Consider the following 72089-nt stretch of genomic DNA (forward strand, 5'->3'; position numbering starts at 1 on the left):
ATATATTAATTATTTATGAGTGAATTTATTATTAATAATGAATTAATTTATTATTTTTATTATTTGTTATTAAATTTATTTAACAATAAAAATAATAATATTATTTAATAATAGTAGTAATTTTAATCTATCATTAATAATAATCATAATTATATGCCTTGAGTATATCATTCACATTTACTAATGTGGTTGTGTTAGTTATATTTTTTTTAACGTATGTATATATATAATAGTAATAATAATTTAAAATAAAGTTGTAATTTAATTATTATTTTTTTTTTTAACAAAGTGAGATGCATCATGAAGTAGATGTTTTGATGCTTAACATGGAATGCCTTTACACGCTATTTAATTTATATAATTGTGCTAGTCATACTGTGAACAATAAAAAGCCTCCAACCACTATTTTCTTAAATTAACCTTGCAATAACACATTCAAATTTACTTCCATCCATTCTCAAGGTAAAAGCTCCCAAATTTATGTATATTTCTGTTTTATAAGTTTTGTCACAATATAATTTTTTATTTAAATATGTTAAAAATAAAAATATGAAAGTCAGTGTGGGTTTTCTAAGGAAATAGGTTTTAAAAGATACTTAACTTATAATTATTTTAAAAATATTAAAAGAAAGAGAAACTTTTATGTTTCTTTAAATACGTGAATTTATATAATGTTTCTATCTTTAAATAGAAAATACAATCATTTTAAATGCATTTTACTTTTTTTTTTCCTTAAAAATAAATAAAATTTTATATATGTTTTTTTTTAATAAATAATATTATTTTTAATTTCAATTTTATCATAAATTATATAAATTAAATCAGCTCTAGATGTTTTTAACTTTGTTTTTTCTCATTAGGAATATGCAAAATTTGGTTGAGTTAGGATGCCCTTGAGAGAGTAATTTTATCTTCTCTTTGCTAAAAATAAAAGCTAAAAATAAATAAAGTTGTCATAACCACTATGCAAAATTTGGTTGAGTTTGGATGCCTTTGAGAGGGAGTAATTTTATCTTCTCTTTGCTAAAAATAAATAAAGTTGTATAAGACTTATTAACAACAAAATATATTTATTTTCAATCTCATAAATTTTACTAATTTACTCATTTCAAATTGTTTTTAAATTCACACTTGTTTTTTTAATATTTAATATTAGATTAAGCTGGTTCTAGGAGTCCTAAAGTTTAGATAGAAAAATGATTTATCTAAATGTACAATGTTTTTTTTCTTTTTCCGAAGGTGGTAAAACCTATCAACTCAGGTGTCAAACCAACAGTGAGGACAGCCATCTCTGGCTGCTATCCGCGAATGCTGGGTATGACTCATCACTGTTAAATAGGAAAACCACGCCACCTGGCATAACCCTGCTGGTGGTCCGTAATCGGGAGCAGGCTCTCACTCCTGCCAGATGCCTCTGGGTCTTGGGCCGTTAACCTGTTTCCTTACGTCCGAGGAAGACGAGCTCTTAGCCAAGCAGAAGCAGTTTTACGGCATACTCCAGGCCGAAATGTACAATGTTACATATTTGTTTGTTTTTTTAATATTACATTAGGCTAAAATTTATTCACTCTTTAAATAGGAAAACCATTCATCTAAATATAAAACATTGTTATCAAATAATGTCAAAATAAATATCCCCTAAATTAATAAAATAATATAACTTCTACACCTTCCCAATATTACATATTTGTTTGTTTTTTTAATATTATATTAGGCTAAAATTTATTCACTCTTTAAATAGAAAAACCATTCATCTAAATATAAAAGATTGTTACCAAATAATGTGAAAATAAATATCCCCTAAATTAATAAAATAATATAACTTCCACACCTTCCCCATAAAATTTTAACCACAAACTTAATGAGACTAAACCCCACCAAGCTAATTAATTTACACCGATAAATCTTTAATTTACAAATAATTATTTAGTTGATAACTCAATTTCATTATTTGAAGAAACGAGAAATAAGTGTAAATTTGGTTTCCAAACACTCTTCTAACTTAACTACATTTAGCATAATTTTTAATGTGAATGTTACGAAATCACGTCTTATATGAAGGCACTAAACACAAATGCATATCGAGTGGTAGACATCTTGAAATGCTTATGGATGCAGGGTAGTGCTAGTTTTCATTATCTTCTTATCCGTATAGTATTACAGAGGCATGGCGACGATGTTATCAGCCGTAGGAGCAATCTCAAACAGGCCCTCGTTCTTTGGCTCCAGAATCTGGGGTAGAAAACCCATGATAACCCCAATACGCACTGTCTCCATCTCCATCCCGAAAGCTCCCCAACATCCCAGAATTTCACTGATTACTGAATGTTCTTCTCGCCCACGGAAGAAGGCGACCGCCCACCATGTTAAATCGAGGCCGAAGAAGCACCAGCCCTATGACAAGAACAGGAAAGGCCCCACCATATATCCTCCCCTTCCTAGGCCCCCCCTCAAACCATCAGTCGCAGTAGCTGTTGCTTCACCTGACACTACAGAAGAAGAAAAAGAAAGAGGAGTGGAAGAAGAAGCTACTCCTGCAGTTGCAACTCCAACTCCTGTACGTATTTTCATTACACCGACATTTCTATTTTAGGCTTCTAATTTGGTTTTTTAATTGAATATAACTGTACGATTTGGCCCTTTAATTGTCTGTCGGCAAGGCTGTGCTTTGTCCACGCGAGGTTTTTATTGCTCCTTTCAAAGTAAGGAGGGGTAAATGAATCATAATCTATTCCACAAGTAAAAAATTTGATTAAGGTGATATTCCTTTTAATAATGTTTTTTGGGACTGTCTTTATACAAGTAATAAGCTTAGTATCTTTCTATATAAATTAGCTTAGTCCCAGTGGTTAGGTCCTAGGTCTGCTAATTTAATTAAGTTCTTTTGGATGACTTATACATTGGTTGTTGATTTGCCTTTCATCTTGAAATGAAAGAGGCTATAAATTAGCTTAGTCCCAGTGGTTAGGTCCTAGGTCTGCTAATTTAATTGAGTTCTTTTGGATGACTTATCCATTTGGTTGTTGATTTGCCTTGCATCTTGAAATGAAAGCTATGAATTAGCTTAGTCCCAGTGGTTAGGTCCTAGGTCTGCTAATTTAATTGAGTTCTTTTGGATTACTTATCCATTTGGTTGTTGATTTGCGTTGCATCTTGAAATGAAAGAGGCTAGAGAGTTTTACAAGCTTTGACATGGTATTGGCACCCATTTATTATTTGAATGCGTGAGTGAGATTTTATAGATATATATTCTTCAATTAATTGTGTGAGTAAATATACACAACATCTCATTATTCGCTCAAGTGTGTGAAGAAATATATACAACACCTTATTCTTTGCTGAAGTTTAGAACCCAATTTTCTTTGAAGAAACATATACAGCCCCCCATTCTTTGCTCAAGTGAGTTTGTGAGGGTGAGGGTGAAATAAGATTATTTCGTCATGGAAATACACAAAAACATATTGTAATGTTCTTAACTAGGAAATGACAGTGAATATCAAATACATGCACTAAGTTATAGTAAAATAAAACTCTGATAACACAATCACAATCAGTAAACACAATAATTGAAGCCAAAAATCTAAGCCATGGTATTAATTTGAAGAAAATATAGGTACATCAATGGTAGAAATGGAATGTGGGCTTGCTACTGCAAGCTATGGCAAAACCCAGGTGTCAATACAATAGCTCCAATTGCCGGAAAGGTCCCCCAAAAAGAATTGCGCACTGCCTGGTAAAAACTGTTGTTGCTGGCTGAAATCAAACTTGTGTTTGGGTCCTCAAAAGTGCTCAGAAAATTCGACCAAATTAATTGGAGGCTTCCCGCATGAAATCCACAAAAACCCAGAAAGGGTCTAGGCTAAATCGAAAGTGTCTGGGTGACCCCAAGAAATGCATGTGGCCCTAATTGACTGGCTGAATATGCTATAGAGAAGAAATTATCGTAAAATGCCCAAGACAATTGCTAGAAAATTCTCTTCCAAGTCCATTGCAAATAACTGCTCCAAACTTCCTTATTTCAATTTTCTCCTTGTTCATCCCTCACAAGCTTCTGCTCTCAATGACTACACAGTAGAAGAGCACTGACCCCTGCGTAGACCCTGAAAAGACCTAAGTTGCACGAAACGGGGAAACGGAAACGAGTTTCCGAAACGGGAAGCGATACGAAACGCGACCTCCCCAAATTTTGGAAACGGGGAAACGCGAATATATATATATATATATATATATATATATATATATATATATATATATATATATTAAAAATATTTAAAAATTATTATTATATATATGTGCAATCATAAAGCATTAATGATACATTATAATTTATTACATTTAAACCCTAGAAAAATTGAAGAAATAGTAAGAAAAAACTAACAAAATGAATGTGGCTTACCCAAATTAATTTTCTGTGGCTGAAACTACCCCGAAATGCCAGAAAAGAGAAGAGAAATATGGCTGTAGCTGAGCCAAATCTGCTGCTACTGAAATCTCCTGCTGAAATCTCTTTCTCTTGCTGCTGAAATCTCTTTCTCCTGCTGCTGAAATCTACTTTGCTCACTGCTCAAAACACCCTAGCTGAAACAACTGCCAGTCTCCAAGAGAAACGACTTGCTGAATAGTGTGATGAGAGAATGAGACAAACTTCTCTTTTATAAGTTTAGAATAGGCTTCTAGAATTTACTGGAAACCTAAAAAAATTTAAAAACAAATTAAAAATAAAAATAAAAAAAAAACACATTACAACTGGGAAACGTGGCTTGTACGGCCGGGAAACGCGTTTCCGGCCGTACTGCCACGTTTCCGTTTCGGGAAACGTGGCAGTACGGCCGGAAACGCGTTTCCTGGCCGTACCAAACGCGTTTCCGCGTTTCGTACCGGTTTCCAGCCGGAAACGGGCCCCCCCCCCCCCCCCCCCCCACGTTTCCTGCAACATAGGAGAAGACAAATTCGACCCTTCAAAATGCCACTCTCTCAGCCCTGCAAATCACCAAAAAAAACTCGTCCTCTCTGTAGAAAAATCTCGGCAAATTCTCCAACCAAAACTCCACTGTTTGCTAGGTTCTCTCAGCCCCACGAATTTCCTTCTGCGTCCTAGGAGAAGCATGCTCTAGCTGAAGAAAACTTGTGAAATAGCTCCTCAATTGCTCTGAATGAGCTCCCCATATTCTATCCTAGGGTGACACTCGAAGTTCAGCAAAGGAAGAGGTGGATTCTTTGCTTGGAAATCCCTTGTGCTCAACAACATTAGTTGACTTGGCTGAATAGCTCAAGAAACTCAAGTTCAGATGTCAAATTGTCAAAAGATGGAAAAAACGAGGCTGTTCTCCTCCTTTTATAATTGTTGCTCTTTTCTCTCCCTGTGGGCTCCACCAATTTGACCTCCTTTCTCTCTCTCCTTCTCCCTAGCTCAATTTTCCTAATGGGGAGGGAGTATGAATACCATCCTTTTGTGGATTTCTGTAAAAAACATGGCATAAGAAAACAATTAACTGCCCCTTATAATCCTCAGCAAAATTGAGTAGTTGAGAGGAAAAATATAACCCTTGTTGAAGCCTCCAAAGCAATGATGTTTGACCAAGATCTTCCTATCTCTCTTTGGGCCGAAGCTACCAGGACAACTGTTTACATTCAAAGCCATAGCCCTCATTCCATTCTCGAGGGGTTTTCACTAGAATCAAGCTTGATGTAAGCCTGTAATGTTCCAAACTTAAACAAACAGTGATATGCAAAAGCAAATGCGATTTATACACAAAAAAATAAAACGATCAGCACATACTTAATACACATCATAAATGAGAACCAGCTGAGCCATTTTATTAATGGAATGGAGCAAGTACAATAGTATGGAAAATGCATCTGGGCTTGCCTCAAGGGCAAGATTGACAAAACCCAGGTGTCAAACAATAATCTCAATGCTGAAAAATGACTGCTCCTCTAATGCTCTGCGCTGTCTCCTAGTAACCACACTGTAGGCTGGAAAGGAATTGCATGAAACCCCATCTCCGGTGCTCAGAAAATGATGAAACTTCAGCCCCAAGCTCCTTGGCCAAAACCCACAAAAACCCAGAAAGGGTTTGGCCTAAATCCAACCTCCCAAATTCGACCTCCTCTATGGCCTACGCCCTCCAAATTGCTCCAAGAATACAACCTGCAAGGAATGGCCACCAAATCCTCCTCCAAGCTCTGAAAGGGAAGCAAACACCACTCCAAGTATTTCATCTAACCTCCACGACAAAGCTAAGCCTCAAGGACTGATACTCTACCCACCATATGCGCTCCAAGTGCTGCCTCTGCGCTGGCCCAGGTAGTGCGAAAGTAACACTGCAAAACAATAAGCTCAACCAGCTCCCAAACTCTCCCAAACTCTCCCAAATGCCAACAATTCTCCCTTGCCTCCTCTTTGGAAAATCTCACACCCAAACTCCACTACAAGACACCACAAACAAACTCGTCCTCCTCTTCACTGCATCCTCCAGTAATATGCACCACCTGGAAGTGAATGCCACTGCTGGAAATCACAATGAGATCCTCCTCCTGAAGAAATGAAGAAAACCTTCCTAGGGTGGCACTCGAAGTCCCCTAAAGAAAGGGTGAGCTCTTCGCTTGAAGAACTCGTGTTAAACAGCAAGTGACTCAGCTAAGCAACTTGAGCAACTAAAGAGAAATCGATATACCAAAAAGATGAATGAGATGAGTAGAGCTGCCTTCCTTATATAGATTTCGTGGATCACTTTTTCCCTCCAATTCTTCCTCCATCATGGGCCCTCACTTAACCATCTCCATGCAAAACTTAACCACCTCCATGCAAATCGAACTAGGGAGTGCGTGTTTCCCTAGTGAGGGTGGCCCCCTTGTGTAACTTAACCACAACACAAATAACTTTTCCTAAGTCTAATCTCCTAATAAAATTGAATGGGGTCCACTAGCTCCAAAATTGGCCCCATAATACAAAAAATAATCTTGTTCCAAAATAATTTAGGAAGGGACATGACAGTCCTCCCATCCCAAATGTTGCTTGTCCCCAGGAAACTTCAATGCTGATGCTCAAGAATGTGCTCTCCTTCCCAAGTGGCATCCTCATCCGGTAAACTCTTCGAACGCACCCTGATGATCCTGCTTTTGAGCTTCCTCTCCCTGGTCTCTAAGATGGCCTCTGGCTCTAGGATCAATGCCCCTCATCATGAAGTGGTGGCAACTCCACAACTGCTGTAACCTGCTGCCCCAACACCCTCTTGAAGCATGACACATGAAAGATGTGATGAATCCTGCTCCTTGGTGGTAGCTCCAACTTGTAAGCCACCTCTCCAACCCTCATGATCACTCTGTATGGCCCAAAAAATCTCGGTTGCTGCTTTTCAGCCCCCCTCTGCTTCAGTGTGGACTGTCAGTATGGCTGCAATCGAAGGTAGACCAAGTCCCCTTCCTCAAAATGCCTCTCTACTCGATGCCGGTCAACATACATCTTCTGCTGGTTCTGGGTTGTCTGTAGGTTATCCTTAAGAGCCTTGAGGATATCTTGGCTCTCTAGGATCGAATCCTTGGCCTTTGGGGCCCTGTTGTCTCCAAAAACAATATCAACAAAGGACAAAGCATCATAACCATGTAAAGCACGGAAAGGAGTCATACCAATGGACATGTGATGGGTGGTGTTGTAACAATACTCTCCCAGATGCAACCATTGAATTGAAGCCCTCCGCTGCCCTGTTACATAATTCCTGAGATAACCCCTTCAAATGTGATCCTGAGACCAAAAATATGCTCCCCTTATAATAAATAACCTCATCCATCACCCTGTAGCGCTCATATGCATAGTTTCCCTCCAAGATCTCGCACGCCCAACGATCCTTGGAGTACTCTACCAATAACTGAGCCTTCTAGTCATGACAAATGCTCATGAGCGAAAGCCCGACTGGTCTCTTGGACAATGCATCTGCCACTATGTTGTGCTTCCCCCGCACATACTCAATATCAAAATTGTAGGCCTGCACTTTGCTGACCCATCTCTACTGTCTGTCATTGAGGCCCTACTGCCCCATGAAATGGCGAAGACTGTTGTGATCCGTCTTCACCCGAAATCGATTCCCCACCAAGTACTGTCTAAATTTGGCCAATGCATGCATTATGGCCAACATCTCCTTGTCGTAAATGGAATACGACAACTCATGAGGTAGAAGCTTCCGGCTCTCGAAAGCAATAGGGTGCCCTCCTTGGGACAAGATTGCCCTGGTCTCTACACTTGATGCATCACACTCCAATGTGAAAGGTTGAGTAAAATCTGGGAGTGCTAATACTGGACAACAACTCATCACCTCCTTGAGGTGATCAAATGTTGCCTGAGCTTTCTTTGTCCACGCAAAAGCCCCCTTCTTAGTTAGATCAGTAAGGGGTGTTCCCAACTGTGAGAAGCCCTTCACGAACTTTTGATAATAGGTACAGATGCCCAAAAATCATCTCAACGCTATTACATCTCAGGGCTCTGGCCAATCCCGAATGGCCCGAATCGTCTTTTTGTGCACCTTGACTCCATCTGCACCTATGATGTGTCCAAAGTAAAGCATCTCCGTTAGCCCAAACTCGCACTTGGACATCTTGGCGTAGAACTGCTGCTCCTCCATATACGCAAGGCTATCTCTAAGTGCTACAGGGGCTCCTGCCATGTCCTGCTGTAGATCAAGATGTCATCAAAGAATACTAGTACAAACCTCCTCAGCTGGCCTCGAAACACATGGTTCATGCATGACTGAAAAGTAGCCTGTGCATTGGTCAACCCAAAAGGCATGACTAGAAACTCGAAATGCCCATAATGACACCTGAAAGCTGACTTCGAGATGTCTTGCTCTCTCATCTGGATCTGATGAATACCTTGACCTCAAATCAATCTTAGAGAAGTACTTGGCTCCTCTAAGCTCGTCCATCAACTCATCAATGTGCGGAATGGGATACCTGTTCTTCATCGTCTTCTTGTTGAGTGCCCTGTAGTCAATGCACATGCGGAGAGTCCTGTCTTTCTTCTTCACCAGCACAATCGAAGAAGCAAACAGATTGGAACTCGGTCTTATGTGACCCAACGCCAATAACTCCCTGATGGCCCTCTCGATTTCATCCTTATAGGCCTTGGGATGCCTATAGGGTGTAGTGATGACTGCCTGCACACCAGGCTCCAACTCTATAGTATGCTCGAATCCTGTCAAGTGGCTGTCCCGACGGTATATCTCCAAAGACTACCAGATATCTATCTAGTACTGCCTGTATGTCCAGATGTGCCTGCACACCAGGCTCTAACTCTATAGTATGCTTGAATCCCGTCAGGTGGTTGTCCCGACGGTATATCTCCAAAGACTACCAGATATCTATCTATTACTGCCTGTATGTCCAGATGTTGTGGTATGGTCTTCCCCCCAGCGTCTGAAATCCTCAGCTCTACTACCCATGCTATGTCTCCATGCCTCAAATCGGCCTCTATCCAGTGGGACGAAACTGTCTGAGGGAGGTACGAATGCACGCCCCTAAGAACCATCGGCTTGCCATCCGGTCCGACAAATTCCATCACCAGCTGTTTCCAATCAGTGGTAACCCAACCAAGGGAATACAACCATTGGACACACAACACCACATTGGTGTCCGGTACATCCACCACGAAAAAGTGATCTGTCATTGAATAGTTCCCCATGGTCACTGTCAGAGCCGGAACATATCGAGTGCACCGCATAGTCCTGTCTCCTGGTATTAGGATTGAAAACCCCCTCAAACTCTGCAGTGGTGATGCCCCTCTTCTGGACCATCTGAGCATCCATAAAATTGTGGGTGGCCCCACTGTCTACCAAAACTGAGATACGCTGCCCTTGCACTCTACCTCTGATCCTCATGGTAAAAAATTTGGGAATCCTGCACAAAGCAGCGAGGACGCCCCCGACTGGTTCGAAAGATGCTCCTCCCTGACATGGTGGTGGTGGTGGTCCTCTCCCTGCTGGATCCTCACTGTCTCCAACTCCCCATCCTTCTAATCACTGTCTGAGAAGACCTCGATGTAATGGGCCTTGCTCGCTGCGCACCGATGACCAAGTGCCCAAGGCTCTCGGCATGTAAAACACAACTTCCTCCTCCTGAGGTCTCTCTTGGTCTCGTCATCCAACTGACCCCGCCCTTGAGCTACTCTCTGCACTGTGGGCGCTCTAGTGTCACTTCCCTTTTGAGGGTAGGGAGTGCGCGAAGGAAATGGAGCTTGGGTCTTGGGAATAGCTCCCTGCAAATCCCGAGTGCAAGAAACTGCCTCCAGAAGAGTAGATGGTTTGCGTGACTTCACCACTCCCCGCAATGGCTCTGTCAACCCCTCTACAAATTTGTATACTCTCCTCGCATTTGACAAATCAAGTACCATGACTGAGACCCTAAAAAACTCCTAGATATAATGCTCCAGATGCCCTGTCTATCTGAGTTGGGTCAACTCCCTTAAGTGAGCCTCTGGATCCTTCTGATCAAAGTGCTCCACTACTCTTCGCGTGAAGTCCTCATAGGAGGTCATGTTGGCATGCCCCAAAGTGGACAAACCATGAAATCACCAATCGTGTGCCTCCCCCTCTAGGTGCAATGTGGCCATCTTGATGGCCTCTACCTCTGTCATCCGGTTTAGCTGGAAGTATGTGTCCAACTTCTCTACCCAAGCACGTGTTGTGCACTTGGTAGTGCCATCATATGTAGGAAAATACATTTTCCCAATAGAACGATGCAACTCATAGTTTTGCGTAACATAGCCTTTCCCCTTCTCATTCGCTTGAGTTTGCAAAAGTCTCTGAAGGTCAGAGCCTCTCTGAAGTCTGCCCCCATGGACTGCCACTCCCGGAAATGCTCCCCCATCAACGATGGATCCTCTCCTCCACCAGTCTCACCTTGCGCCAAAGGTATAAAAGAGGGTAAAGTAGCTCGAGTTGGCTCACTCGAGGATGGCTGCTATGCAGTAGGTGAAAGGTGATCAAACTGTTGAGAGGCCCCTGAAGTCTCTCCAACTACAAACTCCCGGTGAGTGCTCTGCTCCCGGTTCTACATCTTGATCTCGTCCAGCATCTCCTTTTGCCCTTTTGCCAAATCACTCAAAGCCTTCAAGAGACTATCGAAGGCCATCTCCTCCCTACTCTTGGGCTCACCCATATCTTCTGCTACCACAGTCTTCCCACGATCCTCTGTGTCTGGAGTAATCTCCAACTCCCTTTCCCTGCTCTGGTACCTCTATCTCTTGTAAGTAATATTCTGCCGGTCCTCCTCACTCATAGAAAAGTTTTCCCATGGCTGAGCCAGAATCTAAGCTCTGATACCACTGTAATGTTCCAAACTTAAACAAACAGTGATATGCAAAAGCAAATACGATTTATACACAGAAAAATAAAACGATCAACACATACTTAATACACATCATAAATGAGAACTAGCCGAGCCATTTTATTAATGGAATGGAGCAAGTACAATAGTATGGAAAATTGTTAAAATTGGCAACTAGGGCCAAACTCCACACGGGTCATCTTATTTATGACAGTTAATAATTTTCTTGGATTCCGCTCTCCGAGAGGTGTAGGATTGATTTAAAGATCATTCGATTCTGACATGTACAAATGAAGTTATGAATTTATTTTGATTATGGTCAAATTGTCGAGGTCGGCCAACAAACTTATGTAGGCTCAGAAGCCCAACAATCACTTCTATTCATCCTCAACGTTGCATATAAATAGAAGGTGACTTAGCCTCATTTGGACACACTCATCTTCACACTTTTCTCTCTCTCCTCGTTGATTGGGTATGGATTTCAGGAGTGAAATTTCAGGAGGCCGAAATTTCAGGTGGCCGAAATTTCAGGAGATCGAATTTCTAGGCAGTTTGACCAAGCGTTGACCAACATGCGTTGACTTCTTTGACTGCGTTTTTGTGAGGGCTATCTCTGTTTGGGCAGGCCGTATTTCTGGGCACAGAAATCGAGGCTAAACGTTGACTGTTGACTGCAGCTAGGGCTGACCGCAGGTGCGCTATTTGACCAAACTTTGACTAGGCTGAATTTCACTGTTTTGAGGGCTGTTTTATCTCAGTGCTTGGAGGCTGAAGTTGACTAAAGTTGACCAATTTGTTGAGGGTCAAATCTGCCCTGTTGACCAGTGTTGACTCTTCTGGTTAGGGCTCTTTTGCTGCTGTTATAAATTATCAAATTTCTAAATTGTACTCTCTCTCTGCTGAACTATTGAAGACTAAAAGAAGATTTGATCAAGGGTTCCCCTAATTGGGGTTTGTCCCTGGCTAGTGGCACATCTTGTGTTCTTTTGTCTTGGCTTGTCTTCTACTATTTATGTTTATGTTCTATCTGCATTTTACTATCATGTTGATGTGATTGCTAATCTGGATATTGATACTGGGCTAATAAAGAAATTGAAGTAAGATTGCTCTAAAGTATAGAACATACCATTGTTGCCTAAAATTAACATGGAATCGGAGTTGAGGTGAAGACAAAGCCCAAGCAAGAGTGAAAGAGCAATCACCAAAGACAGTTGGACAAGGACAAAAGGTTCAATGGGTTCCTCATCCTATTTCCTGGCTGAAGACAAATTCCATGATAAATCTGACTATCATGGATGGAAGATGTCTCTTGATTTAACCTTGGAAGAGAAAGAAGTGATGGACTATGTGCAGGGTAAAATCCCTTAACCTCCTTCAAATGCACTGGCTGTTGCGAAGACCAAGTATAATAGGGCTGAAGCCAAAGCAAAGAAGATTATCAGGGATTCCATTGACAAGCATTTGGTGGCCTACATCTCCGAGTTGAAGACCTCCAAGGAGATCTACGACAGTTTGGTCGGCGTGTTCAAGGTTAGTAATGCTATTTAAATTCTATTTCTCAAGAATAAGTTGAAGGATATTAAGAAGGGCGAGGACGAGGATATTCAATCCTATTTCTTGAGGATTACTGAGATCAAGAATGATCTACTCTCGATTGGAGAAGTCATTCCTGACAAGGAACTTACTGTCACCACCCTTGGAGGACTCCCACTTGAGTGGTATGTATTTAGAACCGCTGTCCTCAACAATGATCGAATTCCAGGGTTTGAAGAATTGATGTTGAGATGCATTCAAGAAGACACAAGAATGTTGGAGCAAGAAATGCCTTCTAATAGAAGAAACCCCACTGCATTCTTCGCTCATGCCAAAAGGAGAAATAATGCAGGGTCTAAAGGTCATTTCCATGGAAAGCCTGGATCTAAGGGAGGAAGGAAGGGAAGGTGCTTTGTTTGCAATAAGTTTGGCCACTATGCAAGGGAGTGTCCAAATAGAAGGGACACATCACATGATGATGATCACAATCATTCCAGGGGCAACTTCAACAACAATGATCAAAGAAATGGCAGGTCCAATGGCAAAGGAAAAAGGAATGCGAGACATCAAGGAAATGGTCGACCCTCCAAGAAATCAAGGAACTCCAGGTATGAAGAATCAAATGTTGTTAACAATAAGCAAAAAGAGTACTATCTTATATCGACCCTCTCCACTGCCTCTCCTCCAGACACTTTGGGAAATTGGTTGATTGATAGTGGTGCCTCAAGGCACTTCACCAGATACAAGGAAGCCCTCTCTAATCTGATAGAAAAGGAGACAAACTTGGAGATCATCCTTGGAGACGATGCCACCTATCCCGTGAAGGGAGTAGGGAATGTTACCCTTCAATTGAATCAAGGTAACACTATTCATTTGCAAGAAGTACTATATGTACTTGATCTCAAGAAGAACCTAGTGTCCATTTCAGCCATGGAGGACAAAGGATTCAAGGTGGCATTCATCGATGGAAAGGTACGTGTTTGGAAAAGAAATTTTAAAGATGCTTTTACTCTTGGGTTTAGGGTTGACACTTTATATCAAGTTGGAGGAAGTCCATTGGGAGCCATGTCTTGTGACACATCTCTACAATCTGAACTATGGTGCCGAAGGTTTGCCCATCTTCATTATAAGGCCCTACCCGATGTGAGAAAAATGGTGACAGGTATGCCCGAGTTCAAAGTAGAGCATGAAGGTGTATGTCCGGGATGTGCTGAAGGAAAACTTACAAGGGGACCATTCCCCTCAAGTAATAGAAAGACCACATATATATTGCAATTGATCCACTCCGACATATCTGGTATGATGCCCATAAACTCTTTGGGAGGATACTTATATTATCTCACCTTTACGGATGATTATTCTCGTAAGACCTGGATCTTCTTGAAGAAGAAGGATGAAGTGTTCACTTGGTTCTGACACTTCAAAGCCTTGATCGAAAACCAATCCGAGAAGAAAATCAAGATATTGAGGACTGATAATGGGACCGAGTACGAATCCAATGAATTCCAAGATTATTGCAGAGAATCTAGCATTAAGAGGGAGACTACAACGCCATACACTCCTGAGCAGAATGGTGTGGCTGAAAGGAAGAATCGCTCTATTGTAGAAGCAGTTCGTGCCATGCTTCATGATCAAGGCCTTCCGAAGTTCCTATGGGCTGAAGCTGCAAATACCGCCATGTATGTTCAAAACCGATGCCCTCATCAAGCATTGGACTCCAAGACTCTCGAAGAAATGTTCACTGGTAAGAAACCCGATGTCTCTCATTTTAGAATTTTTGGAAGTCCCGTATATTTTCATGTGCCGAAAGAGAAAAGAAGCAAATTGGGTGCATCTGGGAAGAAAGGAATCTTTGTGGGCTATAGTGAAAATTCTAAGGGATATGGAACTTATGTGGCTCGTCAAAAGGAAGTTGAGATAAGTCATGATGTCACCTTCGATGAAGATATGGCCCTCAGGAAGATCAACAACCTTCCTATCCTAAGGAAGGACAAAGAAGTTGACATCGGAAATTAGGGTGCAAAAGAAGATGAAACGATGTCTAATGTTGATGAACCTATGGATCCTATTGATCCTCCTCCTCATGAGCCCTCCTCCTCCAAAAGGAGACCCTCATGGCTTAGGGAGACTCTCGAAGATGCCGAGAGACACAACACTAAGGGGGACTTTCCGTGAAAGCAAGAAGCCGAATAGGTATCAAGGATATTTGACCGCCATGAACACTATCATTCAAAATGAACCTTCATCATTCAAAATGAACCTTCATCATTCGAAGAAGCCGTGAAGCATCAAGTATGGAAGGATGCTATGAATGAAGAATACGAGTCAATTATGAAGAATGATGTCTGGGATGTGGTCCCTAGACCCCAGGACAAATCGGTTGTCACCTTTAAGTGGCTCTACAAAATCAAGCATGGAGCTGATGGAAGTGCAGATCCTCTCATTCACAAATGTAAGAGGGAGTTGGCTTCTGAATTTGAGATGAAGGACCTAGGACCGATGCACTATTTCCTAGGGTTGGAGGTTTGGCAAAAGCCAGGTGAAATTTTCCTCTCTCAAGGAAAATATGTTGTGAAGGTATTTGAAAGATTTGGGATGGTGGACTGTAAGCCTGTGACTACTCTCATGGAACTTAACTTTAAGAAGTTATGTGGTAGTGTTGCTGGACTTGAATTGGGAAATGCCTTTGAGTATTGTCAACTCATAGGAGCACTGATGTTCTTAGTGAATTCCTGTCCAGACATATGTTTTGCAGTTAACACATTGAGCCAATATATGGTTGAGCCTCATCATATACATTGGATTGGTGCCAAGAATTTTCTGAGATATCTTTGAGGCACAATCTCATGGACTGAGATACACTGCCGGAGATGTGAGGCTGCATGGTTATCTTGATGTTGATTGGGCTGGCAGTTTGGTGGATCGCAAGAGCACTTCTGCATGATGTTTTTCTTTGGGTTTTGTTTCGATATCTTGGATGAGCAGGAAGCAGGAATCGGTTACCTTGAGCACTGCCGAGGTCGAATACATAGCTGCTAGTATGGCCTCCTATGAAGCTGTCTCGTTGAGGAAGCTCTTTAGTGAGCTGTTTAGACATGTGCTGGATACCACCGTGATCCTTTGCGACAACTAGAGTGGGATCCGATTATCAGATAATCTCGTGTTCCATGATCGCTCCAAGCAAATAGATATTAGGTACCACTTTATCCAGGATATGGTACAACGAGGAGCAATAAGGCTTCATCACATTAGGACTGATGAGCAAGTCGCCGATATTCTGACAAAGCCCCTGGGGAAGGTCAAGTTCTTGGCCTGTCGAGAATGACTTGGAGTCGTGGAGGGACCCTCTTATGAGGGTCTTGTATGAGATGGACATTGAGCTTTGGGGGCTCCAAGGGGCTTGGTGTACTTCTTGGAGCAATGAGCAACCATAGGGTGAGTGGTTTAGTCTTCCCCTAGTGGTTTGCTGTGTACAGGGTGAGTGGTTCAACCTTCCCCTGCAATACCCCTTGGTGACATGTATGTAAGATGAGTGGTTCATCCTTCTCCTGCGGAGACATGCTACCCATGCAGTCTGGGACTCATGGGAAGTGCCTCTCATCTGGCCAATGAGTAGGGAAATGAGGATAGGGACCATAGTACTACCGATGGACGCATTGTGTACTACCATACTCCTTATGCTAGGATGACCAATATTGATCTGGGATCAATTGGAACTGACTTCGGGTCAGTAAGAGTGGTATGAGACACTCTCTTTTGATTGGAATTGACTTCGGGTCAGTAAAAGTGGTACGACACACTCTCCTTTGATTGGGACTGACTTCGGGTCAGTGGAGAATGGTATGATACATTCTTGATCACTTCTTCTTCATAGTTCAGCGGAGCAGAGCAGCGCATTGATGGCAAAGATAGTACAGATTGGCAGATGGAGTTCTCCCTAGTTGAGAGGGAGTGTTGAAATTGGCAACTAGGGCCAAACTCCACATTGGTCATCTTATTTATGACAACTAATATTTTTCTTGGATTTCTCTCTCCGAGAGGTGTAGGATTGATCTATAAAGATCATCCGATTCTGACATGTACAAATTAAGTTATGAATTTATTTTGATTATGGTCAAATTGTCAAGGTCGGCCAACAAACTTATGTAGGCTCAGAACCCCAACAATCACGTCTATTCATCCTCAACGTTGCATATAAATAGAAGGTGACTTAGCCTCATTTGGACACACTCATCTTCACACTTCTGTCTCTCTCCTCAATGATTGGGTATGGATTTCTGGGCCTCTCTCTCTCTCTCCACATGTCTGAAATTTTAGGAGAGCGAAATTTCGGGAGGCTGAAATTTTAGGAGACCGAATTTCTGGACAGTTTGACCAAGCGTTGACTAGCATGCATTGACCTCCTTTGATTGCGTTTTTGTGAGGGCTATCTCTGTTTGGGCAGGCCACATTTCTGGGCATAGAAATCAAGGCTAAACATTGACTGTTGACCAGCGTTGACTGCAGCTAGGGCTGACTGCAGGTGGGCTGTTTGAACAGACTTTGACTGGGTTGAATTTCACTGTTTTGAGGGTTGTTTTATCTTGTTGTTTGGAGGCTGAAGTTGACCGATTTGCTGAGGGTCATTTCTGCCCTGTTGACCAGCGTTGACTCTTTTGGTTAGGGCTCTTTTACTGCTGTTATAAATTATCATATTTTTAAATTGTACTATCTCTCTCTGCTGAACTATTGAAGACTAAAAGAAGATTTGGTCAAGGGTTTCCCCACATTGGGGTTTGTCCTTGGCTGGTGCCACATCTTGTGTCCTCTTGCCTTGGTTTGTCTTCTACTATTTATGTTTATGTTCTACCTGCATTTTACTATCATGTTGATGTGATTGCTAATCTGAATATTGATACTGGGCTAATAAAGAAATTGACATAAAATTGCTCTAAAGAATAGAACATACCATTGTTGACTAAAATTAACAAAAATGCCCCTGGGCTTGCCTCAAGGGAAAGCTTGACAGAACCCAGGTGTCAAACAATAATCATAATGCTGAAAAATGACTGCTCCTCTAATGCTTTGTGTTGTCTCCCAATAACTGCACTGTTGGTTGGAAAGAAACTGTAAGAAACCCTGTCTCCAGTGCTCAGAAAATGATGAAACTTCAGCCCCAAGCTCCTTGGCCAAAACTCACAAAAACCCAGAAAGGGTTTGTCTTGAATCCAACCTCCCAAATTCGACCTGCTCTATGGCCTACGCCCTCCAAATTGCTCCAAGAATACGCCCTGCAAGGAATGGCCACGAAATACTCCTCCAAGCTCTGAAAGGGAAGCAAACACCACTCCAAGTATTTCCTCTAACCTCCATGGCAAAGCTCAACCTCAAGGATTGATACTCTACCCACCATATGCGCTCCAAGTACTGCCTCTGCACTGGCCCAGGTAGTGCGAAAGTCACACTGCAAAACAATAAGCTTAGCTAGCTCCCAAACTCTCCCAAATGCCAACAATCCTCCCTTGCCTCCTCTCTGGAAAATCTCACACCCAAACTCCACTGCAAGACACCACAAACAAACTCGGCCTCCTCTTCATTGCGTCCTCTAGTAATATGCACCACCTAGAAGTGAATGCCACTGCTGGAAATCACAATGAGATCCTCCTCTTGAAGAAATGAAGAAAACCTTCCTAGGGTGGCACTTGAAGTCCCCCGAAGAAAGGGTGAGCTCTTCGCTTGAAGAACTCGTGCTAAACAACGAGTGACTCGACTAAGCAGCTCGAGCAACCAAAGAGAAATCGATATACCAAAAAGATGAATGAGATGAGGAGAGTTGCCTTCCTTATATAGATTTCGTGGAGCACTTTTCCCTCCAATTCTTCCTCCATCGTGGGCCCTCACTTAACCATCTCCATGCAAAACTTAACCACCTCCATGCAAATCGAACTAGGGAGTGCGTGTTTCCCTAGTGAGGGTGGCCCCCATGTGTAACTTAACCACACCACAAATAACTTTTCCTAAGTTAAATCTGTTGGAAATAATATTGAGAGGGGGGGTGAATCAGTATTATCAAATCAATTATTTTTCATTTCACAATCAGATTTGTATACGCTACTTCAGCTATGGGAAACTGCGTATATACGCTACTGTGTCTAAAGCAACTAGCGTATATCAGAAAACTTAAGATTCATTAAATGTTGATCTTTAATCAGTGCATCATAAGAACAGTAAACAGGAGCAGTAAAACAGAACAGATCATCACATACATGGACACAAGATATAAGGTGGAAACCCAATGTGGGTGAAAACCACCTGCTGCAATTCGTCTCTATCTTCTTTTAATAAGAAACTTCTTTTTACAATATCTTTGTACTGGTGCAGTCTTATACCAGTACGCAGGCTTCTACCTGCAGAAGGCTACAACCTTCTCTCGTTCTCCAGCTTCTCCTGGAAGGGAGCTACAACCCCCTTAGCTCTTGCACTAGCTAATGTACTAGTACGTAGGTGCTAACCTACAGAAGGCTACAACCTTCTCTTTCTTTCAGGGACCACGTTTCATAAATTTTCAGACTGGATCCATCAATAACATTAATCAAACATCAAATATATCTGCATCAACCAATCTCCTTTTCTTCAATCAAAACTGAATGTTGTAACCATAATACATTAATAGTAACGAGAAACCAATCCTGAACCCAAAACACTGCAGCAACAAACAAAAGCAGCTAAAACATATTTCATGAGACATACGCTATTGCAATATGTAGAAACCTGCGTGCATACACTGCTGTATTAAGGCCAACCAGTGTATACGCTGTTTTGACTTACTGAACCAGCGTGTATACGCGCCTCTGATGTGCCGAACCTGCGTACAGATCTATAAAAGATAATTTACCCTTTTCACTTATTCAGACATTAGTTATACCCAGATTCTCAGATTTATAGATCAAATCATGCGCCAAATATAACAGATCAAAATTACACAAAGATACTACTATTCAAGCCTTAAGATCTTGACCCATCAATAGAACTTATCCATCTTTTAGTGCTCAAGTTCCTCCTTGGTTCAGATCCAGCAATGCACCATAACCCAATTCTAGATCTTGTTCTTCATAAGATATTCAATGCTTGAGTGAATGCCCTTGCCAAATGATCTCCTTCCCTTTTTATAGTCTTAGGCCTTACTCAATACCACGGTCCAAAACCATAAAAAAATCAATCCCATGGACCCAATACCTGGGTTCAACACTTCGGACGAGATACCATGGTCCAAAACCATAGGTCCAAATACCAAGGACTCAATACCACAGACCAAAAATAAGTTTTCCCACATGTACGTGCTTTTCCTTGCATGAAAGTGTGTGCATACGTATACGCGCCTTTTGAACGTCTATCCCGCGTGTATACGCAACTTGGTTAAGAGGAAACTGCGTATATATCTTTTTCCTTCATTTTGAGAGCCTGAATTGTGATCTGTCATCTGAGTGAGTTGCCATCAAGGACAACACCTGTGTCATAGCGCCAAACCTGTGTCATAATGCCAACAAGATCCCCCTTTGGACTTGATGGCAACCCCAAGTTCCTCAACGTCATTCTCCCCTTTTGTCATCAAGGGCAAAGGGTTATGCTCCCCCTGAGTACATGCTGAAATCTCTGCTCTGCTGTGCTGTCCATGCTCCCCCTGACAATAGGCAAGGTCTGCAAAAAGATGTTCTACAAGAAGAAACATGACCTTCCTATCACCAAAGACTCATACATACAACCATTTCCCAACCAAGTGGGGATGTACCAATATTGACTCATCCTCCCAACCAAGTGGGGATACACCAAAAATTTACACATGATAAAACAAGAACATTACATCATCCATCCCAGGCATAGTGGGGAAACCAAGATAAGCCATTACATGACCTTGATAATAAAAGAAATACATGACATAGAGACTAAATATTTAAGACAAGACTATGATAGTCATCAGCAACTATCATCTACAACATCTGCCAATCATCATTCAGACCAGCAACCATGTTCTCCCTCTGCACCTGTTCCACCTGAAACCAAAACAATTGTGAAATTGAACCAAGATCTTCTAAGATAATGCCAACAATGCATTATTAGAAGAATATATGCTCCCCTTGAACCTGTGCCAGATGGTCTTTGTTAGACCCATATCAAACTCTTTTCATCCTGAGCCTGGCCCACTGTTGTCTTCAAACCAACATATACGCGACTGTATCCACATAAACCGGCGTATGTACGTGGATCCTCCTCATGAAACTCACGTACAACCACTTTTCTCTGAGACAGACAAGTTTCAACAGCAGGATGATGCATCAACTACTCCCAGCTTCTGTCTGAGGTATTCAAATGTCTCCCTGGGCAGTGGTTTGGTGAGTATATCAGCAACCTGTTCCTTGGAGGGAACATACTCCAATTTGACCTTTTGTTCAAGCACTTGTTCTCGGAGAAAATGATATTTGATAGGTATGTGCTTGGTCTTTGAATGCATGACTGGATTTTTTGAAATACTGATTGCACTTGTATTATCACATAAAATGGAGATAGGTGGAGTACAAGTGATTTGAAAATCTTGCAAAATTTGCATCATCCAAAGAAGTTGTGTGCAACAAGATGCAGCAGCCACATATTCCGCTTCTGCTGTAGATAAAGCAATTGAACTTTGTTTCTTGCTGAACCAAGATACTAATCTGGAACCCATAAAGAATGCACCACCACTAGTGCTTTTTCTGTCATCCACGCTTCCTGCCCAATCTGCATCTGTATATGCATGAAGTGTGAGATCTGTATCTCTAGGATACCATAAGCCGTAGTTTTGTGTTCCTTGAAAATATTTGAAAATTCTTTTAACCGCCTGAAGGTGTGCTTCTTTTGGATTGGCCTGGAATCTTCCAACTATTCCCACTGCATGCATGATGTTTGGTCGGGTCCCTGTCAGATAAAGCAGACTACCAATCATGGATCTATAGGTTGGTTGATGTACTGCTGCTGAATCGTCATTTGCGCTGAGGCTGCATTCTGTTACCATAGGGGTACATACTGGTTTCGAATCCTCCATGCCATATTTTTTTAAGATCTCCTTGAGGTACTTGGTTTGTGATAAAAAGATACCGTCTTTATTTTGGTGGACTTGTAAACCAAGAAAATATGTTAGCTCACCAAGCAAGGACATTTCAAATTCTTTCTGCATCACCAAAGCAAAGTTTTGACTCATGGCTTCTTCATTGCTACCAAAGATGATATCGTCAACATATACGACAAGTATTAGCAATTTATCATTATCAATTTTTATATATAGATTTCTATCTGCTGATCCTTTCGAAAAACCTTGTTGATGGAGGTATTTGTCCAGACGATAATACCAAGCCCTTGGAGCCTGTTTAAGACCATAGAGTGCCTTCTTAAGTTTGCATACAAGTTTTGGATCATTTTCAAGGATGAATCCATCTGGTTGCTCAATATACACTTTTTCTTCCAAGTCTCCATTCAAAAAGGCAGATTTCATATCCATTTGAAATACTTTGAACTTCTGAAAGCTAGAAAGAGCAAGGAACATTCTTATGGCTTCAAGTCTAGCAACCGGTGCAAAAGTTTCTTCAAAGTCTATACCTTCTTGTTGAGCATACCCTTTACAAACAAGTCTGGCCTTGTTTCTAATAACATCTCCATTTTCATTCAACTTGTTTTTGAATATCTATTTTGTCCCTATGACATTCTTATCATTTGGTCTAAGAACCAACTCCCAAGTGTTATTCTTTTCAATCTGTTCAGGTTCTTCATTCATGGCCTTGACCCAACATTCATCTTTGCATGCTTCACCTACATTTCGTTGTTCAGTGGAGGAGAGCAATGCTAGATAGCTTGAAGCTTTTGAAATAGTTCTTCTTGTTTGTACACCTGCCTCTTTCTGCCCCAAAATTTGAGTTTCTGGATGATTCTTCTGAACGTACCTAGATGGAGTCTTTTCTTCTACCCTTATCTGTTCTTTTGGTGCCTCATAGGTTTCTTCTTCATCACAAGTTTGATTTGATGTTGAAGGATAGTCCTCATCATCTTCGAAATCTTTGGATTTTACCTGCCTAGGAATATTTCCTTCTTCATCAACCACTACATCAATACTTTCAACAATTTTTCCAAGTCTTTTATTGTAACACTTATATCCTTTGCTGTGGGGAGAGTAACCAAGGAGAATGCCTTCATCTGCTCTAGGTTCAAACTTGCCAAGGTTTTCATCAGTCCTTTTGATGTAACATTTGCTTCCAAAATTTTTGAAGTATTTTACCGTAGGAGTCTTACCATACCAAAGTTCATGAGGAGTCTGAGTGCTGTTTACCCAGATGTTTGTCTTGTTGAGAATAGTAACGGCAGCAAATGCAGCTTCACCCCAAAAGGTTGTAGGAGTTCCAGATTCATCAAGCATAGCACGAGCCATTTGTTGAACTGTTCCGTTCATCCTTTCTACTACTCCATTTTGCTGAGAAGTTCTTGCCGTGGAGAATTCCCTTCTTATTCCATGTTCTTCACAAAAATCGAAGAATTCATCCGAGGTAAATTCCCCTTCTCGATCAAACCTGAGGCATTTGATTCTGCGATCTGATTCGTTTTCAACCAAGGCTTTGAATGCTTTGAACTTTTCGAAAGCTTCGTCTTTATGCTTCAGGAGTCCTATCCAACACATCCTAGAAAAGTCGTCAATGAACAATATGAAGTATTCTTCTCCTCGAGGTGACCTTTTCTTGGATGGACCACATACATCTGTATGGACAAGTTCAAGTGGCTTACTTGCTGATCCTTCCTTCTCAGGGAAATTAGTTTTGGTTTGCTTACCAAACTGACATGATTTGCATATAGTATTGTCTGGAATTCTGATGTCAGGGAGATCACGAACTGCCTGATATTTGCATGCTTTCCTTATCTGAGAGAAGCTTAGATGCCCCAATCTTCTGTGCCATAGCCAGTGTTCATCATTCTTGCTTAGATAGCATTGTTGTTGTCCTCCCTTGAGTATGTATAAATTATTTGGAGTTCTTATGCCTTTGATCACTGTTTCTCCTGTATCAAGCTCACGAACAATACATCCATTTGATCGAAATATTACTTCATTTCCTTGATCACACATTTGACTGACACTCAATAGATTATGTTTTAAGCCATCAACATACATAACATTTCCAGCTTTGACTTTTTCTTTCAAAACAGAACCTTTACCTTTTATGAATGCAGGGCTGTCATTTCCAAATGAGACCTTCCTTTCCTTTTCAAAGGCACTATATGACTGAAGTTTTTCTTTATCACCTGTCATATGTTTCGAGCAACCACTGTCGATGTACCACTGATTTTCCTGTCCTTCCGCATATAAGGCTATACCACATCTTTCTGGTTGCGGTTCTTTCTTCCTCCATGTTTTGGGACTCAATGAAGCTTGCTCCTTCTGAGTTGTTTGCCGAAACCTACTCCTGCATTCAGAGTCTACATGATCGAAGTTGTTACAAATAGAACATTCTATTTCATCTTCAAGAGCAAAAAAGTTATTGTAGGTTCTTTTCATGATTCCAGTCACACTCCTTTGATTTCGTGCTTCTCTGGTCATGATGGTTTTGTAGGCAACACATTGAGCTGCTTTGTATCCAAAGTTATGACAAGAGAAACATTGGCCATTGAAGAAATTCCCGCGATTATCAAACCTTCCGTCCAGGTGATTGTAATTTCCATAGCCATTCGTTCTTGAGGTAAATTGAGAATGATTTACCTGCGGTTGGTTGTAGCTTCTGTTCATCCTTGAAGTAGATTGTCCCCGATGTACTTGGTGATCTCTGTTCATCCTTGAGGTAGATTGACCCTGATTTACCTGGTGATCTGCTTTATGCCTTTGTTGTCAATTGACAACCTGTTCACTTCTCCTTGCTGCATTAAGATAACTTTTGGAGGTGGATGGCTTATGTGCTTGAGATGCTTCTTCAGTATATCCAAGACCTGTTTTGATTAGTGGAGAACGCTGCACTTTGATAATCTCATCTAAAGTTTCAGATCCTTTAGCAAATTTAAGATTAAGAGCCTCTGTTTTCTCAATATCTTTTCTAAGTCCCACAATTTCACATTATAACTTTTCATTGTGTTTTTCCCTTTCAACAAGTTGGAATGTCAGAGTATCTATGATCATACTCTTTTATTCTAAACAGATTTTAAGTTTAGAAATTTCTTCATAGAGATCATTTTTATATATAGCATCCAAGAAATCATCATCTTCAAAAGCCATCAAAAGTCTATAATCATTACATTGTTCATCTTCATCACTAATTGAAAATCCATCACTGTCTTCATGTGTATAATAGCTCTTTTTACTTACATTCTGTTTCCTGTTCCATCTAACTGGTTCCTTACCTTTATCAAGCTTATCTTTATGAGGACACTTGGTTGCATAGTGACCGACTCTTCCACAAGCAAAGCATTTGAAAGGTAGCTTACCTCTGAATCTTCCGGAACCCCGTTGAAGGGTCTTGACAAAGTTTGATTCTTCCTCTCCTTCTGACGTATGTCCTGACTCATTGTAATCTCCTTTTCCTGAAGCTTTGAATGTAGCTTCTCTCCTGTCTGATGGTCCCCCTTTTCTCATTTCAAAAGCAGTTAGGATTCTGTGCAGTTGTGACATGGTAATGCTCTGTAGATTCTCCTTTTCTTCTATGGCATAAACTTTTGATTCAAACTTAGAAGACAAAGATCTTAGAACCTTTTCAACCAAGGTAACTTCTTTTATTTCTTCACCCAAGTTTTTCATACGATTAACAATCTCATCTATACGTAAGAAATAATTAGCCACACTTTCATCATTGTGCATTCTAAGATTTTCATATTGAATTTTGAGAGTTTGTAGTTTTGCACGTTTTACTTGATCGTCTCCTTCATAGCTCAGAACAATCTTGTCCCATATTTCTTTTGCGGTTTTGAGTTGCATAACCTTGACGAATTCTGATTGAGATAAACTCGCTAATAGAGTATTGATAGCCTTTGCATTTGTTTCATACTGCTTCTTACCAGCCGTATCTGTAGGAGTTGCTGATGGAAATGTGTATCCTGTTTCCATGATATCCCAAACTTCTGTACCAAGAGATTGAAGATAGGCTGTGATTCTTACCTTCCAATAGACGAAGTTGCTTCCATCAAAGATTGGTGGCCTGATAGATGCCTCCTTTTCGTAGTTGCTCATGATGATAGATCTTCCTTCAAGCGATCAAGCTTCTTCTGAAGGACCTGCTCTGATTCCAATTGTTGGAAATAACACTGAGAGCGGGGGTGAATCAGTATTATCAAATCAAATTTTTTTCATTTCACAATCAGATTTGTATACGCTACTTCAGCTATGGGAAACTGCGTATATACGCTACTGTGTCTAAAGCAACTAGCGTATATCAGAAAACTTAAGATTCATTAAATGTTGATCTTTAATCAGTGCATCATAAGAACAGTAAACAGGAGCAGTAAAACAGAACAGATCATCACACACATGGACACAAGATATAAGGTGGAAACCCAATGTGGGTGAAAACCACCTACTGCAATTCGTCTCTATCTTCTTTTAATAAGAAACTTCTTTTTACAATATCTTTGTACTGGTGCATTCTTATACCAGTACGCAGGTTTCTACCTGCAGAAGGCTACAATCCTTCTCTCGTTCTCCAGCTTCTCCTGGAAGGGAGCTACAACCCCCTTAGCTTTTGCACTAGCTGATGTACTAGTACGTAGGTGCTGACCTACAAAAGGCTACAACTTTCTCTTTCTTCCAGGGACCACGTTTCATAAATTTTCAGACTGGATCCATCAATAACATTAATCAAACATCAAATATATCTGCATCAACCAATCTCCTTTTCTTCAATCAAAACTGAATCAAACAATTACTTCTCTGAATGCTGTAACCAGAATACATTAACAGTAACTAGAAACCAATCCTGAACCCAGAACACTGCAGCAATAAACAGAAGCAGCTAAAACATATTTCATGAGACGTACGCTACTTCAATATGTAGAAACCTGCGTGCATACGCTGCTGTATTAAGGCCAACCAGCGTATACACTGTTTTGACTTACTGAACCAGCGTGTATACGCGCCTCTGATGTGCCGAACCTGCGTACAGATCTATAAAAGATAATTTACCCTTTTCACTTATTCAGACATTAGTTATACCCAGATTCTCAGATTTATAGATCAAATCATGCGCCAAATATAATAGATCAAAATCACACAAAGATACTACTATTCAAGCCTTAAGATCTTGACCCATCAATAGAACTTATCCATCTTTTAGCGCTCAGGTTCCTCCTTGGTTCAGATCCAGCAATGCACCATAACCAAATTCTAGATCTTGCTCTTCATAAGATATTCAATGCTTGAGTGAATGCCCTTGCTAATTGATCTCCTTCCCTTTTATAGTCTTAGGCCTTACTCAATACCATGGTCCAAAACCATAAAAAAAGTCAATACCATGGATCCAATACCTGGGTTCAACACTTCGGACGAGATACCATGGTCCAAAACCATAGGTCCAAATACCAAGGACTCAATACCACGGACCAAAAATAAGTTTTCCCACATGTATGTGCTTTTCCTTGCATGAAAGTGTGTGCATACGTATACGCGCCTTTTGAATGTTTATCCCGCGTGTATACGCAACTTGGTTAAGAGGAAACTGCACATATATCTTTTTCCTTCATTCTGAGAGCCTGAATTGTGATCTGTCATCTAAGTGAGTTGCCATCAAGGACAACCCCTGTGTCATAGTGCCAAACCTGTGTCATAATGCCAACAAAATCTCCTAATAAACTCGAATGGGGTCCACTAGCTCCAAAATTGGCCCCATAATACAAAAATTAATCTTGTTCCAAAATAATTTAGGAAGGGACATGACAAAGCCACTTTAGAGTCTTTGGTTGCCCTGTTTACATTCATGTTCCCGAGGACAAGAGGTACACACTAGAACCCTCCAAGATAAAAGGCATATTTGTGGGATATAGTGAGTCATCGAAAGCCTACAAAGTTTATATACTTGGTCAAAGAGAAATTGAGTCGGGTTGTTACCTTCCATGAAGAAGCAACTTTTAGAATGTCAAAAGAACTTCAGCTTGAAACCAAAAATGGGCCTACCTCTCATTTTGCTGAAAGTTCAGGTTCAGGGAGTCAGAGGGAGAGAAACCAAGATGATCCCATGGATCATGACTTGTCTCTTGAGCTTGCTGAAGTCCTAGAAAAATCACTTGAAGAAGCTCCAGTTAAAAGAAAACCATCTTGGGCGAGGGAAATTCTACAAGAAGCAGAAAAGATAGCTGCTCCCAAAGGAACATTTAGGGAAAGCAAAAGACCCCACAGTTATGGTGGTTATGTAGCACTTGTCAACAACTTAAGTGAATCTGAGCCTTCTACTTTCGATGAAGCAAATAAAGTACAAGTCTGGAAAGATGCAATGCTTGAAGAATATAAATCTATAATGAAGAATAATGTTTGGGATATTGTTCCAAGACTTAGTGATAAATCAGTGGTTTCATCTAAGTGGATATACAAGATTAAACATGCTGCAGATGGTAGCATTGAAAAGTTTAAGGCAAGGTTTGTTGCCCGTGGTTTCACCCAAAAGGAAGGCATTGATTATGACGAGACATTTGCGCCAGTGGCAAGGTATACTTCTATTCGTACGATCATTTATCTAGCCTCTATATTTGGTTGGAAGTTACATCAAAAGGATGTCAAAACTACTTTTCTAAATGGAAATGTAGAGCAGGAAGTTTATGTTGAACAACCAGAAGGCTTTATTTTGCATAGTGAAGACTCACATATATGCAGACTAAGGAACGCTTTGTACGACCTTAAACAAGCTCCTCGGGTTTGGTATGAAACCATGGACACTTTTCTTAAAGATTTGGGCTTTCAAAGCAATCACACTGATTCTAACTTGTATCTCAGGATGATCAAGAATCAACCTCTATTTGTAGTGCTATATGTTGATGATCTCTTTCTAACAGGAGAGGACCACTTAATTGAGTGGTGTAAAAAGGAATTTACATAAAGATTTGAAATGAAAGATCTTGGCCTTATGCATTACTTCCTTGGGTTGGAAGTTTGGCAAAACAAAGATGGTATCTTTCTGGCTCAGGGAAAATATATTATGGACATCCTAAAGAGGTTTGGAATGCTTGAATGTAAGTCAATGGCCACACCAATGATCACCAACCTCAAGAAACTACATGATTCAGAGACAGGATCATATTTAGTGGACCCCACTATGTACAGGTAGCTAATCGGCTCCTTGTTGTATCTAGCTCATACTCGGCCTGATATATGTTATTCAGTGAGTGCGCTAAGTTAGTTTATGGCCGAGCCTAGACAAAGACATTGGGTTGTTGCAAAGCATATTCTGAGGTATCTGAAAGGGACCATTACCTATGGTCTAAGTTACTCTTCCAACGGTGGTATTGATCTGCATGGTTATGCAGACTCAGACTGGGCTGGAAGTCTAGTAGACAAGAAGAGCACAATAGGTTACTGTTGCAATCTTGGATCAACCATGATTTCCTGGTCTAGTAGAAAATAGGGGTCCATTGCCCATAGTACAACAGAGGCTGAATATATTGCAGCAAGTGATGCATACAGGGAAGCTGTGTGGCTTAGGAAGTTGATTTCTGGGTTGTACAAAACTCGACTGGAGACTATAGTCCTCTTTTGTGATAGTCAAAGTTGCATAAAACTGGTTGAGAATCCAATGTTCCATGAAAGAATGAAGCACATAGACTTGAAGTTTCATTATGTAAGAGACATGGTCCAAAGGAAAACAATCAAGCTATAGTACATAGCAACACAAGAGCAGGTTGAAGATATCCTGACCAAGCCCTTGCCAATAAAATAGTTTGCACACCTAAGAGGCAAGCTTGGAGTTGCAGAGAATGCCTCCCTCGCTGAGAGGGAGTGTTGAAAATAGCAGCATCGGAAGTCATTCTCCAATGAGAGGCCTTAAATGGCCACCCTGAGGCTAGCCAGGGAAGATTTGGAGAATCAATAAATCCTGTGAGTCACTACAAAAGTCAAGGCGAAGGTAGAAGCCTTGTGAGCTTTGACAAGAGCCAGGATGAAGGAGCTGCTAGTGGATGCTTGGTGAGCCATGTGCAAAATCCAAGGCAATGTCTTGTGAGCTCTTTGAGCAACAGTCAAGACTCAGTCTAGCAAGAGTCAAGACGAATGAAGAAGTCCTGTGAGCTAGTACTGACATGTGTGATGGACTCCTTGGCTTGTTGTGATGTGACTACCTAGGACCTGGCCCCTCCTAGGCTTACTCCAACAAGTGTCCAAGTTGTAGTATTAAATGATCACATGGAAAGGACATTCTTCTTATTGTTATCTTTAACATAAGCACTTAAATGTAATTGGAGGTGAATGGACCATGCTGGTTGAGAGAGTGATAAAATGTCTACGTAAAAGCCTTGAGTCATGTAAAAGTGTTTGTCATGTAAACTCCTAGTCCTAGTGACTAGTTGAGATGTTATAATGTAATGTTATGATGTAAAGGCTAAAAGCCTAAGGTTGCCTAAGTTTATAAAGGAATTATTATATTAAAGATGTCAATGTAAAATTAGAAGATGGGGGGGCGCACTTGTGTCTAGGGAGAACAACTTAAGTTGTTAACCCCTCTCTCATGGAGTCTTCTAGAAGGATCATGAAGCTTATCCAATGTCAATCCAAGATTAGATATGGGCGCTCCATTCTAGCCAAGAGAAATGATAAAAGGACCAAGAGAAAGCAATTCACTACACAAGTTCATTTTCTGCAGTTTTTCATCAGCACACAGGTTTTCTGGGGCGAGTTACAAAAGTGAGCATAACTTGAGCTACAAAGGTTCAATCAAGGTGATTCCAGTTGGATCTGGAAGCTAAGACAAGGGCGTTCCTAGATCCATAGAACGCTCAGTCAGATTCAGGCTTTAAGGCAGGCATCTACACTGCTAAAGTGACACAACCTGATTCTGTCAAATTTTTGCAGAATTTCTGAAACAGGACGTGTGGAAAAGGGTTTGATTTACAGGGTTTCTGCTCCATATCTTGGTGAGCGCTAAGTGGATCTTGGATCTACTCTCCAAGGCACACCTATCCTTCTTGAGTACCTAGAGTTTTAGGTTCTCAAATATTAGATATAAGCATTCAAAGTTCAACAGTCATTTAGCCCAGATATGGTCTATTTTTCTGCAGTGCGCCCAAGTAATCTTCAGATCTGCTTCATACAAGCTTAGATCTAGTCCGGGTTGCTTCAAATTTGACATCTTTGGCTCAAGGCGAGTTGATCTAAGTCATTTGCACTTTCATGCAAGAAGTTTCAAGTCAGTTAAGGCTTCATTTGTCTCCAGTCGTCCTCTCTCCCAACAAATTGTACTGTAGCGCCCTCAAGAAGGGTTTTGTACCTGCAAATTTGTTCAAGAGCAATAAAGTAAGAATATCTTTGTTGGGGTTTTCTCCCTTATATGGTTTCCCCAGGGTGAATCTTGTGTACTAGTGTATTTGAGTACTTTGGTAGTTTATTTTAATTACTTATGCGTGTCGATATTCAGATCTAAAGGTTGAAAAAGAATTTAAAGTACTCACATTCATATCTGCATTCAAAAATTAACACCTGCTCCCCCTTGTTCCTTTGGTAAACATCACATGTGAAAATTCGGAGACCTTGAATCCTACTGCAGCAATTGATAATGTTTCTTGTATTTGTTAAATTATTCAACCAAATTATTTGCTGTTTTCTATGGCAAATATCGAAACATATACACTGTAGCCTTTACAAAATAAATATTGCGGAAGAAATAAAAACATTGGAAGAATATATGCACACACACAATAAAACACCGTTATTTTTGGACCAATGTCCCCAGAAAAACCCCACTTGGGAAAACTGGTGCAACTGTTGAGGGTTTTATTTATTATTCAGTAATAAATCTGAGTACAAATCTATGGAAGCTCAAATCTGGCTTTCCATACAGAGAAAATGACTGACAGAAGTCTAGTGAGAAAATCTCACTTCCACTAGTGATCCAACATTGACCTTAGCTCAAGATGAGCTGCTGCTTGCTGCCTTTGCATTGCGTCTGCATCACCCTTACTTGGATCAAGATGCACACACAATAAAACACTGTTATTTTTGGACCAATGTCCTCGGAAAACCCAACTTGGGAAAACCGATGCAACAACTGAGGCTTTTATTTACTATTCATTAGTAAATCTGAGTACAAATCTATGGAAACTCAAATCTAGCTTTCCATACAGAGAAAATGACTGACAGAAGTCTAGAGAGAAAATCTCACTTCCACTAGTGATCCAACACTGACCTTAGCTCGAGATGAGCTGCTCCTTGTTGCCTTTGCACTGCCTCTGCGTCACCCTTGCTTGGACCATCGTCTCTCTCACTAATCAGCTGCTTCTCTGGAAACTCGATCTTTTGGCCTCCGGGCTCCCACTCTGGCTCCTTCCATTCAATCTCGACTTCTCCTAAGCAAAATATGAATCTCCCTCTGAAGCTCTATGTTGCCTCTCTGCACTGCGTCAGCCTCTCTGCGGTGTACGCTGTCTCTCTGCTATGCACTCATTGGACTGGAAAAACTTCCTTCTGGCCTTACTATCCTTGCCCCTCTCTCACTGCTTCAAAACTACTGAATCACCTCCGACAACACACAACTGCTACTCTGGAGTTCGATTTCCCAGAATATCAAATTCCTGGTGGCTCCGAGTGTGTTCTCTAACCCCCATCGAATTTCTTCTTATATTTTCTCGATGAGGCTTCAACGGCCAAGATTAAAACATAATCGATGGCTAAGATTAAATAGAACTCGATCCATGTCTTCTTCTAGAAGATTTCACCATGACTTAGTTAATACCCTTTAATTAATCAATTTTCCTAAGTTTAGACTTAGGCACCATTAAAAAAAGATTAATTATTTTAATTAAGTCGTCTCAAGGTGGCATTTCTAGAAAGGATTTATGGGTTTTGGAGAATACATGTATTCTAGCCTCCGCACCAAATTTCGTGGCTAGAACACAACTGATGCTACAAAATTCAACACTCCCTCTTAGCGAGGAATGTGTTCTAGCGTTGCAACCCATTGAAGCAACACCCTGTCTCTGCACCACCTCCTGTTACGCTGCTGATGTCTTGTTGCTACTGCCCACCAACTACTGTGCAACTCTGATAAAATGCTACATCCGTGCTGCTGCTGGCCCTGTTGAACTACTACCAACACTGCATCTGCACTGCAACTCCCTCTCCATCTGTTGCTGTTGCAACTCCAACAACTGCAACGGAAAAGCATCCAAAATACTGAACCAACTGTGGTCAGTATGATGCATCTATCACCTGAGTCCTCACTGCTGCTAGCCTCTGCGCTGCTGCCTATGTCACAGGGTTCGCCGAACTTGAAGGTTCAGGTTCAAAATTCGGTGAACCTCAAAAAAATTTTGAAATTCGTTCAGGTTCGCCGAACCTGAAATTCGAACCTGAAGTCGAACCTAATCGAACTCGAACCTGAACGAACCTCTTCGAACCTAAACGAATCTGAACGCGAATTTAATCGAATTTTTTTAAGGTTCGATTTAGGGTTCGCCAGTTTTTTTGATGGTTTTATTTGGCTGTTTACGAAAAAACCCAGGGGCCACATACTGCGTTTTTGCAACGCTTCCCGCCAAATATTTCTTTATAGACGATGGCTCTCTAATGTTTTGGCACAAGCTGTCGGGAGTATTGAGTGAGTGTTTGTATTGAGCAGGCTGCAGAGCTGTGTATTTGCTAACAGTCTTTTGTCATACCTCGTGGGCCAATTTGGCCTGTGTTTTATATCTATGCCGCAAATGCCAAAATTTACCAAAAAAATCTGGCTGGAAAGGAGCCAAAAAATGACCTCATTAAACTACTGCGTTTAAATTTATCAATTTTCAAAGCAACATCACCACATTAGCTTGACAAACGGCCTTTCCAACACTGCGCAGGGTATTTTTGTGTGAAATCAAAACAAATCACTGCTGTTATAGGTATCCAACCACCATTCCAGGTAGAAATTGCCAAAATCCACAACTATCACAAATTTTTGCCCTTGAGAATGGTAAAATCCAAACTAGGAATGCTTCTCCAAAGTGTTAAATGTCAAATCAAACGAAAAAGAGTCAAAAAAGAAACTTGCTGCTATCAGTTTTCAACCACCAAATTTCCAACACATACAAATGGTCTTCAGAATGTACTGTTTTGGTTTCAAGTTTCTGTTAGTATTTAAACATTAAAACGATGTGATTTTTTAAAAGATTACTAGTATTTGACATTCATTTAAATTTTGAAGACTGAAAATTATGTCATTTCTTTTTGCAAACTACTATTGTGTATGTTTACATTTAACTAGATGTTAGAATGATTACATTATTCATGTATGTTTACTAATAAGAATTTGTATTCATGTGTTTATGGATCGATTTTGAATTTTCTATTATTTTGTCATATATATATATATATATTGAAAAATATGTATAGTCGAACCTAATGCTGAACCTGATCGGAAAATTCGAATTTGAATCGAACTTAATCGTGGTCGAACTCGAATTCGAACTCGAACCGTGTGACATTGGCTGCTGCTAACTCTGCTTTGTGCCAATTGCACTGCTGCCAACTGTGCTTTGTGTTGCTTAGTCTTTGACCACTACTATTTACTGCATCTGTTACTCTGGCACCTGACTGCACCAACTACCACTGGTCCATCCTACTACTGCATGCTATGGGCTCCTATAGCAAGGTATTGATTCATGAGGTGGACCGACTCAAGAATCCTGCCCATCTTGTAATTCTTTAGGGCTACAAAACCAAATAACCAAACCTCACCCCTAGAGTTATCTTGGTGATCATGGCAAACTCTTCCTCGAATCTGGAGGACAGCCTGTCGATCTTCGCGATCTCTCAAAAAATGTCAAATTCCTCCTCTTCTCCTCTGTGCAACTGCTTCCCAACGATTCACACTCCCTTCTGAAGTGAGAAATTTTGCACACAACTATTGTTGCTCTACTAGGAAAATTCTAACTTTTGTGCTAGAAGTCCATTGAGAAGAGAATTCCCTCAGTGTGTGCTCTTCCTTCCTCCTGGTGCTATTTGCACTAGCAAACTGCTGCAAAATCTGCGTCCCAGATGAAGATCTGATCTACAAGGAAATTGCTACTATGCCCTCTGCCTTTGGTAATCTTCGATCTGGAAAATTTAGTTTCTTTGTCGACTCTCTCAGAGAAATAAATTTCCTCAAAAATTGACCCTCTTGGCCCAAGGGACTGTGTTGCCTTAGAGGGATTCGAACTATTGCCTCTACAGAGATTCGAATTGCCTCCTTCCTTCTACGCTGAGCTCTCCGGCTTACGATTTGTGCTCTAATACCATGTGAAAATTCGAAGACCCCAAATCCTACTGCAACAACTGATAATGTTTCTTCTATTTGTTAAATTAATCAACGAAATTATTTGCAGTTTCCTACGGAAAATATCGAAACATATACACTGCAACCTTCACAAAATAAATATTGCGGAAGAAATAAAAACACTGGAAGAATAGATGCACACACACAATAAAACATCGTTATTGTTAGACCAATGTCCTTGGAAAAACCCAACTTGGGAAAACCGGTGCAACAGTTGAGGGTTTTATTTATTATTCAGTAGTAAATCTGAGTACAAATCTATGGAAGCTCAAATCTAGATTTCCATACAGAGAAAATGGCCGACAGAAGTCTAGTGAGAAAAATCTCTCTTCCACCGATGATCCGACATTGACCTTAGCTCAAGATGAGTTGCTCCTTGTTGCCTCCATGTCAGCGTTGCTTGGACCAACGTCTCTCTCACGTTGTTGATCAGTTGTTGCTCTGGAAACTCGATCTTCTGGCCTTCGGGCTCGCACCTCGGCTCCTGCCACTAAATCTCGACTTCTCCTAAGCAAAATATGGATCTCCCTCTGAAGCTCTGCGCTGCCTCTTTGCATTGCATCAACCTCTCTGTGGTATACACTGTCTCTCTACTATGCACTCACAGGAGTGGAAAAACTTCCTTCCGAGCTTACTATCCCTGCTCCTCTCTCACTGCTTCGAAACTACTAAATCACCTCTGACAACACACAGATGCTACTCTGGAGTTCAATTTCCTAGCAATATTGAATTCTTGGTGGCTCCAAGTGTGTTCTCCAACCCCCATCGGATTTCTTCTTATAATCTCTCGTTGAGGCGTCAACGGCCAAGATTAAAACATAATCGATGGCTAAGATTAACTAGAACTCGATCCATGTCTTCTTCTAGAAGATTTCACCATGACTTAATCAATACCCTTTAATTAATCAGTTTTCCTAAGTTTAAACTTAGGCACAATTAAAAAAAGATTAATTATTTTAATTAAGTCGTCTCAAGGTGGAATTTCTAGAAAGGATTTCTGGGTTTTGGAGAATACATGTATTCTAGCCTCTCCACCAAATTTCGTGGCTAGAACACAACCGATGCTACAAAAATCAACACTCCCTCTTAGCAACGAATGTGTTCTAGCGCTGCAAACCATTGAAGCAAAACCTTGTCTCTGCATCACCTCCTGTTACGCTACTGATGTCTGGCTACTGTTGCCCACCAACTACTGCGCAACTCCGATAAAATGCTGCATCCGTGCTGCTACTGGCCCTGCTGAACTGCTGCCAACACTGCATCTGCACTGCAACTCCCTCTCCATTTGCTGCTGCTGCAACTGCAACAACTGCAACGGAAAAGCATCCAAAATACTGAACCAACTGTGGTCAATATGATGCATCTGTCACCTGAGTTCTGATTGCTGCTAGACTTTGCGTTGTCATTGAAGCCTCTGCGTTGCTACTAACTCTGCTTTGTGCCAACTTCATTGCTGCCAACTCTGCTTTGCGCTGCTCAGTGTCTGACCACTACTAGCTACTGCATTTGTCACTTTGGCACCTGATTGCACCAATTGCCATTGGTCCATCCTGCTACTACATGCTATGGGATCCTTTAGCAAGGTATTGATTCATGGGGTGGACCGACTCAAGAATCCTACCCATCTTGTAGTTCTCTGGGGCTACAAAACCAAATAACCCCACCTACCCCTGGAGGTATCTCGGTGATCATGGCAAACTCTTCCTCCAATCTGGAGGACAACCTGTCGATCTCTGCGATCTCTCAAAAAATGTCAAATTCCTCCTATTCTCCTCTGTGCAATTGCTGCCCAGCTATTCACACTCCCATTTGGAGTGAGAAATTCTGCACACAACTACGGCTGCTCTGTTAGGAGAATTCAAACTTCTGTGCTAGAAGTCCCTTGAGAAGAGAATTCCCTCAGTGTGTGCTCTTCCTTCCTATTGACGCTATTTGCACTAGCAAACTACTGCAAACTCTGCATCCTAGCTGAAGATCTGATCTGCAAGGAAACTGCTACTACGCCCTCTACCTCTGGCAATCTTCGATCTGGAAAATTTAGTTTCTCTGTCGACTCTCTCAGAGAAATAAATTTCCTCAAAAAACGACCCTCTTGACCCAAGGGACTACGCTGCCTTGGAGGATTTCGAACTGCTGCCTCTGCAGAGATTTTCATTGCCTCCTTCCTTTTGCGCTGAGCTCTCCGGCTTACGATTTGTGCTCTGATACGATGTGAAAATTTGGAGACCCTGAATCCTACTGCAGCAACTGATAATGTTTCTTTTATTTGTTAAATTAATCAACCAAATTATTTGCAGTTTCCTACGACAAATATCAAAACATATACACTGCAACCTTCACAAAATAAATATTGCGGAAGAAATAAAAACACTGGAAGAATAGATGCACACACAAAATAAAACATCGTTATTTTTGGACCAATGTCCCCGAAAAAACCCAACTTGGGAAATCGGTGCAACAATTGAGGGTTTTATTTGTTATTCAGTAGTAAATCTGAGTACAAATCTATGGAAGCTCAAACCTAGCTTTCCATACAGAGAAAATGACTGACAGAAGTCTAATGAGAAAAATCTCATTTCCACCGGTGATCCGACACTGTCCTTAGCTCAAGATGAGCTGCTCCTTGCTGCCTTTGCGCCACCCTATGCAGATCTGCGTCAGCCTTGCTTGGACTAGCGACTCTCTCACTTTGTTGATCAACTGCTACTCTGGAAACTCGATCTTCTGGCCTCCAGGCTCCCGTTCCAGCTCCTGCCACTGAATCTCGACTTCTCAGCAAAATATAGATCTCCCACTGAAGCTCTACGTTGCCTCTTCGCACTGCGTGAGCCTCTCTGTGGTGTATGCTATCTCTCTGCTATGCACTCATCGGACTGGAAAAACTTCCTTCCGGCCTTACTATCCCTACCCTTCTCTCACTGCTTCGAAACTATTGAATCCCCTTTGACAACACACAATTGCTACTCTGGAGTTCGATTTCCCAACAATATCGAATTCTTGGTGGCTCCAAGTGTGTTCTCCAACCCCCATCGAATTTATTCTTACAATCTCTCATTGAGGCTTCAACGGCCAAGATTAAAACATAATCGATGGCTAAGATTAATTAGAACTCGATCCATGTCTTCTTCTAGAAAATTTCACCATGACTTAATTAATACCCTTTAATTAATCAATTTTCCTAAGTTTAGACTTAGGCACTATTAAAAAAAGATTAATTATTTTAATTAAGTCATCTCTAGGTGGAATTTCCAGAAACGATTTCTGGGTTTTGGAGAATACATGTATTCTAGCCTCTCCACCAAATTTCTTGGCTAGAACACAATCGTTGCTACAAAAATCAACATCATACTCTTGTACATGCCTTAGAACGTCCTCCTTGAGGCCTCTCCAAGTGAAGTGCTCCCTGATAGTCCGATATGTTTTGAAAACACGTTGATGCCCAGCCAAGGGTGAATCATGAGCCACCTGCAGGATCTTCTTCCGCAACTGTGACCCTGACACCAAGTAGATCTTGTCTTTGTAGTAAATCACCTCATTCATCACTCTGTACCTATCATCCCTAGCAGTGTCATCCAAGATCTCACACGTCTGTCGATCTTTGGAGTACTTTACTAACAATTGCGCCCTCAAATCCTGAGTGATGTCCATCAATGAGAGTGTCGTGGGTCTCGTAGATAATGTATCAACCACTACATTTTGCTTGCCCTTGACATACTCAGTATCAAAATTGTACGCCTGGATCTTACTGACCCACTTCTACTATCTCTCATTCAACTCTCTCTGCTCTAAGAAGAATCAAAGACTATTGTGATCAATCTTCACCCTAAACTTGTTACCCACCAAATACTGCCGAAATTTGGCCAAAGCATGCATAATGGCCAATATCTCCTTGCCATATATGGAATGCAACCTCTCATGACTCTATAGCTTCTGGCTCTCAAATGCAATCGGGTGGCCTCCCTGCAGCAAAACTGCCCCAAGGCCCTCTCTAAATGCATTGCATTCCAAGACAATGGGTTGCGAAAAATTAGGTAAGGCCAAGACTGGGCAACTGCTCATCACCCCCTTGAGGCGCTCAAAAGCCTCTTGTGCCACGTCTGTCCACTTGAACACCCCTTTCTTTGTCAAGTCTATGAGGGCTGTTGCCAGCGAAGAAAACCCCTTCACAAACTGCCTATAGTACAAATACCCAGGAAGCCCCGCAACTCCATCACATTCCTAGGCGTAGGCCAACCCAGAATGGCCCTAATCTTCTCTTGATGTACACACACCCCATGCTCACCGATCACATGGCGAAGATACAACATTTTCGTCAGTTCAAACTCACACTTGGATATCTTGGCATATAACTACTGCTCCTCTAATATGCGTAGCACCTCCTCCAAGTGTCGTGGGTGCTCCTCCCAAGTCCTGTTGTAAATCAGGATGTCATCAAAGAACTACAAAATAAATCTACGTAAATGCTTGTGGAACACATGGTTCATGCAATACTGAAAAGTTGTTGGTGCATTGGTTAGCCCAAAGGGCATCACCAAGAACTCAAAGTGCCCATAGTGGCATCAGATTGCAGTCTTCGGGATATCCTGCTCTCTCAGCTGAATTTGATGGTATCCCGAATGCAAGTCTACCTTAGGGAAGTATTTAGCCCTTTTAAGCTCGTCCATCAACTCATCAATGCATGGAATTAGGTATCGATTCCTCAATGTCTTCTTATTCAGGGCCCTGTAGTCAATGCACATGCCAAATGTTCCATCCTTCTTCTTCACCAACACAACTGAAGAAGCAAAGGGACTGGAGCTGGGCCTAATGTGCCCTAATGCCAACAACTCTTGAATAGCCCTCTCAATCTCATCCTCCTATGCCTTGGGATGCTTGTAGGGAGTGGTGATGATTGCATGCACCCCCTCCAACTCTATGGTGTGCTCAAAGCCTCTATTTGGTGGATGACCTGGAGGAATGTCTTTGAACTCTATTTGATGCTTCTTTAATAGTGCCAAAATATTTGAGTGTGGTTGCTGCTCCTGCTTCCTTGCCTCTGAAATACGTAACTCTACTGCCCACGCTATGTCTCCATGTCTCAAATCAACCTTCATCCTGTGAGCTGACATTGACTATGGCGGGTAGGAATGCATGCCTTAGTACTACTGGCTTCCCGCCTAGCCCGACGAACTCCATCTCCAGTTTCTTCCAATCACTAGTGACACGTCCCAGAGAGTACAACCACTGAACACCCATCACCACATTGGTGTCCGACACATCAACAACAAAGAAATGATCTGTCATGTGTTGAGAAATGTAACTAGTATCGGTCTTCATGATTGTACTTGAGTCATATTGTAATACATTTGTCAAAAGAAAAATTATTATAAAAGAAAAATTATTTATAAGCACGGGTTTCATGCTTTGTTTATTTTGTTTCTAGGTCAAAAGCCTCCATTGAAGGCTTCTAGGGTTTGTGTCATGTATCATTGTCCTTGTCATTATGTAATAGACCCTTCTTGGGCTTTATATGTCAAGAAAGAAAATGATTTTTGAGTCTAAATTGTCACTTATGCCTCCTTCACCAAGTCAGCCTCATTAAAGGAATTTGACCACATAGAACCACTATAAATAAGCAGTTACTCCACCTCATTTGGACATTCACCCAAGCAAGTTCGATTTGTAGTTGCAGGAAGAGAAAAGGAGTGTGAAATACCTAGAAGAGGAAGAATAAACCTTAGCGAAGTCAAAAATTTGATTTTCTTGTCTCTTGCTCACATGTGTGAGTTTCTGGGTTGCAGGAGGGCCGAAGTTGTAGGTCCACAGTAAGGCCAAAATTTGTTGCAAGAAGGCCGAAATTTATGGTTCTTGCATGATTGAAGTAGTTTGACTTGAGTTGACTTTTGGTTTTTGGCTAATCATCTTGGGAGGCTGACTTTGTGGGTTGAAGGAGGTCTTTTGGTTTGGTCAAAGGTCTTGATTATCTCATTTGATTTGGTTCTAAGGAAGAGAAGAAAATTTCTTGGGTTTTCCCCTAGAGGAGGGTTTTTAGCCTTGGCTGAGAGCCTACATCCTGTGTCCCTATTATGTTGATCTTCATATTTTGTTTTGATAGTTGCTTGATGACAAGAATATAAAAGAAGACATAAAAGAAGCTACTAAAAGATCACTAATTAATCACAAGTAGTTATCAAGTTGAAGGAAATCTTTTTGCCTTTCTAATTTTCTAACATCACAGAGTAGTTCCCCATGGTCAAGGTCAAATTGGGAACATATCTCGTGCACTGCATGGTCTTGTCTCCTAGCACCAAAACTGAGAACCCCTTGAAATCCTCTGTGTGTATACATCTATGCTCCACCATCTGCGCATCAATGAAATTGTGGGTAGCCCCATTGTCCACCAACACCGACACTTGCTACCCCTACACTGTGCCCCTGATCCTCAATGTCAAATACTTCGGAACTCCCCAAAGCGAAGCAATAATTCCTCCAGTGGGTAATGGTGGGCCTCCTCTAGGAGGAGGCGGTGGTCCTCCTCCTCCCATAACTTGCAACCTGCAATATCCATTTGTCTCCAGTTCACGCTCATCCTTAGGTTCACTATCTAAGAACACCTCTATGTAATGGGCCTTCCCCTTGGTGCACTTGTGCTCTGGTGCCCATGGTTCCTGGCACATGAAGTATAGCTTCCTCCTTCGAAGGTCTCTCCTAATCTCGTCATCCAACTGTCCTCGCCTCGTCCACTCCTTCTGAGGAGGTCTAATATCCTTATCTTTTTGAGGAAAGGTAGGCTTGGGATGTACTGGTGTCCGGGTTTTCGGGATTGCGTCAAGCATGTCCCTAGTCCGGTTAATGACATCTTGCAACGACACCGACCTGTAAGCTCTCACCCAATGACGCAATGGTTTTGTCAGCGCCTCAATAAACAACATGATCAACCTTGTCTCTGAGATGTTAAAGACCATAACGATTAATCTCTAGAACTCTTCCATATATGCCTTGACACTGCCTATCTGCTTCAGGTTGGCCAACTCCCTGAAGTGTAACTCGGGGTCCTTCTTGTCAAATCTCTCCACCAGCCTCCTCGTAAACTTAGTGTAAGATGTAATGGAAGCATGCCCCAGTGTGATCAACTCGTGGTACCACCAACCCTGTGCATCTTCGTCCAGGTGCAAAGTGACACATTTGATTGCATTTGTCTCCCACATGGGATTCAAATGAAGGTATGTGTCTCCCACATGGGATTCAAATGAAGGTATGTGTCTAGCTTCTAAATCCATGCCCTAGCCAAACTCTTAGCTAATCCATCAAAGCTGGGCAATATCTGTGAAAAATCGGTGACCCAATTCCCTACTGTAGCGACTGATTAAATTTCTCCTACTTGATAATTTCTGAATCAAGTTATTTATATTGTTACACAGTAAACATTGAAATAAAATCTACTGTAGCCTTCACAACATAAAATATTGCGGAAACAAAATACTGCGCAGGAAAGAAATAAACACACACACAAATACACCGTTGTTTTTGGACAAACGTCCCCGGAAAAACCCAATGTGGGAAAACCGATGCAGCAGCTGAGGGTTTTAATTATTATGTAGAAGTTTCTGAGTACAAATCTTTAGATGCCCAAACTGGCAATCTGATACATAGAATAAACTGGAAAAGAGGTAGTGAGAAATATTCTCACACTGTCACTGGTGATCCGAATCTGATCTTGGGCTCTAGATGGCTAGCCCCATGTTGCCTTTGTGTCAGCCTACGTAGATTTGTGTCATAGCTTTAAGGCACTGCGTCACCCTTCCAGCGGGTCGATTTGCTGACTGGAACTCGACTCTCTGGCCCTCCGGTCTCACACCCCAGCTTCCGACACTAGATCTCCACTGCTCCCAAAAAAATTATGGACTCCCTCTGAAGCACCATGTTGCCTCTCCGAACCTCTCGATGCCTTCTTTGCCTTGCACTCTCTGAAACTGGAAAAATCTCCTCCGGTCTACTATCCCTGCCCCTCACTGCAAGAAGATCACTCAATCTCTCTTCGACAACTCAGCGCTGCTACTCTTGAGAAATTCGATCTCTAGATCTCAATATCTCGGTGTGTTTTTCAAGTGCCCATCAAGCTCCTCCTTATAATCTCTAGTTGGAGCACCAATGACCAAGATTAAAACATAATCAAAGACTAAGATTAACTGGGAGTTGATCCTCGTCTTCTTCTAGAAGATTCACACCAGATTTAATTAATACCCTTTAATTAATCACATTTCCTAAGTTTAGACTTAGGAATACATTAAAAATGATTAATTATTTTAATTAAACCATCTCTAGGTGGAATTTTCCCAAACGATTTATGGGTTTTGGAGAATGCATGTGTCTTAGCCTCTTTGCAAAATTTCGAGGCTAGAGTACATTTGATGCTATAGAAATCAACACTCACTCTTAGTGAGGAATGTGCTCTAGTGCTTCAACCCACTGAAACATCACTTTGTTTCTGTACCATCTCCTGCCGCGCTGCGGATGTCTGGCCCCACTGCCCACCACTATTGTCGCTGCAACTGCAACAACTACAACGGAAAAGCATCCAAAATACTGAACCAACTGTGGTCAGTATGATGCATCCGTCGTCCGAGTTATGACTGTTGCTAGCTTCTGCACTATCACTGAAGCCTCTGCGTTGCTGCTGACTCTGCATTGTGCCAATTGCACTGCTGCCAACTCTGCTCTACGCTGCTCAGTGTTTGACCGCTACTAGCTATTGCATTTGTCACTCTGGCACCTGATTGCACCAACTGCAACTGGTCCATCCTACTACTGCATACTATGGGCTCCCGTAGCAAGGTATTGATTCATGAGGTGGACCTCCTCAAGAATCCTGCCAATCTTGTAGCTCTCAGGGGCTACAAAACCAAATCTCCCCACCTCTCCTGGAGGTATGGCTGCCAACATGGCGAAATATGATCTACTCATACTGCGGTTGTTACTACTCTGTTGATGCTTCTGCACTGTTGCAATAAAGTCTAATCTCCCTAGATTCAGAAGTACTAGCTTCCATGGGGATGCTCCCTCTGAAACTAGACTCCCTCTGAGTCTTGATCTCCCTATGGGAAATCTCTCTACTCCCTTCTGACAACTCACATGGTCCTCCTGCACTGGAAATTGGACTGCGAAGCTCTGCACTGGGAATCTCCTGGCTGGAATTGCACCTGCATACTACAACTGGGAAATTCACACTGCCTGTGTCACTACAACTAGTTCTGTAACTGTCTTCCGGGAACTGATTGCAACTTGCTATGCAACTACCATTTGAATGACTAGCTGCATCTGCTAACACTGTGATCCTCCTGCTACTGATTCTATTTGGCTCCCGTAGCAAGGATATTGACCCATGTGAGAAATCTGCAGCAGCTGGATCTAATCTGCTGCTCTTCCATGGATCCTGCCCATCTGTATCCATCTCTAAAAATGTCGAAAACTCCCTCTTCCCTTCTCCTCAGCTGCTGCTTAGCTATTTGCACTCCCTTCTGGAGTGAAACTCTGCACACAACGAATCCTAATTTGCAAAGGAAATCAAACTTCTTGAGACTAGAAGTTCCCTGAGGACAATTTTGCCCTCAGTGTGTGCTCTTCTTCCACCTGACGCTATTTTGCACTAGCAACCTGCTGCAAAATAACTGCGTCCCAACTGAAGATCTGCTCTGCAAGGAAATTGCTACTACTCCCTCTACCTCTGGTAATCTTCAATTTGGAAAATTTAATTTCTCTATCGACTCTCTTAGAGAAATAAATCTTGCTCAAAAATTGACCCTCTTGGCCCAAGGGACTGTGCTGCCTTTGAGGGTTTCGAATTGCCACCTCTGTAGAGATTCAAAATTCCTCCTTCCTCTTGCGTTGAGCTCTTCAGCTTACGATCTGTGCTCTGATACCATGTGAAAAATCGGTGACCCGATTCCCTACTGCAGCAACTAATTAAATTTCTCCTACTTGATAATTTCTGAATCAAGTTATTTACAGTGTTACATAGTAAACATTGAAATAAAATCTATTGCGGCCTTCTCAACATAAAATATTGCGGAAACAAAATACTGCGGATGAAAGAAATAAACACACACACAAATACACCGTTGTTTTTGGACAAACATCCCTGGAAAAACCCAATGTGGGAAAACTGGTGCAATAGTTGAGGGTTTTAATTATTATGCAGAAGTTACCGAGTACAAATCTTTCGATGCCCAAACTAGCAATCTAATACAAAGAATAAACTGGCAAAGAGGTAGTGAGAAGTATTCTCACACTGTCACTGGCGATCCGAATTTGATCTAGGCTCTGGATGGCTAGCCCCACGCTGCCTCTACGCAGTCTCTGCGTCAGCCTACGCAGATCTGCGTCACAGTTTCAAGGAACTGCGTCACCCTTCCAGCTAGTCGATTTGTTGACTGGAACTCGAATCTCTGGCCCTTCGGTCTCACACCCCACCTTCTGACACTAGATCTCGACTGCTCCCAGAGAAATTACAGAGTCCCTCTGAAGCATTGCGCTGCCTCTACGTGGCACTGCGTTGCCTCTCTGAACCTCTGGATGCCTTCTATGCCTTGCACTCTCCGAAACTGAAAAAATCTCCCCCGGTCTACTATCCGTGCCCCTCACTACAAGAATCACTCGATCTCTCCCCGACAGCTCAGCGCTGCTACTCTTGAGAAATTCGATCTCTACTCTCACTATCTCAGTGTGTTCTCCAAGTGGCCATCAAGCTCCTTCTTATAATCTCTCGTTGGAGCACCAACGACCAAGATTAAAACATAATCAAAGGCTAAGATTAACTGGGAGTTGATCCTCATCTTCTTCTAGAAGATTCGCACCAGATTTAATTAATACCCTTTAATTAATCACATTTCCTAAGTTTAGACTTAGGAATACATTAAAAATGATAAATTATTTTAATTAAACCATCTCTAGGTGGAATTTCCCAAACGATTTGTGAGTTTTGGAGAATGCATGTTTCTTAACCTCTCTGCAAAATTTCGAGGCTAGAGCACATTTGATGCTACAGAATCAACAATATTATCTTTCCTGCCAACTTTTGAGTGTCTGTGTTTTGATGCTGGTGTCCTCCTCTGAAAGGTGCTCCTGGCCCAAGTCTGTACTTCTCCTTTAGGTGGTAGTAGTCACCAAAGGATATGATCCTCCTGACGCTAGGGTCCAATGCCTCATACTCATCAACTCCATCAGTGAAAGATCTCATCAACTCAGCAAATGCATCTAGCTCTCTCTCCCTCGCTGGTTCCTCCAGGAAGTGAGGCATAGTGGGTCTAGAATTCTGGGCATAAGTGTGAGTACTCGATTGTTTGTTTGTGCATGCATGCACATGGCTCAACCCACCTTCTCCATCGTTGGCCCCTCCTTGTGGCCCTGCCTGTATGTTCTACAATTGTAGACCAATTATCTGCCACATCATGTCTATAACCTACTGATTTTGCCTCATTATTTGTTGGTTCGACCTGTCCAACTCTTCCCGCAATGGATCTCGCCCATTCTGCCTAGGTTGTACGTTGCCCCCTAGTTCTCTAGGCATTCTCTAGCGTTATCAAGCTCTGTGTCTGAAAAATGGTTAAGCTCTTCTCCTCTACCACGACATCTTCATCTGCCTTTGTGGAACACTACTCCTTCGTACCTGGGTGGCATCACCTGCTAATTTGCCCACAGTTGGCCAAGAACATGCTCTGATACCACTGTAATGTTCCTAACTAGGAAATAACAGTGAATATCAAATACGTGCACTAAGCTACATTAAAATAAAACTTTGATAACACAACCACAATCAGTAAACACAATAATTGGAGCCAAAAATCTGAGCCATGGTAATAATTAGAAAAAAATATAGGTACGTCAATGGAAGAAATGGAACCTGGGCTTGCTACTGCAAGCTATAGCAAAACCCAAGTGTCAATACAATATCTAAGTGCCGGAGAGGTCCCCTAGAAAGAACGGTGCACTGCTTGGTAAAAACTGTTGTTGCTGGCTGAAATCGACCCTGTGTTTGTGCCCTCAAAAGTGCTTAGAAAATTCGGCCAAATTCACTGGAAGCATCCTGCATGAAACCCACAAAAACGAAGAAAGGGTTTGGGCTGAATCCAAAGTGTTTGAGTGACCCCAAGAAATGTGTGTGGCCCTAACTGGCTGGTTGAATATGATGTAGAGAAGAAACTGTCATAAAATGCCCAAGACAACTGCTGGAAAAATCTCCTCCAAGTCCACTGCAAATAGCTGCTCCAAACCTCATTGCTCCTTGTTCAATCCCCACAAGCTCTTGCTCTCAATGACTGTGTAGTAGAAGACCAGTGACCCTTGCGCAGACCCTGAAATAGACAAATTCGGCCCAACAAAATGCAACTCTCTCAGCCCTACAAATCACGAAAGAAAAATTTGTCCTCCCTGTAGACAAATCTCTGCAAATTCTCCGACCAAAACTCCATTTTTTGCTAGCTTCTATTAGCCCCACAAATTTCCTTTTGTGCCCTAGGAGAAGCATGCTCCAACTGAAGGAAACTTTTTGAAATAGCTCCTTAATTGCCCTGAATCAGCTCCCAAATTCTCTCCTAGGGTGACACTCTAAGTTCACCGAAGGAAGAGGTGGAATCTCTGTTTGAAAATCCCTTGTGCTCAACAGCACCAGTTGACTTGGCTGAACAGCTCAAGCAACTCAAGTTCAGATATCAAACTGTCAAAAGATGGCAAAAATGAGGCCCTTCTCCTCTTATAGTTTTTGCTCCCTTCTCTCATTGCGGGCTCCACCAATTCAACCTCCTTTCTCTCCCTCCTTCTCCCTAGCTTGATTTTCATAAGGGGTTCGAATTACCCTCTTGGGTGGCCCCCGCATCCCACTACCAAAATAAGTTTTCCTTTTTCTCTTATGTTTGTGGCCTCCTTTTCTCCAAAAATTAAGTGGGGAATCCCTCAACCCACTTTTTCCTAAATTTTACATGCCAAAATATTTTCTCAACACCAAAATTGCAAAAAGGGAAGTTTACTTAGCAAAATTATTTAGTGGGGACATTACACACACTGAAGTGAAGAATGGTGTGCTACTACCCCAAACCTGCTGGAGCTCTCTCAAATATATATATTTTCAAGGAAAACCATGCTGGGAAATCCAAGGGATGCTTCTCCGTATTCATGGATAGTATCCCTAGTAAACTTGTCAGTGCAGACTAGTACACCTCATCGAAGGTACCTGAACTGGACATCTGTTGGCATGAAATTAGCGAAATGTCCAACACTATTGGTGACAACTTGTTGAGAGAGAGAGAGAGGATCCGTCATTGCGTTGAGAGTGGCGATGTGCTCTATAGCCTAGTATGGGGTAGAAGTTGTCTTGTTACATTAAAAAATATAAAAAAATTAAAATGAATCAAATAAAAAATAAATAACTACCGAAGTAACAAGACACCTCCAAACAAGGCCCATGTCTCCTATTCTACGTGTTGGACACCGACACATGTTTGACACATGTCTTGTTCACAGGACACCTTCCAAACACGCGTCAACACATGCCCCCACTATGTCCCCCTTAAAAGAGGCCTGTAACCCATAAAAACACATTTTCGATTTCATTTGAGCTCATTTCACTCAATAGGTTGGAGGTGTCGGATGTTTTGGAGTGCAGCTAAGGGTTACTGTGCAGTGTTAGAAGGGATTCCAAGTGCTCTGCAAGTGGATTTGTCTACCAATCTTTAAGTTTTTCCCTTACAATGGTCCATTGTCTTCCTCATTTTACAGAAATTGTGGTTCAATCATCAATGGCAGCTGGAAGAGTTAAAGGAAAGGAAGGAGTGCTCCCACTGATGTTGTCCCCCCACCCCCTCCATTTGCTTCAATGTCTGCTAGTGCTCCATCTGCTAGAAGTGGGGCTGCAATAGTAGCTTCAAATGCTGAAAAAACCATTGTTTTAGCAAGACAAGAGGCTCAAGAGCAAAAGTTGTATGATTGCATTTGTATCATGATCATATAAAATTCTAACTGTTTTTAGTTTCTGAATTCTAAAAGAAATTGAATCTTTGTCTATGTTTTTTTTTTTTTTTTGTAAGTAAGCTTTGATATTAACAAGATAAAAATATGGTACAAAACTTCTGCTTAAGCAGATTACTGGCCGCTAAGCTGCAGGCCTTACCACAGGAGACCAGAAGAGAACAGAGTGACTGAAGACTAGAAAAGACATCATAACATGAAACTGAAAACCGACACACCACGCAGGGCGGCATATATCAAGAGTAGACAACAGACATGGACAGAAGAAACCTGGACAGTAAACATAAAACCCGCTGAGAAGAGGAAAGCAGGGGTGGCAAGCCTCGAGGCAAAAGAAGACCGCTGGGGACGAGGGGTCTGATAGACTGCAAAGTCAAATGCGCTTGAACATCTCCATGACCGGAGTAGATCTTGACATGTTGATCTGCCCTGGCCTGGGCGAATTGCCCTGCTGGTCTCCCGACGGTTCACCCTTCTGCATGTCGGAAGGCTTGTTGTCTTGCCCGATGGTTTGTCGTAGAAGCTTTATCAGGACCGTGAGTTTTTTATCCATGGTATCGACTTGTTGGTGTATCGCGCTTAGCTTGAATTCACTGCTCTCCACCACCGCCATGTGATCATGCGACATGGTTTCTGCAAACTGCTTAAGCTTGCGCAGCTGCTCTGCGTGTTCACCTTGGATGTCCATTGCTTTCGCGAGGAGGGTCTTCATGCGCCAACTTTCCGCTTGTGTTCTGACGAATTGAGTGGCTCGAGTGCTGGGAGTTCCAGGGTCCTGGAGCCAATCAACTTCTTTCCCGATTTGCTGGTCAGAGAGCTTGCTTTCCTCGTCCTGGACAGTGGCTTCTAAGTCAATAATCTTGCGCTTGTTCCGTTGCGAGGTTCGCCTCTCATACATCTCTCTTGCTTGTTGCAGATCGTTGTTGGCGGATTTGTTGCGGCTGCCCTCCCCTGCCATAGTAATTCTAACTTGCCTAGCTTTATCCTGAGCACTGTTTACAGAGCGAGGAGGATTTGTCTTGTTGCACGCTGAGATAATGTTTTTCGTTTGGCCTTTGAGAGTGGTTAAATAACGAATTCCGGGGAGATTACCGGTGTGTGATCGTTTAACTTTGTGCAACTTGCACGTCAGATCACCATAATTGCTGCGTGATGGAATTTTGGTTGGGTTGTGGAATAATTGTATCCCTTTACGGTCACCGCTCCCTGCTTGCTCCAAGGTGTGCCAAGTGTCCCTTTTCCTTATTATGTTTCGGCGGCTCATATCACCACAGATTATGAACCTGCACAAATCTTTGTCACCTGCTTCTGTCATAGTTGCCCTCATCCTGTTTGTCCTTCGCGGCCTGCTGGAAATTAATGGAGCGTGTCTAGTCAGCCTGTCCAAGCAATTATGGCATTGAGCTATTCGACCCTCCGGTCGGACTCCTCTGCCGTCACCATATCTAACCGTGAGAGTTGGATGCATTTTCCCCTTAATTGCTGGTTGTCAACCTGCTGCCAACAGCTGTCCCACATTGCGTTGGGGTGTTCAATCCCATGATTTGCCAGGTGGTCAGCAACCGAATTGGCATTTCGCCTTACCGCCTGAAAGATGAGGCCTTTCATTTCTCCTAACAGTTTGGCAATGTTGTCTGTGACCTTGGACAGTCGCCAGTGTTTTGTGACTCTGCTGGCTGGCGTTCCCCCGTAGATTTTCCGGGCCACAGTTATGGCTACTTCTGAATCTCCCTCAATCACTGCGTTGCTTGTTTGGTTCATTCGGAGAATCCTTAGCCCTTTTTCCATAGCTGCAAATTCCATTTCATTATTTGTGCCTTCCCCTAGAGCTTTACTGTAAATGTGAAGTATTTCTCCTTCATGATTCCGGATGATTCCTCCAATGCCTGCTGGGCCAGGATTGCCTCTCGAGGCACCGTCAAAGTTTAGCTTTAGAAACCCTTCTGGCGGACGTTTCCAGCCCTTTGGCTCAGTGTTTAAGTTTTGCTGCTGCACAGTGGATCCCAGGTTTTGTTCGTTGAGCAGGTTGAAGGCGTTCAGAATTCGCTGGTCCTCGGCCGAAGGTTGGTTGTCAGGATCTGCTTTGCATTTTACCAAGATTAATTGACGAATGTTTTGGGTTAAGGTGCTTTGTAGGTACTCTATATTTCTGTGCTCACTTTGAAAGATTCTTCTATTTCTTTCTTTCCAAATGGTCCAAGTTATGAAGCCGGGCAGGATTTTCCATATGTTGTTGATTCTTACGTTGTTAGAGTACTTGCTTGGCCAATTCATGATGGTATTTTGAATGGATTCCCTGTCTCTGTTTGTTTGTTGCAATATAGTTTCCATCCCTTGCCATAGGTGATCAGCCCATTCACAGGTGTTGAAAAGATGGTTCATGGTTTCTTCTGCTTGATTGCACATAGGGCATATGGAGGGGCCTTCGAAACCTTTTTTGCGCAGGTTCTCCCAGGTGAGGGTTTTTCGCCTCATTAGGAGCCAGAGAAAGGTTTTTATTTTAGGCCAGAACATGGGATCCCAAACCTTGTTGCTCCATTGTAACACCTCCACCTGCTCCGAGTGTTCTAGCTGTTCTCTGGCCTCTTTGAGAGTGAAGTTACCACTCCCTTTCATACCCCATCTCAGAATGTCGCTCTCTGTGGTCTTTCTGATTTTTCGATTGTTTATGTAGTTTAGAAGGTCCTCTGTGTTATTGTTTCCCTCAATTGGGTTCTCAGTGTCCTGGAGTGCCCATTCTCTCCATTCTTGGTCGCAGCTGTTAGGATTCCAGTAGTGGGGGACGGTAAATTTTCCTCTGTTCTGGCATTCTCTTTTAAACTCTTCGAGCTCTGGTTTTTCCAGCGTTGGGAGCTGCTGCCAGGCATCTTCCCAAAAGAGGGCTGTTTCCCCATTGCGGATCTCCTAGAAGTTGTGGTCCTGAACTAAGTTGCGGTTTCTTCTAGCTAAATTCCATATTGGAGAACCCTCCGGTGTTTCCTGTATCCTGATTAGGTCCTGTTCGTTGTAGTTAGGAGTGTATTTCTCCTTCCAGTGTCTGGCCCAAGGTAGATTGGTTTCCTTCAGCCAGCGCCACCACAACTTGGCTCCGCATGTCATATTGATGGTGTGGGGATCAATTAAATTTAAACCACCTGCAGCTTTTGAAGTGCATAATTTGTTCCAGGCCACTAGTGCCCATTTCTTTTTCTCAGCATTGCCACCCCATAGAAAAGATCTTTGTATAGCTCTAATTTTCTGAAGGATTCCGCTAGGAGCTGGCATGATGGATAGCACATACTGCAGAATGGCCTGCAATATTGCCTTAGTGAGGACTAGTCGCCTAGCAAAGTTAAGAGCCCTGTGCGTCCAATGCTTGCATTTTTTCTCCAGTTTCGCTAGGATTTTTTCCCAGTGAATTTTTTGCCAAGGCTTAGTTGTGAGAGGGGCTCCCAGATACTTAGATGGTAGAGTGCCTTTTCGAAAGCCAAGAATGCTGGAAAGATGGTTCTGGATGGCAGGATGAGTATTAAAGAAGAAGATAGTCGATTTAGCATGATTAATCTCCATGCCTGAAGCTTTGCTAAAGAGATTTAGAATGTTTTTGAAGGCCATAGCTTCTTTCACAGTGGGAGTGCCATGCAGCATTGTGTCATCGACAAACTGCTGGTGCGTAGTTGCAGGAATGGAGGGGAAAGGGTGTAAGCCTTTGATTTTCCTTTCCTCTCTTGCTTTGTGAATGAGCCTGCTGAGCCCTTCCATAAGGATCACAAAAAGGAAAGGGGAGAGAGGGTCTCCTTGCCTAATGCCTCGGGAGGGGGAGCCATTGACCAGAATGGAAAAATTGGTAGATTTAATCAGAGCAAGGATCCATTTGGTCCATTGCTTGTCAAAGCCAAAAGCATTCAGAGTGGCCTCCAGATAATTCCAGTTGACTTTGTCGAAGGCTTTGGAGAGATCTAGCTGCATCAGCATGCCTGGAAGTTTCCTTGTTTGCAGGGTATGAACCATCTCCTGTGCTAAAAGGATGTTGTCTAAGATTTGCCTGCCCTCCACGTAGCCTGACTGCTCTTCCGAGATTAAGTCAGGAAGAATAGGCTTAAGTCTGTTGGCTATAACTTTAGATATGATTTTATATATCACATTGCAGAGAGCTATGGGTCGAAACTTGTCCGGGGAGTTGGCTTCTTCTTCCTTAGGAATTAGTGCAAGGAAAGTGGAGTTCAGGGATTTGAGAATGGAGCCGGAGCGTCTGGAGTCTTCGACAACTTCCCATACCTCTGTTTTAATAGTTGGCCAGCAAGCTTTGTAGAAGTTTATTGTAAAACCATCAGGCCCCGGTGCCTTATCATTTGGCATACTCTTGACAACGTCTTCCACCTCCTCCATCGAGACCTTTCTTAGCAGAGCAGAGTTTTGCTCAGAGGTTATGATGTGGGGTATAGCTTGGGTTAGTTCCTCTATGGCCTCTGATCTTTCTTCCTGCGTTTCCTGAGCTATATGCTTGAAGTGCCTGGTGAGCAGGGTTGATATTTCCTTGTGATTTTGAAGAGTTTCCCCTGCTTCATTGTTGAGCCTAAGGATTTTGTTTGCCCCCCTGTAGTCCAGCGTCGATCTATGAAAAAACTTTGTATTTTGTTCTCCCTCCTTTAGCCATTGGATCCTTGATTTTTGTTTCCACAATGTCTCTTCCTGTTGGCAACGGAGTTTCCATTGTTGCATCAATACCTTCTCCTGTTCTTTTGAGTCTTCACTGCAGTTCCCTAAAGCCCATTCTTTATGTATTAGATTTAACTTACCCTCTATGATGTTCTTTTCCTGGAAGATGTTTCCAAACTCGGCTGCATTCCAATCTTTTATTCTGTTTTTGATGTGTTTTAGTTTGCTTTGGAGCTTGAACATTTTGGTTCCTCTTAAATCCAATGGTTCACACCACCATTCCTTTAGCAAGTTTGCAAAGTCGGGGTGAGTTAACCAGAACTTTTCAAATTTGAAGGGCTTATTTCTAGGGGTCCCTAGGAAGGCCGCTTCCAAAGCTATTGGCCAGTGATCTGATCCTCCACTGGGAAGAATGTCAGAGTCCACTGTTATTCCTTCGAGTAAGATACTTTCTGAGATCAGAAATCTATCCAGACGGGAGGCAATCCTATTGTCTCCTCCTCTCCTGTTGTTCCAAGTGTAGGAACCATTTTTGGGAAGGATGTCTACTAGTTTGGCAGCTTCTATGAAATCAACAAAGAGTTCTGAATCTTTGTTAAGCCTCCTGAGTCCTCCTTTCTTCTCCAGTAGAGAAGTTATCATGTTAAAGTCCCCCCCCATGATGATCTTAGAGGTTGGGTATCTTAGCTTTAAATTCATGAGAGAATTAAGAAAAGAAAATTTGTCTTCTAATCTTTGCGGTCCATAAACATTTATGCATAGGTAAGTTTCAGAGTTACCTGTCATTTGAACTTCTGTGGCAATAAACGATCGTGCAGCTTCCATTGAGATGATGTCTATTACTCGGGTATCCCAAAGTGTAGCTATGCCGCCTTCCCATCCTTGACTGGCTACGTCTATATATTTTATAGGTTTGCCTAGCCTTTTGCTGATGTTCTCCATTTGGTTAATGGCACATTTGGTTTCCTGTATGAACATAATATCTGGCTTTTCTTGTTGGAACTTTCTCTTGAGCAGTCTTTGTTTGGCTTGGCTATTGAGCCCTCTTGCATTCCATGAAATGATTTTCATTTATAACTAGATACTTATTGGTAGGACGGGAAGGCATGTGGAGCCTTCATTTTGCCTGAGTTTATCATTAAGATCCCCAAATCATGCAACACCTCCCCACTTGTTCTTCTACCTCTTCTTTTTCTTTGCTTCCGGCCTGTTGGGTTAAGAGAGATGCTCTTTGACTGATTGCCTGTGCCTTTTGCAATTCCTAATCTCCTGTTTTGCCTATCTAGTTCCGCTTTTTGTCTTGCGATGAAGAGATCATTGATCTTCCTTATTTCTTCTTCCAGAATATTTTCCAGCCCTTTAGTTCTCCAATTATTTTCCATATTTGGGAGGTTCACCCCTTCCTTTTCTAGAACTGCATTGAGCTCCATTTCCTCACTACCCTCGTCGCTGGTTAGCATATCAGTGTTTTCATCGCGTTCGTCTTCGAATTCTTGCATTTGAACTTCTATTCTGATTATATTTTCCTCCCTGTCCTTTGTTGTGTGTTCTGGCTTGTCTTTTGGTTCTTCAATAGGTTTTGTTTCCCTATTTGTGCCTTCTGAATCGGTGTCGGTTTCCAGAATGCTGAAGGTGTTGTTGATGATACCAGGGCCTGCCTCTGCTCTGTATATTCTTTTCCTGTTAGCTCTCTGTCTTGTTTTTGGCTTTGTAAAGGCCTCTTTACTCTTTGCTGCTCTTGTTTGTGCTCTTCCCCTGTTCTGTTTAGAGGGCATTCTCGGACAAGGTGTCCGTGCTCATGACACCTTCTGCAACGGAATGGGATTTGTTCGTAATCGATGGCTTGATAGTAATCCTCATCTCTGAATTCCAACCACAGTCCTTCATGCAGGGCTCCTGAAACGTCCATCTCCACGCAAATTCTTGCGTAGGAAGTGTATCTTCGTTGCATCGTTGCTTCTGAAGCTTTGATGAAGGTTTCGAGACGGTCTCCTATTTGCTTAAGCGTCGCTAGTCCCCAGTAGTCTATAGGAAGGGAGAATAGGCGGATCCACACAGGAACCTGTGTGAATGTCTCTTTTTCAGGCACAAAGTTTGCCTTCCAGGGTCTCATGTAGAGTCCAGCTGAGGCAAAGAAGTAAGGTCCTCCATCGAAGACTCTATCCTTGTCTTCTAAGTTTGTAAAGACAACAGTAAAGAAACCTTTTGCCCCAAGGTGTAGTTTAACATCACCTTTTGGCTTCCAGTGTTGCTTGATCCATTGGCAGAGTGCTCGTTCTGTTGGCCACAGTCCCATGAACTTGCATATTATTGCATGTTCCATCATGTGGTCTCTATAAGCTTGAATGTCCGGATCTGAGAAGACCACTCGAAGGGTTTCGTTTTTTTTCGGTTTGCATGCTCCTTGGGTTGCCTTGTTGGAGCTGGGGTTTGCAGCCTTTGCTTGCTCCTCTTCCTCTTGAGGGTGCTGCTCTGCTCCATGTTCTTCTTCGCCTTCTGTTTGGGTTATTATTGGTACTGTGTCTCTTTGTCCTGTATCTAATCTTTTGTCGTTATTCTCCTGTCCATTGTTTGCTTTACCTGTCATCTTTGGGTTTTTTCTTGTCTCTTTCTGCAGCTGCTGTGTCCTTTCTCTACTGCTTCCGCTGTTATCCTTACGTTCTCCATAACCATTGATTTTAAATCCTTCCTGCGTTTTCTGCTTCTGCATTACCGCTTGCTTAAAGGATGGGGTCCCAGTGGACCCCCCGTTTACCATTTGTCGGGTCAGTCCACGACCTCTGAGAAGTAAATCTGCTAATCTGTTCCTATGTGCTTCCAGAACTGTTGCTGAACTTGCAAGTTGCAGCGCCAAACCCTAGGTCTCGAAGCTCTCATCCGCTCTCATCATTTTCACAATATTGCTATCTTTGTCTATGTTTCATTTTTATGTGTAATTTACTAATTTTTTATATCTTTAATATATATAACAAATTTGTGTGCATGTGTGTAACATGTTCTCTGTGTCCATGTCCTGTTTCTGGGGTTGTTGTATCTCATGTCAGACACTTGTATTTCCATGTCTCGTGCCATTGTGTCATGTGACTGAGATAACTACATGTGTATGTAACAACATCTAAAATAACTAACCCAGCCTAGTTCTTAAATCCAGATCTATCAAGCATTGAGAGGGATCAAATTTCTTAATATATGACATGAAATTAAATGATAAAAAAAATTACACATTAAGAAATTTGATCCCTCTCAATGGTTGATGAATCCGAGTTTAAAATGGATCTAAACTGGTAAAGAATATATTGCATTTATCAAGCCCAGGGGAGTAATTTTTTATTTTTCATTTTAAATAATAATTTAACTTAGTTCAATTCATTCGATGAGAAAGGTTACTCTATCAAACTTCAGAGAGAAGGAATTTTTTTTTTGGAAAAAAATTGATTGATACGAGGAGGTGTGAATTATTCTAGGCTGGTATTGTCTTCTTGGGATTTATTCTGTACCTTATTGTTTGCAGGTTGTGGCTGATACACTCTAGAGCTGCTTTGTGATGAGTATTGCATCAGTTTATTTCGTGAACATTGATTTCTCAAATAACAAAAAAATATAGTAGTTATTTACCATTGTTATTAGTGCACTGTTTTACGAGACAACCTTAGGGCAGTTGCTGTAAGGACTCCCTGTTCTTTAAAAATTGTTTTACAAGATGCAGGTTTCCTGCTCGTCACTCTAGCATGAAGTTAATGAAATTTTTTCTCTGTGTTGCTTCCTGAACTCATTCTATTGGTAAGAGCTTAGATTGGATCTGGTATTTTCTTGGTCTTTATCCATGTTCAGGTTGACAGTTTACTGACAAACCCACCAGCGCTAGAATTTTAGAGGCTAGGCTGGATTAATTGTTTACATATCTTAAGCTCTACAAAGCTCTTACTGTTGAAGAGTTGAATGAAATATATTCAGTAAACCATTGTAAATGCAGGTGCTACAAGATTTAAGTAGTAGTTATTGCCTTTATAAACTTACAAATTAATAGGAAACAGACTAAGTTAACCCTTTCTGTGGAATGGGACAAAAGACATACGGAGAATTTGTTTTATTTTGCAATATTTCATTGTTCTAGGATGGATGGAAATCGAAATAACTTTACAGGCCAGAAAAATGTTTTAAGATAAAAAGGAAAGTGACATAGTGAAAATCTTAAAGGGCTAGTAATTAGAATTGTTAAATTGTTTGTTTTCTTTCCAAATACCTAAAAAAAAATTGTAAAAAAATATTAAATATAGAGACATTTGCTCCAGATCTACACACACATGCACACACAATGAATATTTTCCCACCAATTTTGCTCTTAATAAAAACATTTCCTCAAAGTTATCTCTGACTAGCTCATGTGATAAAAAAGCATTGCTACTATCCTTTTATGGGATCCCACAGATGTCAATTGTCAATAGCCCCACTGCCAATAGAAGCATAGCTGTCAGCTCTAATCTAATGTTGTTGCTGTTTGGGCTTACCTGGCAATATTAAAGTGAGGCCTGTTCTAGGGAATTCCTGTGTTGCTCTATGGTTTACCTCATGCTGTTGGTTATATATTCAAGGAAAAATGTAGACAATGATTCAGTTCATGTATTGGTTGAATCATCTATTAGGAAATGTGTTTTTCATCTACAGCTTTAAAACTGTATGTTCTTGCCTAGTTCTCACTTTTATTTTGCAGGTCATGTTTTGGGAAAATGATGAAATATTTGTCTCCAAAATCTGTATTTATCCTTTTGTCCTAGCAACCTAGAGAAGCTAGACATTAGCTTTTAACTATTGAAACACATTTAATGAAACTGAATGATGCATATAGTGAGGGCTTCCAGCAAGTTTCTGTCTAGTAGATCAGTATAGTTTTAACATAGAGGCTTTAATCAGTATTGTGCTTCAGGAAAATATGTACCCGCAATTCTGCCCTTGATACTGGGGTCTTCAAATTAAATTTTAAGACATGCTTTCTGGCCTTTGTTTTGTGAGTCAATTGCAGCCCAAGCCCTGATGATGTGCTCCAACTTGTTGTTTTGGATACTTTAGTGACATGTCTTGTTCACAATCATCTTTGATTTTTTTATGTTAGTGAATATTTGGTGGTTTCTATGAAAATTCCTTAAACCCAGGAATTCCTACTGCAGCATTGATGATATTTCTCCTACTTGTTAGATTTCCGTGAACAAGTTATTTGCAGTTTCCTACGTCAAACATTGAAATGCATACACTGCAGCCTACACCAATTAAATTATATGCCGAAACAAGAAACTGAACAATAGAGAAAGATACACACAAGTGACAAGTGTTTTTTGGACAAATGTCCCCGGAAAAACCCAATGCTGGGCTGAAAAAGTCATAGATTTATGTGCCACAAAACTGATATTATATGAGCCACAGAGGTTAATCAAGAGCTGATCAAGGGCTGAGTATTTGTTCCACACAAATCAATTTGTTTTAGGTTCAGTTGTGCCTCTGAAAACTTCAATACTTTACTTCTGATTGCCCTTACCAGAACTTAGGACATAGTCCGCAACAATACCACTGCTGGCCGAAAATACCATTCAAATTTCAGATATATCTTGAAAAATGACCTCTGGTTACACCAGATTGCATTGAAGGGCTGATTAATTAGGTCTGAGATATATTTTTTCTGCCACAGAACCCCAAGAAAGCTTTAAGAAAAATGCCGTATCTACTTTTCTAAATTGAATCCAAGAGAGCCGAAATAATATGGCAAAATCAAACCACAAGTTGTGCCCTAGGAGGGGCCGAAACTTCAGATAGGACTGATGATGAAACCAGATCTTGGCTTCACAAATTGCTTGACTTTGCACCACGAATTACCTCAGAAAATACACAATGGAAGATGCCTAAAGAGGTCTGAATGACCACAGAAGATGTTCAGAAAGAGGTCGAAAATTTTGCAGTACTTCCACAAATTTTTTCCTCGGGAAAATGTCACAGGCATCTGCAAATATGTTCAAAACCCCAGCAAAAGTCAAAAACCAAATAAAAAGATATCACTTAAACCCAGAACAAGACTATCTTTAGAACTTCGACCTCCTCTTTGGATCTGCTTGAGTACTTGAGGTCACAGACTTCAATTTCAGAGAGAATACTTCAAGATGAGCTTTCAAAGATCTGCCTTTGGAGGGAGAACGAATCTACTTTTATAGAGATGGAAGCAGGGTCTTTCATGGAGCCGACTTGAAATTTAAATTTTGGAGCCAAAAATTCCCACCAACTTTAGGACCATTAAAATTTTGATAAATTATTTTTGAAGAAATCTCCCTCCTTTTCTGACTTTGACTAGAATAGGGCAAGCTCATTTAATTTAATTTCCTTGGATAATATAAAATTTGCTTGTAGCATCTCCCTTGGGGTTCCTTGGCCACTGAATGGGGTTCTAATTTTTAAAAGGGCATAACTCCTCAACCATGAGGAATTATGAGATGTACCAACTATTGTTAGAATCGGCGTGATGAGGACTATCTAATGAAAGCAATCTTGAGCCCAAGAACTCTGATCTTCCTTGTCATTTTTGTCCATGAAAGCAGGGCTTCTTCTAGATGCTACTTCGTTGACATCAATGGCAACCTTAATTCAACACAAAACACTGTTGTGAAAACCCAAGACAAAAGTTTAGTGGAGGAAGTCAAATGGTCAAGGCTTTTGGTCTCCCAGCTTCTATTCATGTTGGAATTCCAGTCCAACAATAGAATTATTGTGTGCACGTGTGTATCAGTTACATGAAATGCCTAGTTTGGCCATATTCTAGTGTTTGAAATGCCTACAAATGCCAAAATCAACATTAAACACCTTGGAAATGTTGGTGGTCATACTATACGATGTTTCCAAATTTAGAAACACCATACAGTATAACCAACTACCTTTCCAAGGCATTTTGGCCATTTCTATTGACATTTTAGGCACTTTTTTGGATGTTTTCAGGCCCAATTTGGAAACACCTTGTAGTATGGTCAACTACATTTCCAAGGCATTTGGCTATTTCCAGTGACATTTCATGCACTTTTTTGGAAGTTTCTAGGTCCATCAAAGTGCCTATGAAAGCATGATACCGATAGGAAAATATTGCAATATTCGTGCCAATGACCCTTTAACAATGTTTCCAAGGTGTTCCAACCATTTTTAGTGATATCTCGGGCCCTTTCTTGGAAGTCTCCAAGCCCGCACAAGTGTCCACGAGGAGCATGGGACCATAGGGAAATATTTCTTTGTCCATGTCAATGACACTTTAGGACAAAACAGAGATGGGGAATTGAGCTTTGAGTAGTTTGTCGACTTGGTAATTAAGGGTGTAATATTAAATTCTTAAAGTAAAAGTTGGTATTCTCCTTTATCTTACCTTTTCTACACTTTCAGATTCTCCTTTATCTTATGTAAGAATGTAAAAGTATAGAAAAGGGTCTTTGTTATCACACAAACTCACACTTATAGAGAGATCATTGTCACCTCTAAGGGAGGCCATTGCCCCCTCACCAATCTTCTTTCACTTCAAGTTGGCTCTCCTTCGGCTCAATGGGAGCTTCCCTAAGTTAAGATTGCTAGGGTTTAACGACAATGAAGCTCAAGGTGATATGAAGAGTAAACCCAACAAAATGGTTTTAGAATATGAAAAGATTATGGGAGGATCAAAGACTAATGTGTTTTCATTGGGCATATGGGGTCAACTAGGTCTCTTTGAGAAGGTAATGAATGGATACAAGGTTGATGACTAAGGTTTTCCACTTCTAATCTTAGATGATTCTTCTATAATGTGATGATTAGGGTTGTCTATTGCTAACCCTAGTGGATCCTCCTATGACTTGTAGAAGCTCGAAGACAACTTCAAGGGAATGTTCTCTACTAGAACTCTTCCTAGGGTTTACAAGATATGATCTATCCAAGAACAATACAAATAAAATGCACCCGCACCACCAGATAAGCACAATTTCACTTAATACATCCAACAAATAAATCCACAAAACTTCAAGAGACCACTTACTCATGAAATTGTTGTACATCCATGAACCCTAGCCATGAAACGTCAAAGAAATTGTAAAAAAATCATCCACAAATGATCTCCTCAATGAAGGCGCCTTAGTCTTCCATCCATAGCATAAAGCCAAGACAAAAGCACTTCAGTAAATTTCAGAACTTTTAAACTTGTTAAGGGATTTGTAAGAAATTGTAAAAAAATCATCCACAAATAATTTTCTCAATGAAAGTGCCCTAGTCTTCCATCCATAGCACAAATTGAAGACAAAAGTACTCCAATGTAATGTTCTCTCTCAAGAATACCTTCAATTTCACACCAAATTCTGAGTTTTCTTGTGATGGTCTTTGTGAAGTTTCTTCAAGCAGTTTGTGGGTGGATGGCTGTAAATGTGTTTTAATAAATCTCAGGGTAAGCAAAGATACACAATGCCAAGATTATGTTCCAAATTTCTCCCAAGAGCAAGTTATGGTTTATATTAAATTCAGAAAGAGAAAAACACCGTAAACATGCATTATGTATATCAATCAAAGGGATATCTTTCTCTCAGCGAGGACAACCCAAAAATATTCAGCTATCTATATATTTATTTAAATTTTATAACTGATAAAATAGCTGTATTTTGCAATAGGAACAAAGAACCTGGGGTTTTCTTCAGCAAAATTGGATGCTACCAGCTAATGACAATTCTCTTGGATGCATAGGAACAATTTTCCAACTGATATGAGAAGCTAGACTTGAGGATTGCTATAATTCGGCCTCCTTGCCAGGATGCTACAACAATGGTTTTTGAACTTGGCCCAATACAAACTCACACCTGGAGCTGACTGTAAACAAATATCAATTATCTCTCCAATTGATGAAACGGCCTCCTTAAGAGATGATAGATATCAGTTTTGAGCATAGGAAAGTTAATCTGAAATGGAAGAAAAAATTCAAATTGCACTACAAACTCAAGGCAATTTTATCCCAATACCCACTAGGCCCCTTGAATAATTTTAGGGTGCTGGAAGCACATAAAAATACAGATTTCTCATAGGAATAACTCAACCCTCTTTGATGATAATCTCTAGTCATAAAACAGTGAGAAATCGACCACTTCTATGGCAATGGAATTTCTGTAGATGACTTCAATTCGTCCCTTGAGCTGGCTATCATAGCATGAAGCAACTCGGCCTCCCTTGGGATCTATGATACAACCTCCTAATTGGCATGCAATCCACCAAAAGACCATCCTACCAAATCATCTCCAAATTCTGGGTGCAAATATATCAGCTCAACCCTCTTATTGAATGCAATGGACTCGCTCTCCTTGGCACTGTAATCTCTGGGCATAAATATTGGTTTCTGAAACTGAATAATTCCGCCTTCAACAAATCTTAGAGATTTACCAACCTTGCAAACAACACCAGCTGAAGCATCCTGCAAGCAAATTTTTTCAATGATGAAGATCTCTGCGATACGACCAATTGGAAGATCTGAAATGATGTCATGTCCTTTCTCAAACACATTTGTAACTGGGTGTTTCCACACATTTTTGCACAATTTTGGCTAAGGGAAAGAACCCAACATTTTCGACTTAGGGACTTAGGAGGAAATTCGACTTAATTTGGTTGCTAGTGGAAGGTCGGGGCCACCCACGTGGGAATTCAAACTAGGCCATTCGAATGGCTTGGAGGGAATTCAAAATGTTGGATGGAGGGGCCTACATGAGGCAAGGAAGGCCCACAAAGATAAAAGGAGGAGAGAGCTCTCATTTGGATTCATTCTTACACCTTGCAATCAAAATTACTTCACTGCTTGCTTTGTTGTTTAGCTGAGTCAACTCGCTGTTTAGCCATGAATCTTTCAAGCGGGAGATTCAACCTCTACTTCGGGGGACCATCCATGCCCACCCTAGAGAGGCAATTCCATAAGCATTTCAGGAGTTTTGGGAGTGTGTTACAACACTACCATTCAACCACAATAGGGAGTGCGTATTTCTGGCTCGCTGGAGAATACATAGGGGGGTTTGGAGCTATCAGTGATCTTTGCCGGGAGAGTTAGAGGATTGAGAGAGTAGCAAAGGGCCAAACTTTTTTGTGAGTTTCGAAGCCAACAGAGCCAACATCCCAACAATTCGAATTACTGGGCTTCAGAACAACGCAGAGGGTCAGTCCAACAATTTCGTGGAGCTAAGGAGCAGGTGCCATAAGCTGGAAGCCCATCCGGGAAGTTAGGGGATTGATAGTAGAGGTCAGCCCAACACTTTGGGTCCATTTCCGGGAGGATTTACAGGCAGATTCCAGCAGGCTGAGTTTTGTAGTTGCAGCTGAAGCTGGGCTCCAAGGGGGTCGAATTTCAGAAGTCTAAACCAACCAAATTCCTTTGTGGGTTTTTCTGGGTTTTCTGAGAGGAGTCCGTGGTTAAAGTTTCAGAATTTTCTGAATGCTATTCGGCCTGAAATCATAATTATTATAATAGGGCGAATTGCTAGTTAGTTGGGGAATTCGTACCATTTTGTGGGTTTGACTTTGGCTCGGAGATAGGCCAAACCCTTTCTGAGTTTTTGTGGGTTTTGGTCAAGGAGCTTGAGGTTAAATTTGTTGCATTTTCTGAGCATCGGAGGTGGAGTTTCTTGTAGTCCCTTTCTAGCCAGCAGTGTAGTTTTCTGGTCAACGCAGAGCATTGGAGGAGCAGTCGTTTCGAACATTTGAGATCATTGTATTATCACTTGGGTTATGTCACGCTTGCCATTGAGGCAAAGCCTAGGTTCATTCCTCCATACTATTGTACTTGCTCCATTGATTAATAAAATGGCTCAGCTGGTTATTACTTCTGGAGTTTTTATGAGCATTTTCTGATTGTTTAAAATTTATGTGTTGTAAATCTTTTTTGCTTTGCATATCCTCCCCCCCCCCCAAAGAGCTAACTAGGGTGGCACTTGAAGTCCACCGAAATTAGCTTTGAGTTTCGCTTGAAACTCTTGAAACTCGCTTGAGCTTCTTCTCAATGTCAATTAGAGATGATAGGAATATAATATTTTGCCAATGAGTCCACCTGCTTTTATAATTCTTCATTGAACCTCCCTCTAGCTTCTAGATCCACCTTTTCTCATATTTTATTAGTGGGGGCCAATTTCCACTAAATAACCTTTTGCCGCCATTTTTAAATAAAATAATATTTTTCCGCCTTTCCTAATAAAATAGTATTTTGTTGCCTTTCCTAATAAAATAGTATTTTTTTGCCTTTTCCTAATAAAATAATATTTTCCTTAATATTATCAAAATTTGGTAAAACTTCTTAGTGATTTTCATGTGCACAAAATTGGGGATATTACATCCAACAAATTTTAGAATTATTAGACTTGCTAAGAGGTTTCTCCCCCAATCCAACCATGATAAAATGAGAAGTGAATCTCTACTTACAAAGGAGATGCTCAACTTCCTTTACATTAAAATATTAATTTCCTAGGCTAAACACCCTAATCTAACCTATGGAGGGGCAAGAGGCCCTCTTCAACAATTAATTTGTAGGAATTTACAGGGTAAGTTCCTCGGATAGAACACCAAAGGGCACTGCTCACAAACAGATCATAGATCAATACACCAGTATTCTTGGCGTGGTTAAAACCCTCAAGGACAGAAACAATCCACGACCTGAGCCAATGCAGCCACTTTAGGGAATTTATTAATAAAAGAAAGAAAATTTACATAAGCTTTTCTCATGAACGGTCACCTTACAAATGACCCTCCATGCTTTTTAAATGGAGATCATAGACAAATTGGGTGTTAAGCCACGGATCAAGTGTCGGTAATACCGAGGAGAGAATGAACCGTTGGATCACTACATATCGTGACCGTCGGATTGTAAGTTACAAAAGTACATAGTAAAGAAACACACTTTACCTAACTCTACACTAGACCAAGTTAAACTTAACTATTTCCTATGTGTCGGAATATCCTAACATCCCCCCTTAAGAACAACTTGGGATAGGATTGAAGGATGCACAAACATGACACAATAGGAGAAGGAAGAGGCATTAGAGCCTATCCCCCCTTAGTGACAACTTCCTAAACTCCAACCATAAATCGTAGTTTAGTAAACTTCGCCTCTGTGAGAGCCTTTGTAAAGATGTTTGCAACCTGATTAACTATTGAACAATATTGCATTTCAAGAACATGGTCATGAATGAGCTTCTAATGAAGTGCATGTGTAGTTCAATGTGTTTGCTGCGCTGATGTTGGACTGGATTTTTGCATAGTTGAATGACATTTTGATTATCACACCAAATTGTAGTCGGATGCTGCTGTTGAAAGCCAAATTCTGACAGGATCTGACGAAGCCACAAGGCTTTCTTACTAGCTTCTACGATGCCACAATACTCTGCTTCTGTTGAAAAAAGAGGAATGGCACTTTGTTTCTTGTAAGCCCATGTAATAGGTCCATAACCAAGAGTGAAGACATAATTGACAGTGGACTTCCAATCATCAGGGTCACCAACCCAATCAGAATTAGTGAAACCAACCAATAGAGGAGATGCTTTTGCACTATAGTGAATCCCACACTGAACTGTACCTCGAACATAACGAAGTATTCTTTTAGCTGCTTTACAATGACTTTCATGTGGGCATAAACTGAGCAATAAGGCCAACAACAAAGGAAAGGTCAGGGCGAATATGGGTCAGATACAAAAGTTTTCCTACAAGCTGACGATATAAGGTAGCATCAACTCCAGGAGAAGTACAAGTCACTGAAAGTTTGGCTCTAGACTGAAAGGGAGAAGGGGTTGGCTTACAGTCTTCCATGTGAAAGTTGCATAGAAGATCACATGCATACTTGGATTGGGAAAGGGAAATACCTTCCTTGGACTGCAAGACTTGAAGACCAAGAAAATAATGCAAGTTTCCTAAGTCTGTCTTTTCAAACTTCTTTTTAAGGCTGGACTTCACATGGTGTATGAGGTTGAGATCACTACCAGTAAGGATAAGATCATCAACATAAAGAATAAGAATGATAAGGGACTTACCCACTTTCTTTGTGTAGACAATATTGCCAGAATGACACCGAGAAAAGCCAATATCTAAAAGAAAGCTATCCATTTTGGCATACCAAGCTCGAGGGGCTTGCTTGAGACCATAAAGGGATTTCTTAAGCCGACATACAAGGTTGGAGTCTGTTTGTATAAATCCAGGAGGTTGTTCCATATAGATTTCTTCATGAAAGTCCCCATGCAAGAAGGCAGTTTTAACATCCATTTGATGGACTTTCCATTTGAAAGAGGTAGCAAGGAAAAGAATAAGGCGGATAGATTTCATTTTGGCAACAGGGGAGAAGGTTTCAGTATAGTCAATGCCTTCAACTTGTGAAAAACCCTTAGCAACAAGACGAGCTTTATGTTTATCAACTTTTCCATCTGGTCCATACTTGGTTCTATAAACCCATTTGCATCTAACAAGTTTTCGTCCCTTTGGAAGAGGAACAAGATCCCATGTATCATTTGCTAATAATGAAAGATATTCTTCATTCATAACTGTGTCCCAATCTGGATGGCCTGAAGCTTCTGCAAAGGTGTCAGGATCATAATTCACTGGACTTGAACCAGTAAAGAAGAGGCTCTATCGAATTGAGAACGTGTATGTCGTTGATCTGTAGGATCACCTGCAAGAGCACCTGCTACATCCCGAGTAGCACGAACCCATTTTGGAAGCTGAGGAGCTGAAGGAGGATCCTGAGAAGGTGGGGGAGGATTGTCATCCTCGTTGTCATCATCTGAAGAAGAAATATTTTCAGAAGTAGAAGGGATGGAAAGAGGTGGCACATCCGCCGAATTAGGCTCATAGGTCGATATATTTTCAGCAAACTTTACATCTCTTCTAATGATAACATTTTTGGACTTAAGTGGAATAAGTCTATATCCTTTAGCATCTTCAGAATATCCAACAAAAATACGTTTTTCACTCTTAAGTTTTAAAGCTTTATGTTTCTCATCTGGAATATGGGTCCATGCTTCACTTCTAAAAACACGAAAGTGACTTACATCTGGTTTAATTGAGCTCCATGCTTCTTCTGGGGTGATATTCTTTAAAACCTTAGTAGGAGTGCGATTTACTATGTAATTTGCATAGTTAATTGCTTCTGCCCAAAAATTAAGACTAAGTCCTTTAGATTGAAGCATACAATTAGCCATTTCCTTTAAGGTGCGATTCTTTCTTTCAACTACACCATTTTGTTGTAGAGTATATGGAACAGTATGTTGCATTTGAATTCCATGCTCAGTGCAAAAGTTGATGAATTTGTTGTTAACATATTCTTCGCCATTATCAGATCTTAGCTTAAGCATTTGATGTCCAAATTGTTTTTCAACAAAGGCCCTAAAGGCCAAGAGCATGTTAAATACTTCACTCTTGAGTTTTAAGAAGTATACCCAAGTGCGTCTGGAGAAATCATCAATGACAATTAAAAAATACTTGTAGCCAGAGAATGAAACAACTGGAAGTGGACCACATAAATCACTATGCACAAATTGTAAAGGGGCTGAGGCGTGCCAAGAGGCACATTTTTCAAAACTATCTCGATGATGTTTTCCGAGTACACATTCGGAACAAACGCCATCTTTGCAAGATACCATAGGAAGACCTGTCACCATATTTTCTTTACATAGATTTGAGGGAGCGATAGTTTAAGTGACCAAATCGCTCATGCCAAAGTTTGCTCACTTCATCATTATGAGCAACAAATACTGAGGGAAGGGTTGATGACCCAAAGTTGTTAAACTTATACAACCTTGTAGAATCATCAGCAGTGTCAATAGCTAAAATCTGTTTAGGATTTCGTAGGTCCTTAATTACAACATCGTGAGGTGAAAATTCAACGGTTTTACCTTCACCTGAATGAGTTATCTGATATACAGATAGAAGGTTGTAGGATAAGGTTGGAACACAATACATCATTAAATTGACCATTATCTAGATGAATAGTTCCAGTCCCTAAAACACTAAGAGATCTATCATCACCAACATATATATTTTTGGTGCTACAATCATTTAAAGAAGAAATCATGGCTTTGTTTTTGGCCATGTGATAAGAAGCTCCAGAATCAATGAGCTACTTATGAGAATGAGAAGAAGATACATTTAGTGCATAACCAGACAAAGATGCTTGACAACCACATGCAGAAAGTGTTATTCCTGAAGATGAAGTTGAAGTTGAAGAGTGCTCCAAATGGATGTTATGCTTCTTCATCGCTGCTTCCAAGGCTTCCATTTTCTTAAAGCATTTGGATTTTAAGTGGCCATCCCGATTACAAAAGTTGCAATGTCTATTAGTCTTCTTCCCTTTGTTTTTATTTGCCTTATCATTTTGTTGAATTGATTTTTCATTTTGAGACTGAAATTGTTTAGGACCCTTGTTTGGTTTAGGACCATTCTTTTTAGGATACTGCTTCTTAAGATTCTTTGAATTTGGTTGTTGCTGGGCAGCTAAGGCTTTCTTAGAAGAGTTTCTAAGATTAAGAAGACCAAGATGTAAGAGTTTTTCTTGTTATCTTATTATAGAATCACAAAAGGAATCAAAGGAGGGACACTTGTAGTCTTGTCCTTGAGAAATAAATGCTTCTCTAGTAGAATGGAAGGTGGAAACAAACATAAAGTAGGCTGGTCCCAACTTAGTAAGAATGGAATAGATAAGGCTACCATTTTCTTTCTTAACTTTAACACCTTCCAAGAAAAGTCTAAGGGTTTTGAACTTGGACAAAAAATCTTCAATGGAAGAAAAATTATTGGGGTCCACTGTAAGCAACTCATTTTCGAGTTGATGGGATATAATTTCATTTTTAATTCCCAAAACTTTAGTGAACTGTTTCATTGCTTCATTAGGGGTATCAAGTTCTATGATATAGAATCTAAGGTCTCGAGAAATAAACATCTCTATCAACCCACGTGCTTGATCTTGCCTATTTTCCCATTTGTCTACCTTATCTTCAGCGTTAGGTTTAGTTTCTTGGCCCAAGGCTATTCTGTAAAGACCTTTATTTCTAAGTGAATCCACAATGTAGGACCACCATTGGAAGTAGTTGGTGTTGTTAAGAATAACTTGGCATGGACTTTCCATTTTAACAGAAACTGAAGCTGTAGATTCTGAAACTAAGTGTTCCAATAGAAAAATCTCGAAAAATTAGGCCGATTAAAAAAAGACAGCTTTGAAAATGTAATGATCTGAATCATCAAACACCAGTCCATGGACATCTCGAGGGATTGCCAAGTAGAGGAAGAAATTCGAAAGGAATCAACATGAGAGGACAAAGCTCGTTCTCTAGAAATTTACGCCCTGATTCAAGAGGATCAACATAGCTTAATTGTTGGGGATGTGGGGGACCGCATTTTCAACGTGATTGTCCAGAAGCTTCATCAAATATATTGCATAGGACTGGAAAGGGACCAATATCAAACAATCAAGGTAATCATAGAATTCATGTAGTAGTCAGCAACGACCAAGCAGCGCATCAATCCACTGTAGTGGAATCTTCAAGTATCGGACGAGGGAATCGTATCGGTCAAACCATTACGTATTCTGGAATGTAGGGTTCGACAGCTCAGGAATCCCCTGGTGGACCAAGTTAAGGTCCAATGGGACAAATATAGTCCTGGATTAGCTACTTGGGAAAATACAGAGGACATATGTCAAAGATACCCTAATCTATGTCAATTTTGAAAAACTTTAAACTATGTTTAGTATATATTTACTTCACTGCAATCAGAGACTCAGAACCATTTTGAATGATTATATATAACGTGAAATTTTGTGACATAAATATATGTTTAACTTCTGCTGGTACATGGATACCAAAACGATATATGTTGTTGATCTTACTAAATTATAGTTGCCAAAGTAAAGTTTAAGGCAGTTAAATGATTTTATTTCTGATAGAAATTAAGATATTATAAATCTGTTTTATTTATACATGTCAATATGATCAATGGAAATGAAATCAGGGAATAATTACATTGTAAATGAAAGTCAAATGACATGCATGGAATATGGCAAAATATGTTATACTGTAGTGACATATGTGAATAATACATGAGTTATTTTGAATATGCTGATGCACATTTTACGAATGCATGGATAAGTGTATGATTGTAGATAATAAACAGTTACTGGGATGACCACGTGATGACAGAACCTCAGAACAATTAAAGCTCAAAGTGATTCTATGATAGGGTATTAGCCCTAATTCTACTGGGAGGGGTGGAGGTGTTGCCCACCGTTTATCCTCCGAACCCTGGAGTCATGGGAGGACTGTGCGAATCACGCTCCCCTAGACGTGCAATGATGACTGTTGGATGCCTACTGGGAATCAGGTCGGTATAACTGATGCTATCACCTTAGAGTTTATGAATTATGTCAGTAAAACTAACACCATGGCATACTCCAGGAGAGGACGGATAGGATGGGAGCGGAAGAGATTAGGAAGGATAGGATGATTTTAGAACAGCTTGGGAACGTGGATAGAGCAAGGCATGACCATTAAAATCATAAACCTAAAACTCTAATTTTATAGTCTCTTTATATTAAAATAAAAAATTTTAAACCTCGGTTTACAAACCTAAGAAAGGTGCACTAATTACTATCATAAGTAATAAGATAAAATAAAAACTCTAACTTCGGGACGAAGTTTTCTGAAGGGGGGTGTATGTAACGACCCATCTATAAATACAAAGAACGAAAACATAATAGCAGGTATACAGTACATGCATATGATAGCTACATATGCATGTGTCGCATACACCACACTAGTATTTTATACTAAATTGATTATAAGTGCTAAATACTATGACACTTCTTGGAATAGAAGTTCTACTCATTCATTAATATTGCGTAATGTATTGGTAGATTTTAAAAGAGAACTATATATATATAATATATATGTTCCAGATTATTGATAAAGTTATATTAATAAATTAATAAAATAAAGGTTAAATATTAATATAAATAAATAATTAAAAAAGATCCAAGTATAAAGTTTATAAATCTTATATTAAAAACAAATATATATAAAAATGTGATATAAACGTTATAATGTTTAAATGGTACATGGTATATACAATGTAATGGTCATATTAAAAAGAATAATTAATACATACCTTATGGTT

General features: G+C 41.0%; 1 protein-coding gene across 1 annotated transcript; it reads left to right on the forward strand.

The window, feature by feature from the left end:
* The first annotated feature begins 2068 nt into the window (after window positions 1-2068).
* On the forward strand, window positions 2069-57711 carry LOC149238582 (uncharacterized). Its single transcript, XM_089373091.1, has 2 exons — window positions 2069-2557; window positions 57451-57711. Exons 1-2 carry the CDS (start codon window positions 2168-2170, stop codon window positions 57469-57471), a joined length of 411 nt encoding a protein of 136 aa, XP_089229217.1. The 5' UTR covers window positions 2069-2167; the 3' UTR covers window positions 57472-57711.
* The last annotated feature ends 14378 nt before the right edge of the window (window positions 57712-72089 follow it).

The sequence above is a fragment of the Pinus tabuliformis genome, chromosome 8 (genome assembly GCF_031772625.1).
Source record: "Pinus tabuliformis cultivar Carrire ecotype Pingquan chromosome 8, CPIR1, whole genome shotgun sequence".
Lineage (NCBI taxonomy): Eukaryota > Viridiplantae > Streptophyta > Pinopsida > Pinales > Pinaceae > Pinus > Pinus tabuliformis.

Coding starts and splice junctions, on each gene's coding strand:
- LOC149238582 (XM_089373091.1), top strand. CDS start 2,168: ATGGCGACGATGTTATCAGCCGTAGGAGCAATCTCAAACAGGCCCTCG. Junction 2,558..57,450: donor CAGTTGCAACTCCAACTCCT/GTACGTATTTTC, acceptor TATTGTTTGCAG/GTTGTGGCTGATACACTCTA.